Below are 71808 nucleotides of genomic sequence, written 5' to 3'. Positions count from 1 at the left end.
AATTTAGGTACATTTTAGAACACCCATGATTATAAATTAAGTTTTTGGTTAGAAATTGAGTTAAGTTGAATTCATAAGAATTGAATTGTGTAATTCATAGTTAAGTTGATTTTGTTATTAATAATAAAATTGGATCTATTTGTATTACATACATCATGGAATATCAAGAGATTGGGAAGTCTAATTTATATTTTAGAATTGTGGATTGATGCAAAGAAGATGAGTTAAAACTAAATTTGGACAATTGGAGCATGATTTGAATGAATGATTTCTAATTGAAAGTGTTTACTAAATTATTCAATGGTTCTCCATTTTTGTATACCAAAAGTACATGTTTTGAGGCTTTGAATACCAAATTTGAACTTCAATTGTAATTTTGGAATTTCAGAATTTACGTTGTCCGCTCGAGCGAGGAAAGTTTCGCTTGAGCGTGAAAATCGAGCTCCCAGTAGTTTTTCAAATTTTACAGTCCGCTTGAGCGACCAAAGTTGCGCTCGAGCGGAGACCCATTTTCAGCATATTTTGGAAAATTACATTTAGTTCACATTTTTATTCACATCTCTTTCCAAGGCATTCTAGACATGATTTATGACTCAATAAAGATTAATAAGCTACCAATCAACATAGATTAGTTAGTTGAAGAATGAATCATTGATCTAGTGGTAATTGTTGAAGAAGCCAAATAAAAGATCAATCTATTTGGAAAAGAAGGGCTTAGTAATGAAAGAATATGTGAAATAAGAACCCAGTTTATTTGAATGAAAAAGGATAAGCATAGTAGAACTTTGGACTGTTTAGACGGAAAAAGACTAGGAAAGTCAAGTTTGATCAAGGGAGTAATATAGTATTTCAATGTGTATATGTTATGTGTTTGTGTAGGTCATGCACCATTGTCTGCCTGATTTATCTGGTATGTCCAGTCTGTCTGATTCACTTCTGCAGCTATCTGTGAGTAATAACTTAATAAAGTTATGTTCAACTGTATTTATTTTCTGTGTGATAAAATGAGATCTGTTTTCTGAAATGATATGTTCTGTACAATGAATGGTTGTCCAATTTCTAATATCTATTCGTGACATCTTTAGCACCATGTGATATCTGTTAGCTGTTACCCGGTATCGGAGGTTCCTTTATGGAACTTAATCTGTCAGCACTTTGTTACTCGTACCGGAGGCCCCGTCATGGGGGCTCAGCTTCTGTTCTGTTACCTAGATCCGAAGGTTCCTTTATGGAACTGGTTATTCATAACCTCACGTGTATACGTTATGTTCTGTTCTGTTAATGCTGATGGATGTATCACGTATGCTTATGCATGACTTATGATTTCTATATATGATCTGGGCAAATTATGAATTTGATACGAAACTGAATTATGAATTCTGAATCTGTATGGACTCACTCATTAAAACCCTTTACTCTGTTATTATCCACTAGACTCTAGCCCACTGTATTATTTATGTATGTAGGTGATCAGGCGCATGACCGGGCTTAGAGGCATCTGCCTAGAATCTGTTTTTGTCAGCCAACCTATGTGCCTCTCGTGGAGGTTCCGAACATGTCAAGTGATTATCGCTATGTGATTTAAAGTTTAAGTTTTGTTTTCGTGTTTGGTTGAACAAGTCTGGTGTATTTTGTAAATAGGGCTAAGTCCCTTTTTATCTAATCTGTATATATATGATGACGTAAAGATAATGTGTATATATGTATATAAAAATTTTTAAATTTTTCTGTCTCATATAAGTCTGCACAGCTCGATGGACGTTGTATATTGTTATTTGCTTCCGCTAGCCCCTAATATTATGTTAATTTGTCTTAGAGGCCTTCGGTAATCCCTGGATTACTGGCCGGTTACGATGCTAAACCTATAGGGGTGGGTTTGGGTCGTGACAATAGGAGAGATATGTTCTTTTAGCTTATGCGTTTTAGTTATCAATTTTTAACTAGCAAAAAATTGCACCAAACAAGTTCATTGTCTTCAAAAATTTTACTTTTGTGCAGAGTAACATTTTACTCGTTTTTCAGAGTAAAATTTTACTTTTATACATAGTAAAATTTTACTTTTAAATTCAGGGTGTAACATTTTACTCTTAGATTCAGAATGTAACATTTTATTCTTATTTCAGAGTAAAATTTTACTTTTATGCAGAGTAAAATTTTACTTTTAGATTATTTTTTTAACATTTTACTCTTATATCAGAGTAAAATTTTACTTTTATGCAGAGTAAAATTTTACTTTTAGATTCATGTTTCAAGTTGTGTTGGTGACACACTGTATGAGTTGTCAATCTTTGGCAAACTAAATAGTAAAAATTAACTCTAAAATATAGTACAATGTTACACTAAACCACAGTAAAAATTTATCAATTCAAACTAAACACAAATTGACTTTTGGACTTGTAGTGACAGTAAAATTTTACTTTAATAGTGATAGTAAAATTTTACTTTGATAGTGACAGTAAAATTTTACTTTGATTAACAGTAAATTTTTACTGTTAATTGATTGCAGATTTGTAAAATAGTTCCACCTCTTATGTTGTTATGCAAGTATGGTGATCATACCATTGTGTTCAAGGTTGTGTCAAACTGCACGTTGAAGGATTTAACTGATTTCTTAAGTTGTAAATTGAAGAAATTTGACAGTAGTGGTTGCATACTGTTATCGTACTGTTACTTGGACATTCGCAATGCATGATTGATGATGATTCTGATTTTCAGAATATGTTGTCGCTTGTTTATCTCCTTGGTGTTGACCGGGTTGATGTGACTATTATTGAAATGGGCATTTCAAATGAAAAACATGGAGTTAGAGAATTAGGGGACGCTAGTGGATCCAACATTACTGATGATGAAATGGATTTACTCCCTATGTTTTGTCAACATAAAGAAAGAACTTTGTTGTCTTGTAGATGGGTGAATGGAATTACTCATGTAGGTCAAAGATTTATTAAAGGTGCAAAGGATTTCCGGACTGCATTATGTAAATATGCCATTGAGATAGGATTTGAGTTTGTGTATGTGAAGAATGAGAAGTGTCGGGTCACTGCTGTGTGTTCAATGCGGGAGTCCAAAGCTTATTTATGGCGAGTACACGCATCTCTAGAAAGTGCTAATAATTTTTTCTACATTAGGACTCTACATGATGAGCATACTTGTGGAGCTGCAGTTCGTATTTCTAAAAACTCAAGGATGAGTTCAAATTTGGTTGCAAGTTTGATTGTTAATGAAGTTCGTGGGAATCCCCAAACTCGTCCAATTGATGTTGTGCGTCAATTTACAGATCAATACGAGCTCACCATTACGTACAATCATGCTTGGTTGGGAGTTGAGAAAGCTAGGACTACTACTTTTGGAGATTTCTCTCTGTGTTATGATGAGATTCGATGGAAAATGGATATTTTGATAAGCGCAAATCCTAGTAGCTATTTGCGTCTTGACTATAACCATCAAAGTGGACGGTTCAAGAGGTTTTTTGTTGCATTTAATGCTTCCATTCAAGGGTTTAGGTATTGCCGTCCTCTATTGTTTATCGATGGAACTTTTCTGAAGGGGAAATATAAGGGCACCTTGTTAACAGCTACAGCGAAGGATAGGGATCAAGGTAAATATTACTATAGTTTATTCAAAAGTAACAAGTTACTTATTCTCAGAGTAACATGTTACTGTTATTCAAAGTAAAAATCTATTATATTTGTCCTTTTCGTTTAATATACTTACTAATTGTAAAATGTTATTTTTCAGGTTTTTTCCCTCTTGCAATGGCAATTGTCGATACGGAGACTACAGATAGTTGGGAATGGTTTTTTATGCATTTGTTGAATATATTGTTGGATGAAAGACCAATTACCTTCATATCTGATCGGAACGCTGGACTTTTGGAGGCTTTACCTAGGGTTTTACCTGTTGCTTACCACTATTTTTGTCTCCAACACTTGAAGGCCAATTTGAGGGATAGGTTCTCTGGTCCAAGTTTCAGTAATACTTTCAGGAGTAGAATAATTTTTTTGTTTTCTTCATGTGCTTATGCTCTAACAGTGGGATGTTTTAATAAGTGCTTGAAAAAATTACAAGATGAGGGAAAAAGGATCGTTTGTGGGTTTCTATCCAATTTGCCCTATGACAAGTGGACTAATGCATATTTTAAAAGACAAAAATACGGTGAAATGCACTTGAATGTGGCAGAGTCTTTCAATTCATGAATCCGTCAAGCTCGTCATTTGCCCACTACGAAGATGATTGATTCAATTAGGTTGAAGATCATGGATTTGATGTCGAGAATGAGAGAACAAGCTAAGAAATTGAATACTTTTCTTTGTCCGGAGATGGATTTAACATTAGTAAATGCTCTTAAAAGTGGAAGAACTTGGTTGGTTAGTTGTTCAAGTGATCATGTTTTTGAGGTTCAATCCCGGCCATCGATTAGCATTGACCTCTTGAATAGAACTTGCTCATATTACCAATGGCAATTGAATGGATTTCTTTGTGCTCACGTGGCGACCGCTATCCAAAAGAGCGGAGGTGATTTGTATGCAAATGTGTAACCATTTTATTACACTAACAAGTTCAAAGCTTGCTATGCTGAGTCCGTTTATCCAATACCTACTGTTGAGAAACCTCTTGTAGCTATAGATGATCTTGTTGTCCTTCCTCCAATTTGTAAGAAGCCACCTGGTAGGTCAAGGAATAATAGGATTCCATCTAGGAGTGAGAAGATAAGACGAGTGCACTGTGGTAGATGCGAGAAGTACGGTCATAATAGGAAGACTTGCAAGGAGACATTGCCATGAAAGACATTATTGATTTTGTAATAGAAGTATGAAAATAATGCAGTTTTTCTGCAATAAATAGTCCATAGCAATAATATTTGTAAGGAGACATTACAATAAAAGACATTTTTACTATGTTCTTGAATGGTTGTCTGTTTAAGTTTCTGATTTGCTTTGTGGTTGAGCTTGACATTTTAATATATTTTTTTAATGTAGTTGAATAAGGTTCATGTAAATGAACTTATAATGGAGTTTGTTCAGTAGGTGTGAAGGTTTGAAATGGTTGTGCTTAGCCTGTGCTTTCAAAGTAAAATTTTTTGGTATTTCAGAGTAAACTTTTACTTTATTGTAGAGTAAAATTTTACTTTTTCGAGAGTAAAACATTGCCTTCATTCACATGAAAGTAAAACTTTACTGCCTTTCAAAGTAAAAATTTACTATGTTGTTGAATGATTCTTTGTGGGTGTGATGAGCCTGTGGTTTCATAGTAAAATTTTACTTTATTTCAGAGTAAAATGTTACTTTTAGATTAAAATTTTACCTTATTTCAGAGTAAATTTTTTTTTTATAGAGGGTAAAATTTTACTTTTATGCAGAGTAACATTTTACTTTTCAATTCAAAGTCTAACATTTTACTCGTTTTTCAGTGTAAAATTTTACTTTTATACAGAGTAAAATTTTACTTTTAGATTCAGAGTGTAACATTTTTTTCTTTTTCAGAGTAAAATTTTACTTTTAAATTCAGAGTGTAACATTTCACTCTTTTTTCAAAGTAAAATTTTATTTTTATACAAAGTAAAGTTTTACTTTTAGATTCAGAGTAACATTTTACTTTTAGATTCAGAGTAACATTTTATTCTTATCTCAAAGTAAAATTTTACTTTAGATACAGTGTGTAACAATTTACTCATATTTCAGATTTCAGAGTAAAGTACAATTTTACTTTTATGCAGACAGTATGCTAGCCACTTAGAAAAACATTTCCAACCTGTACCAAAATTTACCACAATACACAAACTCCCCTGATGATCATCGTGCAATCTTTGTGCAAAAATAATCTAACAACACAACTACATATATCATCAAAGATACATAAGTATAACCTGTATCATTGTATTCTATCCATAACAACGTTCATTCCCAGTCAAAACAATATCTTGCTATAATAATGTATTAATCACCAAACCATAGTAAAATTTACTAGAACAATAGACATAGCATGTATTATCTAATACTCTTTTAGTATTCTTTCACTTACAATTACTTTTTCACCATTCTTTCATTTACAAAATCCAAAATTACATACATCATTCACAGTAGTTCCCCAAAAAGTTGTCTACATTGTCATCCTTGAGGTCTTAACTCTAGCCTAATTTTTTTTTTTTGAGGTTGAATTCCTTCCTCAGTCCATGCTTTTGGATAATTATTCAAAAATTGAGGCACTATTGACGTTCGAAAATTGTTAATTTCATCATCTTCCATAGAATTTGCAATAGGCTCATCTCTTATGATTTGGCGCATGATACAACATATAATAATTCCGCAATCAACACTGTTAATAAAAATCAAGATCTTGTTAGATTTAGTCAAATTTGAAAACTACCAATTCAAGTATGTAGTAGTAGCGTGAAATACTTACGATGTTGGGCGTTGTTGTGGACTATCTTTCAACGAAACCAAGTTTGCAAACTTTCTCCTACCTCTCTTCGTTTTGTTGGCCAACTTGTTCTCCACATATGTTATCTAACATCATTGCATAATTGTTTGGTCACGATTAAATACAAGAATAAGACACAGTAAAAAATTACTGTTAATATGATGCAAAACACTTACAATCTTTTTTGCATCCTTAAGATAAGGATTTTCTCTGTTGTCTCTTGGCCTTAAAGAATTGTAATGTCTCCACTCATCAAATTTAGTGTCAAATACAAGAAGTGTCCAGTGGTAGGGTTTTTCTTCCTTCTTGTTCCCATTGGAGTTCATGCAAAAATGAAGGTATCTGTATCCACTCAAATCTTGTTCAAGCACTTCATCAATTAAATGATTTCTCAAATCTCCATAACCTCATTCCACTAATGACTGTATTTAATCATATAAGACTGTCAAGTCTCAAGTTGTGTTGGTGACACACTGTATGAGTTGTCAATATTTGGCAAACCAAATAGTAAAAAATAACTCCAAAATACAGTACAATGTTATAATAAACCACAGTAAAATTTTATCAATTCAAACTAAATACAAATTGATGGCTTACCTAACAAAGGCTTGAGAAAAAAAATGATTTATTCTTTTCTGGCTTCTTTGCTTGTTGCTCAATTTGAAGCATTTCTACAAAATTGTCAATGACCTACAAAAACAAAAATCAATTAAATATATGTTAATAAAATGAACTATTTTTAGTTATTGAAGTGAACACTAGTCATTGAAAATTGTATGGCTACTTACATTATTTGTAGTATCACCATCTCTCAGAATTGCATCCACATCATGCAATGTAACATATACTCTATTTCCTGTGCCAAACCATATGATTGTACTAGTCATAAGGTAAAAAAAATGTTGATTAACACATTGCAGTTTGATAACAGTAAAAATCTGTTGTTTGATAAAATTAAAATGGTCTTACTCTATAGTTTCCAAATTGTAAATCTTGCTCAGTAGACACTTATCACTCTCATCAAGCAATTTGCATATTGCAGCATTATCTGGAAACAAAACCCTTCCAACTGACTTTGGTTGGCTTAGAGGCAAGTTGTCAACACAAATCACTTCATTTGATATCACTTCAATTTCTTGTTTTGTGGTCTTTTTTTTCTTTGCCTCTCTTGGCTCACATTCAAAATCAGACATCCTTTTTTTCTTCTTCGCCTTGATTTTGACTTTCTTGACCATGGATGTTTGGAATGGCTCTATGACTATAGGTGTTTATTTCAATGTAGTTTGAATCCCAAAGTTTTGCTCTTGTTCTACTCCTTTAGCATGTGGCATTTTTTTAGAAGCAAAAGCTTGGGTAGCCGCATGAACTGCATTTTCTTCAATCTGTTCAACCAATTGTTTATTTTTAGATTCGAGCACTTTAAACTCCTTTCTCAGTTTCTCCATCTCTTTCTCTGTGTTGCTCATCTTTTCGATCATTTCTTTTGTTTTTGCCACTTGATCCTCTTGTATTTTTCGCATTGTTTCTCCCATTTTATTCAGTTCTTCAACCAATGCCATATTCTCACTTTTCAGCCTCTTGTTTTCTTTTTGAACTCGTTCTAATTTCCCAAGATCAATGAAGTCCTTCAAAGGTTGATCATCTCCTAAAGCTTCAACTACATGATCTTCATCTTCTTTACTCTCTAAATTTTCCTCTATGTCCAATGCATCTTCTTCCTCATCATTGAGAATGAGTTCCATTTCTTCTCTATAAATGGGCTTCAGCTTATTGTGATTTACCTGCATTTGAAAAATAGAAAAAGAAAAGAAGTCAACAATGAAGCAAACTTTAACCACTAGAATAAAATTTTACTCTGTTTCAAAGTAAAAGTTTACTCTGATTGTAAGTAAACTTTTACTCTAATTTAAAGTAAACTTTTACTCTGTTCAAGAGTAAGTAAAATTTTACTCTGATTGTAAGTAAACTTTTACTCTGATTACTTTTACTGTGTTCAAGAGTAAGTAAAATTTTACTCTGACTATAAGTAAAAGTTTACTCTTATTGTATGTAAACTTTTACTCTGATTTAAAGTAAGCTTTTACTTTGTTCAACAGTAAGTAAAATTTTATTCTGTTTCAAAGTAAAAGTTTACTCTGATTGTAAGTAAACTTTTACTCTGATTTTAAGTAAACTTTTACTCTATTCAAGAGTAAGTAAATTTTACTCTGTTTCAAAGTAAAAGTCTACTCTGACTGTAAGTAAACTTTTACTCTAATTTTAAGTAAACTTTTACTCTGTTCAAGAGTAAGATTTTATTATGTAAGTATAATTTTAAGCAAAGTGAACCAGTAAGGCTGAGTTTGGAAAGATGATACCTCTTCGGGCTTTAATGTTTGCAATGACCTCTTCATTAGTTTTTTCCTCAACGTTGATAAGTCCCATCGAAGAAGCTTTGGACACAAATTTTTTCTTTGAGGTTGAATGAGGGTAGTATGCTCGCATAACCAGTACTACAAAATAAAAAATCGAAATTAGCTAATTCTCTAAAGATAGATTGCGTAATATTTCAAGTAGTTCAATTTACTTCCCAAAAGAAGAAGTACACATCCAGTTACATTTTCAGGACTTCCTAATGAAGAATGGATTGAAGTAGTCAACGTGGATGCAACTACAGTCGACCATGCATATGAATTCATCATTTCCAAATCTTCTACGAGGGCGACAAAAGCCCATCCAACTGTTAGACCAATTGTTGGTAATAGCGAAGTTACCACAACAAACAAACACATTATTCTGGCAACATCCTCAACATCAACTGTCGTTGTGCCTTCCAATGCATCTCCTAATGCCTCTCGCAAACTCTTTACGGATATTCTTGACATATTACGAAACCTTCTTTGCACAAAAGCTGATTCTTGTTTCTTCCCATATGAGACGTCTACTATTTTCATTCCCGATTTTATCCCAAAAATCAAAGTAACGTCACCGTCCCGTATGTCACACGTTTTCCCCCCAAGCTTAAATTCCTTTGCATGAAAGTCATAACATTTGATCACATCCATCACATCATTGTCAACTTTCTTGAACTTCTTTAACACCACATCATCTTTTTTCCAAAAAGACTTAAACAACATCGCAAAAGGTGTTCTCTCAAGGGCAGTAATGTGTCTTTTAGTGAACCTTGTGTCTCGCATTAGGTTTATCAATGAAACAACATTTGACCTATATTGTTTCACATAGTTCTCCCTCTCCCGTACTCCATGTACAATATTCAACTTCAAAGGTTTTGTTGTTGAAGGCATTGGATTGCTTTCTTTGCAGCCTTCATCATCACTAACATTGGATTGAACTTCTTTACTACTTTTGCTCTTTTTTTTAGGGACTTTCTTCTTTTGTATAACCGTTGGTGGAACTTCAAAATCATCATCATCATCATCACCACATTTGTTTCTTGTAACAACCATTTTAAAACACTAAAAAGTTTCTCTATATCAACAGTGTAACATTTTACTTTAAACAACAAAGTGACAAAACAAATAAGCACTAAACAAAATGTACAAGCATTGTAATGAGACAGTAAAGTTTTACTCTGTTTGTGTAACGACCCATCACGTATAATGATTAGTACTTGATTAATTAAGAGGATTTGAAATTTAATTGCCAAGTATTATAATTTAATTTGGGATTTATGAGAATTGTGGGATCTGATTCATATATGATTCTATTAAAGAGTTATTTTAAAATTAGAAATTAAGGGTCCAAATGGTTTAAGGAAGTAAAATTGAGAAGTTGAATCAATTTAATTTTAATTAAAGACCCATTTGGGAGTTTAATTAAATATTCGATTCAGTTTAGTAAAATTGAGATTCGATTAATTAGGTCATAATTGGAGTTGATTAAGTCATGAGGATTAAGAATTGTGGTTATTATAAATTAAATTTAATTATGATGTGTCCAATTTGAATATGTAATTTATTGATGGAAATTTGAGTCTGATCAGAAATTGAAGGCCTAAATGATTTGGGAAATCAAAATTGATAATGATAATAAATTTAATTTAATATTTGGAGCCTTTTGAGAGTCTGACTAAAAATCTGATTTGAATTGATAAAATTAAATATAATTAATTGGGCCTTAATGGAAGTCAAACTAAACTAATTAAATTATGTGGGATTTATGATTTGTTATAATTAATGTAACTATGTGTTGATCAAGATTTATTAAGATTAAGTGTTAATTAAATTAACCCTACACATAAATTAATTTATGGAAGAATCTAGAATTAAAGGGTGTAAATGAGCATGGGTGTATTCTGCAAATTAGTGGGTACGTATATGTGCGTGCATGTGTAAGGCTGAGGTCAAAAGGTGAACTGTGCATGTGTGTGCTGGTGAGTTCAAGATGAGGGTAATTTCCTTGGGGCCAAAACACACATTCGGTGAAGTGAAGAAAAAGAGTTAAGGGAATTTAGAGAGAGAGAGAAACAGTCGAGAGAGAGGGAGAGTGTGTAAAAAAAAATTCTTGGAACTCAGTTGCTGGAAATTGAGTAGGAAAGCTAAGGGAAAAGCTAGGGAAAAGTGGAGAACTGAAGAAAAGTTCAAGAATTGGCCAAGAAATTCATCAATTTGAAGATTTAAGGTAAGAAATTGAGACTTAAATTTTGCAGATAATTTACTCACAAGCTGAAATTAAAGGGTAATTGGGTTTATTTTCATGACATAAGAAAAGAATGTAGAAGGTTTGAGTTAAGTTTGATAATTAAGAAATTGATGTTGTGATTAAATATTTGAGTTTGATTTTCTTCATCCATCACATATTTGAAGTTTATCATTACATGCATTGTAAATTTTCAAGATTTTAGAATTTAATTCATATTTTAAAGTTTATGAGCTTGAGATTAAATTGTGATATAAATTAAGAAGTCAAATTATAAATTGAGCTTGATAATGAAAAAATTGGTTGGATTTGATAAATGTTTTATACATGCATCATGGATTTTGAGGAATTTAACATAAACAATTTCATGTTTTGAAGAGAAGAAGGAATAAATTTTATAAGAAAAATTAAGTTTATGGAAATTTTGGGGTTAATCCTAAAGTTAGACAAGTTCTTGATTTTACTATGAAAAACAGGAATTGGTTTAATTTTAATTTAAAAGTTTTATTCAAATTAAAGAGTATGAGTTTATGGAAGATTAAACATTGATTTAATTTTGAATATAGAAAATTAATTAGTTTTAATCTCAATGTCACACATGCAAATACTTTCCTAAGAGTCATATAACTTCAATTTCATGTACATTAAAAGGAATTAGTAAAATGGTGTAGAAATTGAATTAGATTCAAAATCATAGAAGTTAATTTGAAAATAACCATTTTGGGTTTGAATTTATTTGTCTTATATGAAATTGAGTTTCAATCACACATGCATCATGAATTTGTAAGAGTTTTGGGAGCCTAATTCATGTTTTAAAATTTGTGGGTTTGATGGGGAGAAAATGAGTTAAAACTAAATTTGGACAAGTGGAGCATGATTTTGAATAAATAATTTCTAATTGAGAGTGTTTACTAAATTATACAATGATTCTCCATTTTTGTGTACCAAAATACATATTTTGAGGCTTTCAACATCAAATTTGAACTTCAATTACAATTCTAGAAATTCCAGAATTTACGCTGTCCGCTCGAGCGAGGAAAGTCTCGCTCGAGCGTGGAAATCGAGCTCCCAGAAGTTTTTCAAACTTTACAGTCCTCTTGAGCGACCAAAGTGGCGCTCGAGCGGAGACCCATTTTCTGCATATTTTGGAAAGTTGCATTTAGTTCACATTTTTATTCTCATCTCTTTCCGAAGCATTCTGGACATGATTTATGACTCAATAAAGATTAATAAGCTATCAATCAACATAGATTAGTTAGTTAAAGAATAAATCATTGATCTAGTGGTAATTGTTTAAAAGCTAAGTAAAAGATCAATCTATTTGGAAGAAGAATTTAGTAATGAAAGAATATGTGAAATAAGAACCTGGCTTATTTGAATGAGAAAGAATCAGCGTAGTAGAACTTCGGACTATTTAGACGGAAAAAGACTAGAAAAGTCAAGTTTGATCAAGGAAGGTATTTCAATGTGTTTATGTTATGTGCTTGTGTAGGTCGCGCGCCATTGTTTGCCTGGTTTATCTGATATGTCCAGTCTGTCTGATTTGCTTCTGCAGCTATCTGTGAGTAATAACTTAGTAAAGTTATGTTCAACTGTATCTATTTTCTGTGTGACAAAATGAGATCTATTTCCTGAAATGATATATTTTGTACAATGAATGATTGTCCAATTTCTGTTATGTATTCGTGACATCCTTAGCATCATGTGATATCTGTTGGCTGTTACCCGGTATCGGAGGTTCCTTTATGGAGCTTAATTCTGTCAGCACTCTGATACCCGTACCAGAGGCCTCGTCATTAGAGATGGCAATTTAAACCCGGCCCGACGGGGACTCGATTCCCCGATCCCGATGAAAATGGTTTTTTCCAGAAAAATACCCCTGTGAGGACGGGGATGGTATTCAAAATTAAAACCCCGATCAGTTTCGGCCCGGGGACGGTGATCAGTGTTCAAGCCCCGGCCTGTCTCCGGCCCTGTCCCCTGCCCCGAATTTTTCCTAAAGCAAAATTACCATTTTACCCTTCTCTCTATATATATATAAATCAATCCTTTCACTCACACAGACTGAACCTCACACTCACACTCACTCATCATCAACGCCTCTCATCTCTCTTGGTCTCCCTCTCTCTAAAACCTTCCGCCGATCTCCATCTCCTACCGCCGATCTCCCTCCTCCCACCGCCGATCTCAATCCTTCCACAACTCCACCGTCTCTCCCACCGCTAATCTCTATCCTCCTACAACTCCACCGTCTCTTTTTCTTTTCCAACGGCGGTGATGCCAAGCTTGCCGAATCACCGTCACCATCACCGACCAAGCTTCGCCGATCCGGCAGTGACACCATCCGGCGGTGAGGCCAACCTTCACGAATCTACGCTACGTCCCTCACCCTAGATCTGGAATATTCTCTCTCTCTCTCTCTCTCTCTTTTTCGATTTGTTATATATATAATATATATATAGCATATTTGAGCATCAGATTCAGATCTCTGTCTCTCTTTTTATGTTGTTGTTGATGATGAATAGATCCCTCTCTTTCTATGTTTATGTTGTTGTTGTTGTTGTTGTTGTTGATGATGATGATGATGAACAAATCTGTTAGATCCGATATTTTTTATTTTTTATTTTGTATTTTTATTTTATTTTTTTTTACATTTGAGCTCATCTCATCAGATCTGTTAATGGGTTGGATCTAACTTTTTTTTTTTTGTTTGGGAAATTTTCGGGGTCAGGGAAGCCCGATCCCCGTTAGGGGGCGGGGTGGGGTGGATTTAGGGTCCCCGTCGGGGATCGGGGCCGGGGACGGGGGGATTTTCACCATCGAGGATCGGGGACAGGGAGTGTGATCCTCGGCCCCGCCCCGCCCCGTTGCCATTCCTACCCGTCATGGGGGCTCAACGTATCTCTTCTTTGTTACCCGGATTCGGAAGTTCCTTTATGGAACTGGTTATTCGTAACCCTCACGTGTCTATATCTGCTCTGTTAATGCTAATGGGCGTATCACGTATATTTAAGCATACCTCATGATTTCTGTATATGATCTGGACAAATTATGAATTTGATATGAAACTGAATTATGATTTTTGAATCTGTACGGACTCATTCATTGAAGCCCCTTTACTCTGTTATTGTTCATTGAGCTTTCGCTCACAGTTTATATTATGTATGTAGGTGGGCTGACGCGTGATCAGGGCCAAAGTTGACGGCCTTCATTTCTGTTTTTGTCAGCCAACCGTTGTGCCACCCGTGGAGGTTCCGGATATGTCAAGTGATTGCTGTTATGTGATTTAAAGTTTTAGTTCTGTTTTCTTGTTTGGTTAAACAAGTCTTGTGTGTTTTTTAAAAGAGGCTAAGTCCTTTTTGTCTGATCTGTATATATATTATGATGTAGGGACGATGTGTATATATGTATATAAAAAATTTAAAATTTTTCTGTCTCATATAAGTCTGCACAGCTCAATGGACGCTGTATATTTGTTATTTGCTTCCGCTAGCCCCTAATATTATGTTAATCTGTCTCAGAGGCCTTTGGTAATCTCATGATTACTGGCCGGTTACGATGCTAAACCCATAGGGGCGGGTTTGGGTTGTGACAGTTTGGCAGTAAAACTTTACTTTTATTGAAAGTAAAATTTTACTCTGATTGGAAGTAAAATTTTACTTTGAACAATATACTCTAGGAAATAAACAAAAAACACATACAAATTTTGTAGAACCAAGAATCAAGAAAACCTTGTCTCAATTTTGACTATACGTAACACAGTTCTGAAATTAACATGTACAATTCACATTCAAACCGAAATCAGAGAAATGACGAAACTACAATCACATTCACATACATAAATAGATATATATATATATATATATATATATATATATATTCATATACAAATTGATATGCACATTTATGTAATGAGCAAAGGCTAGAGTTAAAGTAAAATTTTACTCTGTAATAAGTAAAATTTTACTCTCATTGTAAGTAAAATTTTACTCTGGTTGGAAGTAAAATTTTACTCTGATTAGAAGTAAAATTTTACTCTGAACAATATACCTTAGGAAATAAACAAAAAACACATACAAATTTTATAAAACCAAGAATCAAGAAAACCTTGTCTCAATTTTGACTATATGCAACACAGTTCTGAAATTAACATGTACAATTCACATTCAAACCAAAATAAGAGAAATGACGAAACTATAATCACATTCACATACATAAATAGATATATATGTATATATATATATTCATATACAAATTGATATGCACATTTATGTAATGAGCAAAAGCTAGAGTTAAAGTAAAATTTTACTCTCATTGTAAGTAAAATTTTACTCTGGTTAGAAGTAAAATTTTACTCTGAAAAAGTCATGAAGCAAGTGTAATAAGTAAAATTTTACTCTAAGCAAAGGCTAGAGTTAAAGTAAAATTTTACTCTGAACAATATACCTTAGGAAATAAACAAAAAAAAAATACAAATTTTATAAAACCAAGAATCAAGAAAACCTTGTCTCAATTTTGACCATACGCAACACAGTTCTGAAATTAACATGTATAATTCACATTCAAACCGAAATCAGAGAAATGACGAAACTACAATCACATTCGCATACATAAATAGATATATACATATATATATATATATATATATTCATATACAAATTGATATGCGCATTTATGTAATGAGCAAAGGCTAGAGTTAAAGTAAAATTTTACTCGGTAATAAGTAAAATTTTACTCTCATTGTAAGTAAAATTTTACTTTACTCTGATTAGAAGTAAAATTTTACTCTGAAAAATTCATGAAGTAAGTGAATTTGAAAGCATTGAAATTGCAGGACCAAAACACTACAGAAATCAAAGCAACGAAATTGAAGCAAAACTGCATACACCGTTCCAAAATACCTAAATTAGTTTTCAAAATTTTTAAACCTTAACATTCTCACATGATTTAGTAATTTAAAGTATTTTAAGATAGTGATAAAAATTTTAAAACAAATGATCCTTAGTGTAACGCAAAATCCCAAATTCTACTCACTCAACGTAATCTCATACACCACTCCCAAAATGAAAACAAACTCAGACATACTTCATAATATCGAAAAACTAACAGAAAGGGAAAAAAATCACCTGCAAAATGTGTGTCCAAGAGAGAGAGTAAAGCGAAATACGGAGTTCGATTCGAGCGCAAGCGCCGAGCTTGTAACGTTGCTTGGGTTTCAATCGACGAATCTGTAACGAAGTAGCTCTAGAGAGCGAGACTAATGAGACTCAGAGAAGGGTTTCAATTAGGGATGGCAATTTGAACCCGGCCCGACGGGGACCCGACCCCCCGTCCCCGATAAGAATGGTTTTTCCCCGAAAAATCCCCCCGACGGACCGGGGATGGTATTAAAAAATAAATCCCCGGTGACATTCGGGCCGGGGACGGTGATATATATTTCATCCCCGGCCCGCCCCGGCCCCGGCCCCGCCCCCCGCCCCGGTCAGCCCCCGATTAATATATATATATATATATTATATATGTTACACTCTCTGATCTCACACTCTCTATTATCTTTATATATTATATTATATTTATGTTCTCTGATCTCACACTCTCTATTATCTTTATATATTATATTATATTTATATATTATATTAAATATATTTCAACCCTGTGTTGAATAACTCAGCAGCAGTGAGTCTATCTCTCTCACTCTCTCTTCTCTTCTCTTTACAGACACAGACGCTCTTCTCTCACTCTCTCTTCTCTTCTCTTCACACAGACACAGACGCAGGAGCCTCCTCCAAGCCACCTCCTCCTCCTCCAGGCCACTACAGCCTCCTCCTCCGCCGCCACGGCAGATCTAATGGAGTGTAGCACATCGTCGATCTCCACCGCCGATCTCCACCGCCGTCCTCCTCCGTCGATATCCTCCTCCGCCGCCCTCATCAGCTCAGATCTGTAAGATCTGTTATTCTTTTTTTTATTTGTTATTATTTTTTGATCTGATGATCTATAATTTTTTTTTTATCTGTAGATGATCTGTAAATTATTTTTTTTTGATCTGTTATTTTTTTTATCTGTAGATGATCTGTAAATTTTTTTTTTTGATCTGTTATTTTTTTTTTTATCTGTAGATGATCTGTAAATTTTTTTTTTTTTGATCTGTTATTTTTTTTGTTGATCTATGTTGATGATGTTGAATGTTGAAACAGAGTTGATGGTGTTGAATGTTGAAACAGATCTGTTTTTTTTGATGATCTGTTATTTATTTATTTATTTTTTATCTGTTGATGATGTTGAATGTTGAAAGAGTTGGATCGGGGACTTTTCGGGGTCGGGGAAACCCGATCCCCATTGGGGACGGGGATGGGGACTGTGACAGGTTCCCCGTCGGGGATCGGGGTCGGGGACGGGGAAGTTTTGGCCATCGGGGATCGGGGACGGGGAGGGTGGTCCCCGGCCCCGCCCCGCCCCGTTGCCATTCCTAGTTTCAATCGATGCTAGGGTTTTTGAATGATGATATTCAGAGGAGATGAGGGTTTTCAAACGATGAAACAGAGTGAGGGGTGAGAAACGGTGCAATTGTTTCATACTTCCCCACTTAAATGGAAGGGCATTTCAGTCAGTTCATGATATTTTTTTAATTGAGGGGTTTTTGGAGCCATTGTTTCATTCCGTGGGCTTCACACAAAATAGGCCCAATGGAAGAGATTTTTCACCAAAAATTCCTAAATAGAATCCTCAAGTTTGGGTTGTGTACAAATCGAACCACTATTCAACCTTGGGCTAAGCCCAATATTAGTGAATTTTGATAGAATCGAATCCAATAATAGGGCTCGAAATATGAAACATAAAGGGAAAATTACATATACCTCTCTCGAGGTTTAGCTAAATTACAGATACCCCCATGAAGTTTCAAAAATTACAAATACCCCCTGAGGTTTATATTTTCATAACAAATTGTCCCCTGAGGTTTATATTTTCATAACAATTTACTCCTAATCTGTTATGCAAATAGTACCTTCAGGGGTATGTATAATTTCTCAAACCTTAGGGGGCTATCTGTAATTTTACTAAATCTTGAGGGGAATATATGTAATTTGCCCAAACATTTTTAAAAGTACACCAAACGTGAGATCGTTCCCATACCGTCACAGTATTAGAAGTCTTACATACGTTTACAAACTTTTAATTTGTCGAATTTATCCAATAAAAAACTTTTAATTTGTCGAATTTATCCAATAAAAAACAAATTTGTTGAAAATTTGCACCCAATAAGAAAAATAATCTTTTTGAATATAATAATCTCCTAAGTAAGAGAGTTGGGGCTAACCATCTAAATTGGAAAACGACCCCTCCAATCAACTTCTCTGTTAAGGATAACCATACAACGTGTTTTTTCATTTGTGACTTGCTCAACAATTTATTCTGGATAAGTTTTTGTCTGTCATTGGCTCAATAGAGTTACATTATTTATTATTTTATAATTATAAATAAAGAAAATTTACATATAAATTCCATCTTGAGAAATAGTGATTAGTTTAGTCCAAATAATTTTTTTATAGACCAATTAGTCCCATTAATTTTGAAAAGATAAATATATTAGGGTAAACTACCAATAGGTCTTAATAATTAGACTTAATTCCCATCAAGTCCTATTGAAAATTAGTCTTGATAAAATCGTTGCTAAAAATAATTTTTTTGTGACGATTTTTTACATATGTCGCTAAAAATTGACAAGTAGCAACTTTTTGTTGTCATGATTTTTATAAATTGTCGCTAAAACTTACAATTAGTGACTTTTTTTGTGATGAACTTTTTAAATTGTTGCTGAAAATTGTGAATTAATGACATTCTTTTTGGGACGATTTTTTTAAACTGTCGCTAAAACTTATAATTAGTAACATTTTTTTGTGACAAAATTTTCATATTGTCGCTAAAAATTAACAATTAGTAACATTTTTTAAATAGTGTTTAATGAAAAATGTCATTAATTATCATAGGACCTATTGAACAATAAATCCACTCATTAGGACCTACACATAAGTCCTCCAATATATTATTCGAAAATTAAATTTACGGTTATAACCTTATTTATATTATTTTTTTTTATTTTTTTGGCTAGAAAGGTAAATACATCATCTATAAGAATCAAATTTAAGACGGATTTTTATATGGAAATCATTTTTTATTTAGAATGACTTTAAATGTGAGATTTTTCAAATATTTTAAAATAAATATAAAAATGACTTGAAATATGAAGTTCTTCAAACATTAAAAAAAGATGTGGGATTGTTCAACCATTTCAAAAGGAGTACAAAAATTCCTTAGTAAGTTTTTGACAAATGTATAATTTCAAACTGTAACATTTTGATGTAATACTCAAACATAACACTTCAAAAAAACTCTTTAGTGTATTTTTTTTTAAACGTAATACTCTAATATAACACTAAAAAAAAAACTCCTAGTGTAACATTCCAATGTAGCACACAAAAATTTTTTTTACCGTACTTTTTTCAAATGTAACACTCCAAAAAAAGGTTGTGAGATTCTTTAAACCATTCCAAAAAGAATACAAAAATGCCTTAATAAGTTATAGGCAAATGTATAATTTCAAGCTATGAGTGTTACGTTTTAAGAAAGTACACTAAGAAGTTTTTTAATGTTTTTGTGTGTTACATTGGAGTGTTACGTTTGGAATTACATTGATTGGAGTGTTACGTTAAGAAAAAGTACACTTAGGAGTTTTTTGTGTGTCACATTCGAATGTATTATATTGGAATACTACGCTTGAGAAAAATATATTAAGGAATTTTTTTTGAAGAGTTATGTTGTTACGTTTAGAAAAAGTATATTAAGAAGTTTTTTTAGTGTGTTATATTGGAGTATTTTACGTTCTTGTTCGTAATGTGAGATTTGTGTCAAAAAGAGAGAAAATCCAAAACCTACAGTGCAGATTGTCCAAATATGTAATTTTACATTTGGAGAAACCCACTTTTATTCTTCAAATACTAAATCTAAACATGTAAGTAACTACCATTTTGTGTAATTTTCACTTTAATAAGACTTTTAGATTCATAAAAAAAAAAGAAAATTAAACAATTCACAAGAATATATTTTAAAATTTATTAGCACTTCATCCTATAAATAAATTAAAATTAACATTTAAAAAAATATAATATTATAAAACAAATATTAACACTACAAACTGCTACCAAGTATAATAATACTATAACAATTTAAGTTGTCTGAAAGCACAAAATAAAGGTATGGGTTGGGCTCCAATCCTCTATTAAATTTATCATCAAATTTAAATTTAATAAAAAATTATTTAAAATATGAACTCTAATTCTTTTATTAAATTAATATCAAATAGAGGAAGATTTATTTATTTTTATCAAATCAAAGGAGTTTTATCATTTCATCAAAATTTTAGATGACCGTTGGGCCAAACATCCGTCCGAACATCCTATCAGACAACCAATTTTGAGATAAATTTGATGAAAATATACTTTAGACTAATTGTCCAAATTTGATAAAATCATTGAAGTTTATCATATTAAATCAAACTTTTCATCAAGATTTCATTCAAATCTAACGAAGCGTTGAAGATGTATTGATAAGGAAAAAAAAATTATGCCCTCATTTGGCATGGAAATTTTTGAGGTTAAAAGGATCAAATAATTATAGAAATACAAAAATAAATTAAAAAATTAATAAAATAAAATGTCATATTCAAATTTTAATTATTTTATTTTTTCTCTTAAAAAAATCAAAATAATCCAAAAAATTCATCCCAAATAAAACGTTTTAGTCATAAATTAAAAGAGTGAAAAAAACCCAACCCACGTCCGAAACCAACCCATATATTAACAAAATGTTTGTGTAAATATTCAGGTCGGGTCGGTAACCCGAATATATGCGAGAAAAGTTAGTTGGTACAGGCCACAGTGGTCATTCTATCCTTCCATTCATATAGTAACAGACTTCCAGAATCCTCCTTCGGTTCCCGGTCTTTCTTCCCTCTCTTTCTCCTTAACTTTATTCTTCAAACAATGTGATGTGAGGAGTCGATCACAGTTGTAGAAAATTGAATATCCTCCAAATTCCTCAATCTAAGTCCTAATCCAAAACCCTAGGAGTGAGAATCAAAATCGTCAGTTCATGAAATAGAAATTCAGAGATGGAGATTAGAGAGAGTGACAATTTTGATTGTTCTCGAAGGTGATGGCGCCTTCGTCTGCGAGAAATTCGGATCGAACTTCGTCTTCAGCATCCTCAAAATCATCGTCCATCATCTCTGAGCTCCAAAATCACAATAATCATCAACAACTGACCAAAAACAGCAACAATTTAGGCTCAATGACAGTCGACAGCTCGCTGATTGACGCCGAGATCACTTTATTGGACGCCGCCGGAGCCGTGACTGCGATTAGTGATAACGAGTACAACGGTGGCGGCCGTGGCGGAGGGACGCCGATGATTCGGTCGAATTTTGTGGCGAAGAAGACGGTGGGCGATGTGTGGAAGGAGATTGTGGCTGGTCGGAGGGGGCTGAGAGAGTGTAAGAAGGAGGCGCCAGATGAGGTGACGACATTGGAGGAATTTCCGGCGAAGGCCGAGGTGGTGGAGGAGGATGTGAAGGTGTGCTTGGTGCCGCCGCTGGGAGAGAGGTTGAGCGGAGGTTTTTTTGCATTTGATCCCATGCCTCTTAGTCGGTTTCCATCGCAGCAGAGTGTTGATTCATTTGAAGGGTTTGGGAATGGAGTGGAAGTGATTGGAGGAAGAGGGAAGAGGCGAGCTGTTTTGGAGCTGTTGGATAGAGCTGCACAGCAGAGACAGCGGAGGATGATTAAGAACAGAGAGTCTGCAGCCCGGTCAACGTAGTGAAAGCAGGTAAATGTTTGTTTTTTTGGAAAACCTTTTGTTTTGTGATGTTAATACATTGACTGAGTATGGTTTCATGGTTTGAATTGTAGGCATACCAAGTTGAGCTAGAATATTTGGCAGTGAAATTAGAGGAGGAAAATGAAAAGCTGCTGAAAGAGAGTAAAATATTTAATCTTGAAAATTATCTAGAATTGTTTTTGCCTGTAATGTTGAATACTATCGCCCTGTTGAACGTATTGGTGAATATGTTTCAAGTTTGAGGCCTTATTTGGAGGATGGAAATTGGGTTTGTTTCACCTTGATATAACACCTGGAAAAATCGGAATAGAATTTTTTAAGTAATTGGGTGACGACATATTTCATTAATGATCAGATTTTTGCCAGTGATGTAATTGTTGCATGCCTTACGTTCACCCTTGAACCTTACAAGTTTATTGTAAGATGCAAGTGTCTTCTCACTGGAAGCTTCATTTCAGCTTGTCAAAACCTACTTCTTTGGATAAAGAGTGCCATGAATTACATTGGAAACCAACACAACACATATTTTCTTATTTGGTATTGTCACTACTGTAACCACAACTGAACCATCTTAATCAGTACTCCCTTTTAATCTATTGGGCAAGTCATAGTTGCATCTTGATTGGTTGACACTATGCGGCACAAAGCTTGATTGATTTTATTAGATGCCAGATCATGTTACTATTTTGAATTATAATTTAGATTTTAGCTAACGCTCCGTTTGATTGGGCCTAAAACATTTTATAAAAAATATTTTTTGTTTTTTTTGGCATTTGGTATAAATGGAAAATAAAAGTCAACGGAAAACATTTTCCATGGTCAACTAAAAACAAGTCTATTTGTACAAAAAATGTTTTCTATTTTTAAAAGACGGAAAACATTTTCTCGACTAAAGTATTACCAATGTCACTACACCATCACCTCTACTATCACCTCCACCACCACACCACCACCACCACCACCACCACTGCTGCCACTGCCACCACCACTGCTGCCACCATCACCACCACCACCTCTACTTCCACCTTTGTCCCACCACCACCTCCACCAAACATAGAAAAATGTTTTCTTCAAAAATATTTTCTGGAAATTTTTTTTCGTAGAAATTGTTTTCCGTTAAAAAATGTTTTTTTCCCAAACAAATGGAGTGTAAGTGAAGTTGAAATTTATTTGGGGCTTTCACTCTCTTCTTGCTCTATATGAATGAGCATTCATTATCAGTCCTTTGCAGTAAAATTGAAAAACTGTGAGCTTCATTATGTTCTCCCTGACTACTTACTACTCAAATTTTGATGGAACTACAACATTTTTATAAAAGACATACCAAAGAACCTTTTGAAAATTATGAATTGTCAATTCGCTGATATCTGATGTTCTTATGTACCTATTTTGATTGTGTAGACGTCTTTTATAAAACATGCATTAAATTTTCTACTCCTTGGCTCAACTATCTTGAATAGTTTAGTACAAACAAAAATTTGTTAGAAACGTGTGTTGAAGTATTTATTTGTTAAGTCTTTAAAGACAAGTTTTAAGGAGAAGCATTATTGTAAGCTCTACTTATTCATGTGTTTGTTGGTACGAGAGAAGAATACATAACACACCTTCTGGCTTGTACATGTGCATGTGTGATGGGGGGAATAATATTAAATGTAGTGATCTATGCTGCTGATATATACGTTTTAAGACTTACTGAAGTTAAATTTATTAATATATTGTTTTTTAGTGCTTATTAAAATTATTTAGTTATATCATTGATAGAAGAACTTACAATTTTTTTTAATTGTTGTTTGATGTCTAAGATAATTCTTGTAAGCATCCTTAAGTCTCTACTTTTTAATTCACTAGCTGGACTCCTGGTAATCTGCATCTGCACGGGTACGTTAGTTGGCTTAGGCCATCCTTTTGAACTATACATCTGAGGTTCAACATCAACTCTAACTTGGCTTACCCAATGCATGTGGTTTGTAGTGAATACGTGCATCTTTTGGACTAGTTTGACTCAAATCGGTAGGCAACACCCCCTTGCAACAAAAGTAAAAAAGAAAAAGAAGTCTGAGCCAAAGCATTTTATCATTGTTTTCTATTTAAAGTATTTACTTCAATTACATGCCCTATATGGACCCCTTAGCTTATTATCCAGGCATGATATCCTTGTTTGAGTTGTTCAAAGTATTCATGCCAAATACACATTCTAAATTAACCCCTGCTCTTATATATACCATATTTTTTTTCCTTTTGTTTTTGTTTTTAATTTTTTTTTGTAATTTTAGGCAGTGTTGCATTTAATATAATTGGGTTACTCCCTTCTTACATTAATTATTTATGCTAATTATTCTCGATTTCTCATATATAAGCACCAATAATTGCAATCTTGAGCACTAATATGACAAGGGAATATTGCATAAATGACAATATGAAGTGAACTAAGAATGTAGTTAAATATGATGACTCAATAGTGTCCTTTGATATAATTCTTTTTTGCCCAGCTGCTCTTTTATTGGTTCATGATAATTTATGGTTGCTTATGGAGTGTATTTGCTTTAATAATTTTTTTTATTTTATATTTTTTGCCGAAGACCAAAGAAGCTTTTGTTTGCAGTTGTGCAATTTTTTAATTTGTAACTGTTCATGCGGCCACTTCTTTGCATGGACATAAATGAATGACATTTGGAGTACTAGCAAGAATGAATCTTCTAAAGTTTCAGTTGGATAATAAGTGGTTAAGGGTGGAATTTTTAGTGCTTTGTTGTGGGTTTGGGTTCCTCTTTTCATTTGATGTGGGCTGTAGGGTTGTATTTGTGAACGAATTAATTGGGGATGCAGAAGTTAAAAATCTTAAAATTTGTTTTATGTACTTTCCAGTTTTGCAATGTTGTGTGTGATCGGTGGTATTTTAATGCTCGAGTGATGTCACCCCTGCCAGAGCTATGGCAAGGGTGACATAAAAAAATTGTTTATTGTCCTGCATTGACTGAACCAATGAACTAACAAAAGTTTTTTTTTATTATTGCAGGCTGAGCGAACCAAGGAAAGGTTTAAGCAGGTATGTAATCAATTCTGATATCTATGCTCTTTTGCTTCTCATTGTTGTCATGGAATATAGTCTGAAAGCTGTGGTGGTCTAGTTCAAGGACAAACTATTTGAAGTAAAATCGTCTTTGAATGGAGTTGGAGTGTATCTATTTAAGTTAGCAGCTGTAGATGTGATGTAGGACAATCATAGATAGTAAATTAGTGGCCTCATGAACAAATTCTCACTCCATGGATATAATTGAATGGAATTAAAAGAGTTGCAAGTAGATTGTGTAGAGTTTTGCATTTGGGAATTTTATGTTTTATTTGTCTCTAAAGTTAAGTTTCTTCATCCACATGAATGTGAAATTGTGATAAAGGATTTAAAAATCTTCTTTGAAAATTAGGTGGCATTTTCCCTCACAATGTTTTGGACAAACAAAATATTGTTGAAGGTGTGAGATTTTTGTATGGGCTTGGCAAGAAAGCTTTTCAATTTTCTAGCCAATCTTGTACAATCTAGGGAGCACGGATACGGATACAGGATATGAATACGGATACGGATACGGTGATACGACAAAATTTGAAAAATTAGGATACGGATACGGCGGGGATACGTTCAAGAGACAACTTGATACATAAAAATATAGCATACATAAAAATAAAGCAAAAGACTTAAAGAAAGATTTAATGTAGCATACATAAAAATAAAACTCAACAATTTTTGGTAATGTAGCATACATAAAAATAAAACTTAAAGCAAAAGACAACTTGATAAAAAAAGAAAGATTCCTATAAAGCTAAGAGCCTTCAAGGTCAATAGTTTCAACTTGTTCCCCTTCATCAGTGAGTATCACAGCTTCCATATTTGGTTCATCAAGAGAAAGACTTGTAATTTCAAGTAAGCCTGCACCCTCCAATGAATTAAAAGCATCTCCACCAACATCCCATAACTTGGTTTCTCTTTCAATGTACTGTCGACTTCTCCTTGATAGGAGACGAAGATTGTTGTGCACAAAAACCAAATCTTCAGGATGTTGTGATGTCATTTTGTTTCTTTTCATGGAGTGAATAAAGGAGTAGGTGCTCCAATTCCTTTCACAGCATGATGAGAAACATGGCTGGCCAAGCAATTTTAATGCTAAAGATTGAAGCATAGGAGCAGGAGACCCATGTGTAAACCACCAAATAAGTGGATCCAATACTCCTCTATCAAACTTTGAGTCAAAATCTCCAAACATATCCAAACCTCTTGAAAACTTGGCATATTCCACATTTACAACCCTTCTCTCCTCTAAATTTGGAGAGTATTTCTTGAAGCACTTGTTTCTCATACTTGAAATTTCTTCATCCCTATGAGGAGGGACACGATTGGGATTTTCAATGAGCCACGTTGAACTATAATACCTAGATTACAACATTAGAAAGTTTCAAAATTAAATTATGTTATTCATATTAAAAGACAAATGTCAACAAAGAAATCTAATTAGTAAGAGCATGAATTAAGTTATTACCTCGAATTCAAAGAATGTGTAAGGCGATGAAGAGGAGTGTTACTTTTGGCCCACCTCTCAACTAGTATATTGTGCACAACGGAACAAAAGATTGATTCCTCATGATCTAGCTTCCCTTTATGCCTAAAGATGCTTGCCTTCACATTTTCAATCAGGGTGCCCCATATTTCATAGACTAAGTGAAGGCATGGTTTGTCAGTGTCACAAAACCTAAGCATCTCATAGATAGGCAATGTAAAAGACAAAATGTAATCAATCTTATCCCACTACACATCATTCAATAATTTTTCCTTCACAGATGCTACTTTCCCAACATCGTCTTCTTTGTAAGAAACCCACTGGTCACTAATAACCATTGATTGAAGGCCATGCTTTATAAGTTTAAACCTTTTGAGCATGACTATGACAGATGCAAAATGTGTGTCCGCAACAGCAAGCAACTTCAAGGTACGAATTCATTGAAAATAGCTAGCCGTATGGAATGGTTCATGATGAAATTTTTGATAAGCATCACATCATCAACACAAAGTGTGATTCAGTGACATTCATCATAAGCAAAAGTAGTACCCTCTGTTTCCTTTGGAGCACAAATATTCATAAGAGCAAGATTCAGTGTGTGAACTATACATGGTGTCCAAAAGATGTTCGGGACTTACTTTCAATGAGTAAACCAGCTGCACTACACAAGGGAGCATTATCTGTAATGACTCGAATGACATTCTGATGTCCAACTTCTTCAATTGCTTGACTAATTAAGTTGGAAATAAAAAACTTGTCTTTGTGCTCACCTTCACAATTAATAGCTTTCAAGAACATTGCACTGCCCCAGCTTCTGATGCTCCCATAAAATTAATAAGGGGCCTTCTTTGAGAATCAGTCCATCCATCTGAAACAATACTCAACCCCTTTTCCTTCCATGATGCTCTAGTTGGCTCCAACAACCTCTCTACATTAGCCCTTTCCTTTTGAAGCAATGTAGTCCTCAACAAGTTATAAGCAGGTGGTACATAACCAGGAATTGGATTGTTGGCAGCAAATTGAAAGGCACTAACATAATATGGGTTCCTTGATAAATGAAAAGGTAATCCTGCTGAATAAAACATGCGAGCAATCTCAGAATGCAATTTTTCCCGAATAACTGGGTTGAATGCCTTTTCTAAAGCAGAAGTTCCAGTAGCCTTTCTTTTTCTTGGCTCATACCCCTCCATCCTAAATCCTCCAGTTCTAAAGGCCCTGAACTTGTTGAAGTAGATTGGCAAGTGGAAGGTGGTAAAGGAACTTTTTTAGGCATAGCCATCTTTGACCTCTTCTCGGCTTCTTCAATTTTCCTTTGCATTTTAACAGGGTGTTGCGGAGTCACTTTGGGGCACACTCTAATCCCATTGCCAGAAAGTTTTAACAAATGTGCTTTGACCCTAAAGTATGACCCCTTGTACTCATTTTGACAGCAATTGCATTTGAACTTGGTATTACCACCTCCTTATCCCATTTTTTCTAGTTTTGTAACATAAAACCAAAGGGAGCATGATCGTCTTCTTCCATTGGTGTACCACTTGTTGAACCTAAACTTCCCGTACCCGAACTCATTTCCTAAAATTTATAAATTTGGTAAACAAATAAAACAAAACATTAATGAAGTTATCTTTTGGCATAAACATCAAAAAAAAAAATCATCAATTTAATTAAATTTTAGCAGTTTCAACAATATAACATCACCCATAACAACCATAATGCAATTCAAATTAAGGGGGGGAAAATTTAGGGTGCGTTTGGTAGAGCTTTCTAACTATGATTTGAGAGTATGAGTTGTATTTTGAGTTTGTGAGTTTTTGAATTATGATTTGAGTGTGGAAAATTTGTTTGGTGGAAGAGTTTTGAAAAGAGTTTTGAATTGAGTAGGAAATTTTTGATGTGACATATGATATTTAATACAAAAACTTACAACTCATAATAACCAAACATACAACTCAAAATTCTATTAAAACACATAATTTTTTTTTTAAAATTTGGAAAATATTTTTTTCGAATACATTAAAATTAACATATGTCAATTGCAAAAATAAAAAATGAAAAAAAATAATAATTTGCACTATTCCGGTCAACCGGCCGGACGACTGGTGGGACATTCGGTTAGCCCAAATTTTTTTGCCTTTGACAGAATTTTCAAAACTGAGTGTGGAATTAACTTTGGAAAACATAAACAAACATCGAACGCAAGTAAAGAGGTGGAATCATAGTTTGAAAACCATTCCAAACAGAGCCTTACAAATTTCATTTATTTATTAATAAGTTTATTTATTTATTTGCTTGCTTATAAGAAATTAATTTATGGTGTTTAGTTGCAATTGTAAATTATAATTTATTTGATTTTTCAAGTAATTTGGCCCAAAAAAGACAATATATTTTTTTGAACTACATTATGTGTGTTTTTTTTTAGCATAATTGAAATCCTTAAATATGTATGAACAAATAAAGTGACATATATTTGTTTTAATTATAACTTTTTAGGACATTTTTTATATTTTTTGCACAAAAAAATAAAAAATAAATATGTGATAATTTATTTAGCCAAATAGGTTCAACTTTTTCATAACCGAACACATTTACAACTTATTTTCATTCTTTTAAACTAATAATCAAAAATTTTATAAATATAAAAGCTAATATATATATAATATCAAATGGGGCCAAAATAGGTTACAGAGTATGCTTATAAAAAAACAAAAAAACAAAAAAAATGTGTCCACAGATATCGAAAGGGAGAGCGAGAGACGATAGAGGGAGAGGGAGAGATCGACCGAGAGGGAGGGAGGGAGAGAGAGAGAGAGAGAGAGAGAGAGATCAAGCAAGATCTGTCCATCTAGACCAGAGAGATTGAGCTAGAGGGAGAGAGGGAGAGAGAGAGAGAGAGAGAGAGAGGGGGGGGAGCGAAAGGGAGAGAGAGAGGGACAAACCTGATCGACGAGCTGCTGTTCGTGAACCTGATCGACGACTCCTTGCTAGTTGGTTGATAGAGACTCCTTCTCCTCCTCTCCTCCTCTGTGGCTGCTATTCGCGACCTAGGTAGGGTCTGGTTGATTGGTTTTTTTGTTTTATTTTACCTTACTTTTGTTATTTTATAGTTTGACCCCCATTATAAGTTTTTAAAATTATTTTTTTGCCACGCCGTATCCTGAAAGTATCCCGACCGTATCCCTGAAGTATCCTCGCGTATCCCAAATATATTCGAAATTCAAAATTTTTTTAAAAAAAATAGGATACTTCTCTGCCGTATCCGATACGTATCCCGCCGTATCGGGCGCGTATCTATATCCGATATACGTACGGGGGCCATTTCAGAGTATCCGTGCTTCATAGTGTACAATGATCTATATTAATTGTAGATATATTCTGATCTTTACCAGTTACCACCTTATGGTTAGTCCTCGTGGGCTCTTGTGAGAAGCCTATATGTGATACTTCAGGGGAATCTATGATTACGTTAGTCCCTCTTTTCTCTGTAACGGATTGGCCATAGTAAATATTGTCTTTTGAAATTTGCAGCCCGTCATTTTTTTTGTTGTTCTTGAGTTAGTGTAATTGGATTTTTTTTTTTGTTTTGGTTTGTTGTCACATTCAAGGTTTTAAACAACAGTAGTAGCCACTGAAGCAAGAGCTTTGTGGTTTTTGTACAAACATCTTAAATTAGTAAGGGATAAGAGGAGATAGAAAGTAACAAATATAGTGTGTTATATATTGACTTTGTAATTAATTCACTTTCTGTGCAGCTCATTGAAAAAGTGGTTCCAGTTGTGGAGAAGCGAAAGCCACCACGTGTCCTCTGGAGAGTTGACTCCATGAACTGGTAGCTACTTATTCACGGTGATCTATGGTATGGGATGCAAAACAGATTCACTGGAAAAGAAGGCAGCATTTTTTTCCTGGAAAATTCTTTTTGGTTGAAACAGATATTTCCACTGATGTTTGTTCTCTGCCGCCAGTTACGGTTCCTGCTACAAAGAAAATCCAAGTCATGAAAATTGCTGTAATTGAAGACTGGGTGAGAATTTCTTTTGTGGAAGAGAGCACACACACACACATATTGCAAGTATTGCAATACAAGCCTCATGTCCCCAAAGTGTGGATGCAACAATGGGCTTGAGCTCCTAATACTTGCGTGATTAGTCCCTTTGATCTTTTATATTTACATTTAACATTAAAAACATGGTAAATAAAGCCATTGTCTTTTGGCTCTATTGTTTCTTTTTGCTAGGTGGGGTTTTAGTTCTAATCAAGTGGATGACAAGAACTATAATAGACACAAGAAAGGCTGATCCTGCTGCCATGATAGGAACACATTGCTTGGACCTTTTCTCAGATGGAGGGCTTGCTTGAGTTGATTGGTCACCGAGGTTCTTCTCTTTCTCTTTCTCTCTCTCATTCTCTTTCCCTTTGACGTCTTGATCTTCTCTACCATGTTTGTCTTCCTTTGGTTCTATAACATCTTGAGTGGTGTCTTGTCTTTCTGGTTCTCTATACTCTTCTTGCTGCAATGTCTCTCTTTCATCAACCCTATTGGCTGTGATTTGCAATGACTTGAAACTCCCTCTAGCAGCCTCCTCTTCTTTCACTTCCTCAATCCTTATCCCGTGAATGCCTTTCACTAGTTTTGGCATTGAAATTGTCAGAACCAATTCTTCTTCATCAAAACCCGCCTTGATTTTATCCAAGATTGTCCCATCGGGGATCTTGAAGGCCTTCCTAAATCCCCTCATCTTTATCTCTTTCTTGTACACCTCCTTTGCTACCATCACTGTCTCCTGAACCGGTCTTTCACCACTTGCTACAATCCAAGCCCCATCCTCATTTACCTTGACCTTCATATTTTCGCGCTTATAACCTGGATTTGTTTGAATTTCAACTATTATTAAAATAAAGAGTTTTTACCAACACAAAAATAGTCATAGAACTGGACAGAATATGTTTGTGAATGTATAAGATTTTTTAAAAGTAGATCGCACTAACATTGTAAAATCTTATCCATCAAAGTTTATTCTTTGTCCAGTTCTATAAGTTTTGGTGTCCATAGCAGAATTCATACCTTTTATCTACTCTAAACCATTTTGATCGTGGTTCATTTAGAATCAAGTATGTACATACATTAGAAACAAATAGAAAGAGGAAATGAGAGAGCAAGATAGACCTCTCAGATTGGCAGTGAGGATGAACATGGTGTCTGTTTCTCTACACATGAAAAGAGGACCGGGTTGCCCTTTGGCAATTTGAAGATCGAGCGAGGTAAAATCATCTACGATTTTGGAGATCTTGTGTCCTGATCCACGCTCCATTTTCTAAGACTTAATTGGGGTTGATTTTGATTGAATGAGTTGAAATATAGAGAGGATTGGTGGAGCTTCAACAGAGGAACAATGTGACTCTAAGCACCTGTGCTTTGCTTCCTCAGAAGGTGTTGTTGAGGCAGTTAAAACAGTTAAAGAGTCAGTTACTTGTATCTGTTTGTTTTATTTTCTTTGGCAGGAAGCTGTGTCGACTTTGTGATTCCTAAACCTCTTATATGTGCATTCGTAAACCTCTTATATGTGCATTCCTCACTTACTACACGATAAAAACAGAGTTATATGTAGAATTGAAGTCACTGTAACATTTTGGTGTAAAAATGGTAAACAAGACCTTTTACATAAACTTCTGTTCAAAAAAAAAAAAAAAAAAAAAAAAAAAAGACCTTATACAAAACTCTGGATATGCTCGATATGACTTCTCATAAAGAACGAAATAGTCCATTTTTAAGTTAGTTCATTTTTCCAACCAAAGACATTGCAATTATCTAATTTCTAAATGGGTAATTCTAAAATAGCCCAATCCACATTTTTTGGGGCAACCAAATTGGCCCATACCAATCTTTCATGTTTCTTTAATTTGATCTTTCCTTTCACAATGCTGGAACCAGCCTCCTACTATGGCTGAACTTGACATTTGGATTTGGATATGAATGTATCATATCTCAGTTTGAATTCAATCAATTTGAATAGCAGTTGGGTCAATTTCAGATTGAATCCAAATTTTCATTGAATAAATTAGGTGCTAATTTAACAATTAATCACTAACTTTTGCATATAAAAAAGAAAAAGAAACATAACCCAAACAAGCAAAAGGAGTTTGCTTTCAAATTTCTTGGTCCAATACTAAATTTTTCATTCTTTCAAAAAATAAAAAATAAAAAAATAAAATTAAATCACTATATTTGGTAGAAAAATATAACAAAGCTAAAACTTGAACGTGGCATATTTCTAATTGCACGTTATGCCAGCCACCGTTACACATAGTTTGGCAGCGATTGATGATTATGACTCATTCGCATATATATGCGGATGGATTGGGACATAACTCCAAACCAACCAAAACTTTTGGCAATTAAACCATAATGCATTAAATGTGTGTACCATTAGTCAAGTTGTGAATTTGTGACGAGTATTGAGGACCATCCTCCAAATGGCTCCAAATTCATCTGCATATGCATTATTGAAGATGCAGCTGTTTCTGCCAACAAGGCTGCTGATGTGTGCACAAAAAATTGTCAACTCAGGTTGAGCTATCTGATTCAAATTAATTTTTGCGGTTTGAAAAAGTGAGCTTTGATGATAAAAATTGATGGATTAATTGGTATGTGGCTTAAAATTTGTTAATTCACCTATAAATCAATTCAATCGGTCAACACGTAAACACAAATTATCATACATTTGTCCACGCAATTTATTGCTAACCTTAATATCATTAATCAAAATGATACCCACCCCTCATTTTTATTGCATATTTTTATTTTTATTTTTATTTATCCGATTTGATTATTTTGTATATAGATTTGTGGAAACTGATTTGAATAATTTGTGGGTTTTGTGTTAGGATTTGGAATAAATAATAGTAATTTTTTGGGATAAAATTTTTGAACAAAATTAAAGCTATATATTAATGAGGTTGTTAGTGTTTTGTTTTGTAATGTTTTATTTTTTGTTCAATTTATCTTCTGGTGCTTTGGATTAGTTTCTCCAAGGAACTAATGAGGCACAAAGACCACGACTATGTATACCATTGTTTTAGGTTGAATTGATCAGGTTTCTATTGCTGAATCCAATTATAGTTAATACTTGGCTGTAATATGTCTTCATTAATTATTATTATTATTATTATTCGTGGGTCTCTAATATTTTTCTTGTTTTATTGTTGATTTGGTAGTAACAATTCTCTAGCATTTTTGACAATTCCAAACTAACAATTTGGACAAGTTCAGCTGATTAGAAATATAAAATGAGAAAAAATATCTTCATTATTTATTTATTTATTTTTTGAGGAAGATGAAGATTAGATTTTGATGTGAATAACCAGAATGTCCCAGAACAATTCCAAGAACGAGTTCTCATGGCACCTGCTGGTTAAAATACTATATTTTTATTTTCTTCATTTTTATTTTTTATTTTCATGTTTTGTGTTTTCAGAAACAAAAAATTGAAAAGTTAAAAATAATAAACTGAAGAACTAATTCAAGAAAGTTTGACAGGTTCAATGTTTCTGCCAGTCAAAACACCCTTCATATTCACACGAAGGAAGCTATCCTTTGGAATGTTCAAATAATTTCTTTTTTTAGAATAAAGTTCATTTCCCAAATAAAACTATGTCTCGGGTCTACAAACAAAACAAAGATAGAGTTATCACCTTAAACAAGCGAGTTGAGCTAAGTGGTCAAACTCAATTTACAAAACACAAACAAGTTTCAAAATATGTCTAGCTTTAGTTTATTTATTTTTCGAGTCAATCTCAAATGGCATTTAATTGAGCCGAACTTGAATTGCTAAATTTTTTGTAGTGTGTATAAACTTACCCAACAGGACTCGGAACAATAAGGAGTTTCAAAAATATGTTCAATCTGGACTTACTTATTACACAAGGAAATAATCTTAAATGAACTTTCAACAAATCAAATACAAATTAAACTTGAGTAGCTTATAGTTCATTTTACAGGCTTAACTAGAATTGGAAAATTCAAACCTTCTGGAATATTTTATCCATTTGTGAGGTCACAAGTCACAACAGACGAAGCTGCAGATGACCAAATTCAAAGTAGACGACCAGAGCCAATTCTAATGCAGTAAGCGCATGCCCACATTTTTTTTTGATAAATAAGCAATTTTATTAGAAAAGTATCAAGATGATGCAAAGAATACAAACTTCCAACCCCCAAGGAAATGCCCACATTTCATTAGGGCTTCATGCTTGAAGAAGACCAAGAAAATTTTCATATGGATTTTCTTTTTCATTTTTCTCTAGAAGAAGGCATTGGAATAAGAATATCAAACAACAAGGGACAAAAGAAAATGAGGAAATGATCATCCACATATTCAAACTACAACAACTACTTGTTCATTTTACAGGGCTGCTATAACTTCCTCCAAAGAGACGACAATGTACACACTCATATTACAAACACACACAAAATTGTTATACCAACTAGAATAATAATTGATCTTGGGCCTGAGTAACATCCACCACAAACAAAAACAAGAAGATCATGATATGCAAAATTACTCATAAACTTGAATTTCTACATTGGTAAAAGCACCATGGACTAGGAAGATCCAATTCATATACAAAATATATAGTGATAAATACAATAACTTTCACCTCCTTGAACCTTTTATTTTGCTGGCAATGTCAAATTGCCTATACCATTCATTCTCTTCAAGTCCAAGGAAGCAAAACCTTTACAATCAGTGCCCACAGGAAATGTGCAGACACATTACCTGTGATGATTCGCCCTTCCAAACGAGTCAAAACCCTCAGTCCGGCTACGAACAATCCTAAGGAACACTTCCCTCACTTGCAATTCCAAAGGGTCCAATCCATTTTTCACTGCTTCAAAAACTTGCCCAAGCTCCTCTACTCTCTGCCTCACATCACCCTCCTTTTCTTTTGTCAATGGGAACTGAACTGAATCAGCCAATTCATTCATGTTCCGGGCACACATCTCAATTTTCTGAATCTCCCTCAACAACCCACAAGTGTTTCTCCGATTCCTCTTCTTCGACTCTTCCAAAATCCTCTCGTGAAGTGAGAGAATCGGAATGGCCCAAATGAATTGCCTTGGTATGGAAAAATGGATATGCAAGCCTCGGTCTTGACAAGGGATTGCAGCTACAAGTGCCCACATCACAAAAAGCAGAACAGAGCTCATGGTGAAGACTGAAACTGCAAGGCCATTGGTTGCCATGATTTCATTCGTTTTCGGGGCAGCCAAATTGTTCCCAATAGCCTGCAACTGCCTAGCAGCCGACCAGTTCCGCGAAACGCTCCATGACAACGATCGAAAATTGGCCAAAGACTTGTGATCCTTTTGCACATTGTTGCGCCCGAAAGACCTGTTTCTATGTCCAATAGCAGAATTTGAGTCCTTCTCATCAAGCATACCAATTGCCAAATCAACCAATGCCCTTTTCGCTCTACGAAACTGGCCTTCCCCGACACTCCTCTGATTGTTGTCCAACGCACACAACACAATATCCAATTGCTTCTGCCACTGTCTGATCTGTTCAATCCCTTCTCGAATCGCATTACACACATCAAGAGCCTTCACACTCCTCTCAGAAAATTCAGAAAGCAATCGATCCATCGGTGCTCTGTTCATGTACCCTTTGTTGTTGAATAGTATCATCCTAAATTCCTCTTGACAACAGAGGAAGACATCGAGAAGTTTGCGAATCCACGACAGTGAGAGCAATTCATCAGACGAAACAGCCGATAAATTGTGAAACCGGTCTGCAACATTTCTCTGGAAGGCCTCGAGCTCGAGCTCGAGCTCCTGGGCCGTAGCCTCGTGGGTAGCTTCCATGGAATGAACCTGATCGCGGCGTATGCTCAGGATCGAACGGCCGAAATTTGAGAAAGAAGCAGATGAACCTTGATAATCTGTTACTGGCATTTTTCACGTCAACTACACAACACTAGCAATATATATTTTATGTATGTATTCAAATACTTCGAATTACAATAACCCAAACCCAATTGGATCCAACAAGTGCTGAGAGAGAGAAAGAGAGTGACAAGAACTCAAAAAGATTATGCAAGATTGAACCCTAGAACTGAAATGAGTTCACAATTGAAGTAAAAATTCCAATTTGCTCAAAACAGAGAGAGTGACAAAAACAAAAAAACTCAAAAATTGTTCAAGATTGAACCCTAGAACAGAAATGGGCTGATGTAGTATGTGAGAATCACCAAAAAAACTAAAAACCCAGAAAGAAAACACCCCAATTGAACCCAAGAATGGTTGAAAAAGGAGAGAGTGACAAGAACTCACAAGATTGTCCAAAGTGTGAAATTAAAGAAAACCAGTGAATCCAAAGGGAAGTACAAGAAGATCAAAACTTCGATCAACCCAAAATCAATCAATCAGAGAGAGAGAGAGAGAGAGAGAGAGTGATCGGGTTAGGGGGAAACAGGAAAAGGATGGAGGAGCAATGGAGGATGATGAAATGAAACCCTAATAGGAGAGAGAGATGTTTTATATCGGGGAATGATTTGGACCGGGTATTTTGGTTTATGGAAATAGATTTTCCTAAAACCGTAATTAATTAAGACATAATTATATTAATTAGGATTCTAATTAAGTGATTATTAGCAGTAAAACAGTAAAAGCAAAAAGTAGTAACTTTAAAAACACGTCTCGTACTCGCATTGGACAGTCCTCCTAACCTCGATCTGGACCGTTGTTTCTTCTTTTTGAGGATTATGATCCAAGGGCGGAGGAGAGAGGAAGACGTACTCTACTGTAGATGGTTTTGGATGTTATTGTAACTGAGTCGTATCAACGAACGAGTATGCTGGTGCTGGGTAAAGTACAAATACACTCCATCATACGAAAAGTGGATGGAGAATGGCGAATTGGGGCCAGCCACGTGGAATATTCTGTTGGGTCTCTGTTGAGAAGACACGTGTAAAGAGATGATTGGGTGTGTATAGACAGTTACAGGGGAGGAGGAGGACGCAGTCATTGTCGATGATGGCGCGTAAGATGCAGAGGGACTTGGTCTCTGATTATGATTATGCCTTCTCCTCTGCTCTCTCCTCTTTCTAGAAAAAGGATGGTTGGATGATCTCAAATGGTATGCTTTTAGGCCACGTTTATTTCGCTCTTTATTAATAGTTTATGAGATATTTTATTTAAAGGATATTTAAGTTTCGTTCGCCAAGTAATTTTTTTAGTTAAAAAATTAAAAAATTAAAAAGTCAATAATTTATATTAAAATATTAAAAAATTTATTTATTTTTTATTTTATATATATTTTTTTTGTAAAAAATTAAAAAGTTATTCTAAATATATTAATTTTTTTACATCATATTTTAACTAAAAAGTTAAAAAATTACTAAAAAAATTTGTTTCCAAACGAGGCCTTAGTTAGAGATATGAGTAAAGGGATTTAATTATCTCATTGAATTAGTAATCCCTCCATTTGGTAAGACTATCAAAGTCATGAGAGGGTTGTAATTAGAAATTGAATGAGAAGATTAGTAAAATTTTAAATAATTTTTAAGCAAAAATTATATTTTTAAGAATAAAAAAATAATTATAATATTAAAAAAATACTAAAACTTAAAAAACTATTAATTTTATATATTAATACTATCTATAATTTATTAATTCGATAGTGTACAAACAAATATTCTTTATCCTACATCTCCAACTTAGGTTAAGTTTGGGAAGACTAAATAAGTGCACTTTTTATCTTTTTAGACTAAAAAGTTGAGGTTGAAAATATGAATGTTTGGGTTAACTTTTTGACTTTTTATGGAAAAATGTGTAATAAAAAATTGTAAAAATTGATTTGTAGGAGAAAATTAGAATTGGGAGTTGTGCAGCCGTAATTGTTGACTTTTGGTGAATAGTGATAACTTTTTAACTTTTTGAGTAACTTTTTGACTTTTTGACTTTTTGGGGTGTTCCCAAACTTGGCCTTAATACTACCACACTAATAATTTTCTCATTTAATCTCACTGTACTCTTAATATCTTCCATCCTATGGAGCTAAACAAATGTGACCTTAATGCATTCAGTTATTTGTTACCGATTATTTTAGGTAGGATTTATAAGTTATTTTTTTATTATTATAAAAAGATGTGTGAAAAATTGAAAGTGAGAATCTTATCATGTGGTGTCATGTTATATTCGTATTTAAAACAATTCAACACTAACATAGTATATGTTAAATGTGTCAATTGTCTTGATACCAACCTGATCTACTTATAATCATGTTAACCCTAACATGATAGGCTTAATACGATTATCAAAGTTTATATTTCAGATTATGAGTAAACTGAACTGCCCATTAAAAATAAAATAAAACTTATTTTACATCACATGTATAAGAATAACTTGTTTAAACATTGATGCACAATAATAATATATATGTCAATATCTATGAAAATAATTAAAAATATTCATTACTAATCCATTATACATCCAATTTAAACTATTGTCACTCATTATTAATATTTAAATATCCAATAAATTTTTAAAATCAAAACAAGTTTTTATCCAATACCAAACTAATAATAATAATAATAATAATAATAATAATAATAATAATAATAATGTTGTCACTATGCCGCATCCAAAGTAACATTATGTGATTATTTGATATTGGCTCCTATCACAAAAACAATGCTGTGACACATTCAAAAAATCTCTGATCTATCCATCTTGACTTTTGCCGATTTATTATTATTATTATTATTATTTTTTCATTACCGGATGTTTAGGCTAGTTTATGCGCACTTGGACTTATTTCAGGACCCACGCAAAGCGTCCCTTCTATGTGGATCGGGCAAATCTCGGGTAAAGGTTGCTAGCGTGGCTCCAAGGAATAGATTGCTCCTAATAAGAGTTGAATCTGAAACTTAGAGTGAGCACACTCCTAACCCCCAAGTTGCACCCACTATGCCAACCTCATTGGGGGTTGCACTTCATTATTAATTTGGGGTTGCATCTCATTAAGTACATATTATATAGACTTGAGTTTTTATTTAATGAATGATAATTAAGATCTTGTGGTTATTAATTCAGATTGTATTCGGATTGCATGCGAGTCAATAGTGAGTTCGTATTAATGTGTTGACACAAATATTTATGCAGGTCAAATGTGTCCATTTCGAGTTTCGTGTGTTCAATCCAAACACAACTCATTTAATATTCGTATTTTCGGATCGTATTATATTCGAGTTCGAGTAAAAAAAATTGATTAACCTTGACTCCCTAATTACGTGTACAATTTGAGTCGTGTTAACGGGTTACGTGCCCAATTCCCACTCCTACAAAAAAGTAGAGAAGTGATATGACTAAAATAAGCAAATAAGTAGCTTATTTATGGTATTGCCAAACCAATATTGGCATTTAAGATTGTTTTGAGTAAAAAAGTAGAGAAGTAATGTAACCAAAATAAGTCAGTAATCCAATAAATTGGCTTTTTTAGATATTGCCAAAAGCGATCTTAGGATTTGGTTTATCTCAAATTGTTATTTTAATTTGAGAGAGTATTTTAAACTTAGTAGACTTATTTTGAAATTGATTTGGATAATTCAAATCGTTTATTTTAAAAACTCATTAAGTAAAATATTAATGTAAAAAAATAAAGATGTTTGAATATCGGTAGGTATATGTTTGAATCATATTTGTTTTAAAAAATAGATGACAAATATAATTTTAAGATTAGCCATCCAGGTTTTGTAATACAAGTTTGATTTAAACATATGACTATCAATATCCGATTATCTTATTTGTTGCATTAATTTTATACTTAATATGTTCTAAAAAGTGAATGGTTCAGATCATCGAAATCGGTTCCAAAATGGACCTACCAAATCCAAACACTCTCTTGAGAGAAGCCGAGCTCCGTTAAGTATTGAAATTTTGATTTTTTTGATACTGTTACTGTAATAACCCGACCCTCGTATGTGTTTCTGCTATATTTTCAGTCCCTCATTATGCGCATTTAAATACTTACTGTGAGATTTTTTTTTTTTTTTTTTTTTTTGGTGGCAATGTGTTTAGGCAAATGAATCTTATGACTAGAGGCCTATATCTGTTTAAGAAGAAACAATATCTGTCACAATTATATGTTTGGATCAGAAATTGAGAGCCTTAGAGGCTTAATAATCTGAAATTGATTTTACATTTGAGATCATCGTAATTTTTATGTAATAATAAGCATTTTTGTGAAAATTTGATTTGGACTGATTAAATTGATTGAGTTTTGTCCTATTCAACCTTTGTATGTTATGTATATATATATGTGCCTCTTTGAACATTTAACTTGGAACCTTATACAAATATCTCCTGGGAGAGAGGGAACTAGAGAGAAAGAGGGTTTGAGAGGATGTTCATCAAGAAGAAGATTGGGAAACTTTGTGAGAGTTGTAGAATTTGAACTCAAGGTATGTAAAACTTACTTTTCATAAGCTTCCTCTTGATCATGTGTGAGAACTCCTTCTTAATTGTGAGAGCTAGGGTTGCGATTGAAGTTTGGTGTGTGATATTTATTTAATTGGGCAATTGTACCTACTATTGTTTGTGTTGAGGGTTGATTTGAACTATGTGGGGGAAATTATATTTTACTCTTTGTTTCCAAATTGAACCCACATGACATATTTATATATAATGTTAAAAGAATTGAATTGTGATTGAATATGATTATGAACTCAAATGAATAAGGATTTAAGTAGGTTGTGAGTATGTTTTTATGTGATTTTGAGCCTAATTCTTGTGTGACCTTCACCTATTTTGAACCTTACTACATGTGTTTCAAGATGGGTTTTGTGGGAATTTTGGACTGTGCAACACAGGAAATCGCTGCAGGTGCGGGGGTCATGGCCGCACGTGCGGGAGTCATGGCCGCACGTGCAGGAAATAAAGAAATTCTGGGTTTTTGCTTCTGCTAAAAAGGAACGTGGAAGGCTTCCCAGCTACACGTGCGGGACCAATCGCCGCACGTGAGGGGCTGACAGCCGCACGTGCGGCCCATGCTGTAAAATTCTATCTGTTCCGTTTTATCTGTTTAACCCTCTGGTGTTATTAAAATTTGTATTTGATGCCTCTGCGATGTTTGTAAATTCGTTTGAAGCAAAATGAATAAGATATTGTTTAAATCGGAAAATGCACTAAGTTCTGAACTGCGCATGTATATAGGTCACATTCCGGGAGGAACCATCGCTCCGCCGCCGCATTGTGAGTAATAGTACTATCGTAGTATGCGTTACTTACAGCTACCAATTGCCATTAGCACTCTGATAATTGCAGGTTAATTATGTTAACGTATATGAACAATTAAACAAAGATGTATACCTCTGTATGACTCTGATTAATAGTTGATGTGAACATTCTATTCTCCGTAAGTAAATTACGTCGTTTATTAATGAAGAAAGAAAACTTATGTTCATTTTGGAATAATGGTTTTAGTGTAACTATGAAAGCATACCGTTTTGCTACTAATGGGCCTGACGCCGTTCAGTTATAAATCATCGAGTATGGATATTTCTGAGGGATCAAAATAATTGGATAAGCTATGTGCATCTGTATGAATCCAAAATAGTTATGTTGTGTTATATAGGGACCCAAGGTCATTCAGAACCTACGATATGAATGCAAAGGTTTAACGTTCTTATGTGCTCTCTGTAATAGTTATGATTCTTATTCTGCTATACGCGAGATAACTGTGTTAATCGGTAACTAAGTCATGAAAAGTTTATGTGCACTATCCCATAATGGTATTTTTAAGGAACTAAGGTTATTCTGTTTTTGTTTATCCGTTTCGGTTATGCTATGTTATGACATAATGTGCATTGTTCGGTCTTTATGACCTAATAATTTCTGGGATGGAACAAAGTGATGCATGGAACTAAGTGCTGCTATGCGAGTCACCTCTAAAATCTGTGCGAGCCACCTCTTTAGTCCATACATATATGAATGAGGCTTAAAGCCGTTCTGTGAAAGTTATGAGGCTTAAAGCCGTTCTGTGAAAGTTATGAGGCCTATGGCCATTTTGTAAGATCTGTTAGTATGAAACAAAGTGCTGTACGGAACTAAGTGCTGCAATGCGAGTCACCTCTAGAATCCGTGCGAGCCACCTCTTGAGTTCATACATGCATGAATAGGGCTATATGCCATTCTGAGAAGGGCTTAATGCCATTCTGATAAGGGCTTAATGCCGTCCTGTTTAAGGGCCAATTTGTGAATGTGTGAATCCACCAGGCCAAGGGCCAATCTGTGATATTGTGAACTGACGAGGCCGTTCTGAATATTAGTATAGAATCAGATTAACTACCTGCCTTTTACATTATATATGCATTGCTCTGCATTGTAATTCAAGTTGAACATTGACTTATTAAAGTACTATTATTCACTGAGATTGTCTCACTCTGTATTTTGTCTGATTCTGTAGGTAATAAATCTGGAGGTCAGCCATAACCCTCGATGCTCGTCTCCTTTTGTCAACCTTTGTGTGTCCAAGCATTTGGGTGAAGCCTACTCGTTTTTGTGAAGTTTGCTAAGTTTTGGCTTATACTCTGTTTGTCTATTGTATGTTGAAGTTTCTAAAGTTTTTGTTATACGCCCAAACAGGGGGCGGGGTTGTATATGTGTATGTAAATATTTATCATCTAATTCACTATTTGTGATCCTGACATGATAGTGGTCACTTAATGGATGTAGTTTCTTTTTATTTCATGTTATTTTGTAATATTTAATGTTTCCGTTCAGGCCCCATACGTATGTATATCAGATTTAATGTCCGTTTTCGATTAGGTCATGTCCAAACTTTTAGGGGCGGGTTTGGGGCGTGACAAGTGGTATCAGAGCACGAGTTGCTATCTCACACACGAATCTATTGGGCTTTAGGATGTTTAGAAAAGACTTAGGTATCATGCATGACATCATTATTGCATATGAAAAGATTGATGGCAATGTCAAGTGTATCTGTTAACGCCAACGATCATGATCCATGTCTATCATATATTCTTGTGTATATAGTGATTGATTGTGATGCAGAACGTAATGAACATAAAGATGGCAGATCCGGAGGGTTTTACCCCCACCTGGCTAGACAAAATGACAAAGGAAAGACTTAGGTATCATGCATGACATCATTATTGCATATGAAAAGATTGATGGCAATGTCAAGTGTATCTGTTAACGCCAACGATCATGATCCATGTCTATCATATATTCTTGTGTATATAGTGATTGATTGTGATGCAGAACATAATGAGCATAAAGATGGCAGATCCGGAGGGTTTTACCCCCGCCTGGCTAGATAAAATGACAAAGGAAAATTGTGCAACATAAGTAAAATGAACTGTGATGGGATTAAAACAATGACATTGCACAGCGGAAGCGTGGTGAGGGTTCAAGCTGATTGGTAAGACAATTTATATGCAAATGGTTGAATGAAATGTGTGTTACTCACCTGTGGAAAATGATGATAGCGTAAGTGTACTTTCTAACATTTGTTTGGATGAAGTGATTAAACTCTAAGTATGGAATATTTCTAAGACCAAAGGAAATGATATATGTGATGCTCTAATTTTTATGATATAGTTATGTCTTCCTTACCATAACAATGTTCAGATATGTGATTTTGAAAAGTTACTGTGTTTGAATGTTTTGATAAGATGTGTTTTGCGTGATAATTGAAATTGTGTTGAGAGTGGCTGACTGTAAGAAGAAGTTATGCATCTAGTGATCCCTCTTAGAATTGTGTAAGAAGTTAATTGCATGTGATTTTGTGAACGGAGAAAATTATTGATGGTGTCGAATGAGTTTTGTTTATGTGTAATTGGGATCTGTTTATGGGAATCTGTAATCTGGAATCTGCAACCTGAAATCTGGAATCTGAAATCTGTTAGCTGTACTTTGTAATTTGTTTGTTTATGTGTAGTCTGTGAATTGCAATCAAGATTTCTTGAAAGGAATGGTTGAATGGTATAAAGAACCCCACCCATACTACGTGTCCGCTCACATAAGACTTGTAAAAAGATGGGTAGTTATTGACTACTTCGAGACCGGGACTTAATGATTGATAATCTGATAGCTTACCGTACGAATTAAAATCCTGCCTATGTCTATTCCTCACTTTAAATTGAGAAATCGTTCTGTGATAATTTCTGTGTAGATATGTGAGTGGTAGATAAATTAATCCCTATTTATATGACATTGTAAACTCTGATAGAAACAAACGGAAATGGGAATATGCTATATTAATGTTTGATTAAGGGATGCACTGGGCATTTACCTCTTATTGTAGGCTTACAAGATTTGAACGATAGTCATTACGTGGAAATTAATTAGCTAAATTATTCTTTTGTTATGTCCTTGTCTATTTTGTTTGACATTATGGAAACTGAATAGGTAGGACTATTGTGATTGCTATATACTTAAGGAAATCTATGACCCTATTAATGGACCTAGTAGGACCTACGTATGGAGAGTAACTAGATACTCTGTTTATGTTAATTGACTGAACCAGACGACTGGTTTATAAGTTCTGTATGGCTGTTTGCCGACCCCCTGTAATTATAAGTTGTGAATACGAAACCGTGTGGTTGACCTCATGTCTTACAGTACAAAAAGAAAGAATCATCTGAATAGTGAAATACTGAAATGATTAGAAAGAGGCCAAATTAATTTGTGCTGTAACAAGAAGAAATGCTTATTAAAGGAAGCTTTTATACCTTACGGTTATAACTGAATAGTCAAGCATGATTTTGAATTTGATTTCTGGCTTCGTTTCTGAGTGGCTTCCTTTGCTCAAAATAATGGTATGTTTGCATGACTTTACAAAACTGTATGTTATTTGCTTTGGTATTACCGTAACTATTTCATTGGAATATGGTCCTCCTTATGTTACTGTATTTAGAAGTAGTGCTGTGAAGAATTAACGATATTAATTGGGATTCTTTTTCCCATCGTTCTGACCTTGTCAAGAATTAGTATATATGGTTCTGAATCAATATAACAATATGACTTTATTATGATTTCTGAAATTGAGAAATACTAGAAACTAATGATGAAACTAGTGAGTACGTACCCAAGGTGGGTTATTTGTGACTGTTGGAATGGAACATACCTTGCTTCTTTGGCAGAACCTTGTTTGGTAGGTCCTGATATCTGATTCAATTATGCATAACCAGATTTGAATCTTACCACGTAATTAATTTATTTATTTTGGAAATTATATATAACCTTATTGGACAACTCATCTCCGAGTGAATTGCACTATGAGATTTACCCAAGGAATTACTTAATTGGGCAAGTTTGGACATGTCCTTTTTAATGAAAATTGCATATGAACTATTCGTGCTGGATCAATCTGGTTATGAACATAGTAGAGAACGTTTTTGTTATTGTGATTGAAATTAAGACATGCTATGAGAATATATGAATTATGCGCTTAAAGAAATGGTGATTACTATATTTTTGTATCTGAAAATTTCATATTTTAGTATCTGAGAATTAACGCTATGAAACTTATTGATAGGAAAAGATTATGATTATAAACTCCGCCTCACTGAAGATTTTATGCCTTGTATGTCATGTAATGGACTCTTATAGCTTTATCTTATCTGCTATGTGATTCTATAAATTGGTGATACGAAGTTTGCTTTACATGTTGATAGTTTTCACATAATCGTGATAAATGTCGGAGTAACCTGTGAATGGTTCGAACTGAAGAATTAAGTAAGCATCTATAACGGAATTAGACAATAGTATAAGACCAAGACTTCTAATCTTATTACATAGTAAAACAAGTTTGAGGGACCAAACTTATTTAAGGGGGGGAGAGTGTAATAACCCGACCCTCGTATGTGTTTCTGCTATATTTTCAGTCCCTTATTATGCGCATTTAAATACTTACTGTGAGATTTTTTTTTTTTTTTTGTGGCAATGTGTTTAGGCAAATGAATCTTATGACTAGAGGCCTATATCTGTTTAAGAAGAAACAATATCTATCACAATTATATGTTTGGATCAGAAATTGAGAGCCTTAGAGGCTTAATAATCTGAAATTGATTTTACATTTGAGATCAGCGTAATTTTTACGTAATAATAAGCATTTTTGTGGAAATTTGATTTGGACTGATTAAATTGATTGAGTTTTGTCCTATTCAACCTTTGTATGTTTTGTATATATATATGAGCCTCTTTGAATATTTAACTTGGAACCTTATACAAATATCCCCTGGGAGGGAGGGAACTAGAGAGAAAGAGGGTTTGAGAGGAAGTTCATCAAGAAGAAGATTGGGAAACTTTGTGAGAGTTGTAGAATTTGAACTCAAGGTATGTAAAACTTACTTTTCATAAGCTTACTCTTGATCATGTGTGAGAACTCCTTTTTAATTGTGAAAGCTAGGGTTGTGATTGAAGTTTGGTGTGTGATATTTATTTAATTGGGTAATTGTACCTACTATTGTTTGTGTTGAGGGTTGATTTGAACTATGTGGGGGAAATTATATTTTACTCTTTGTTTCCAAATTGAACCCACATGACATATTTATATATAATGTTAAAAGAATTGAATTGTGATTGAATATGATTATGAACTCAAATGAATAAGGATTTAAGTAGGTTATGAGTATGTTTTTATGTGATTTTGAGCCTAATTCTTGTGTGACCTTCACCTATTTTGAACCTTACTACATGTGTTTCAAGATGGGTTTTGTGGGAATTTTGGACTGTGCAACACAGGAAATCGCCGCACGTGCGGGAGCACTGCCGCACGTGCGGGAAATGAAGAAATTCTGGGTTTTTGCTTCTGCTAAAAAGGCATGTGCGGGGCTTCCCAGCCGTACGTGCGGGACTAACCGCTGCACGTGCGGGGCTGACAGCCGCACGTGCGGCCCATGCTGTAAAATTCTATCTGCTCCGTTTTATCTATTTAACCCTCTAGTGTTATTAAAATCTATATTTGATGCCTCTTCGATGTTTGTAAATTCGTTTGAAGCAAAATGAATCAGATATTGTTTAAATCGAAAAATGCACTAAGTTCTGAATTGCGCATGTATATAGGTCACATTCCGGGAGGAACCATCGCTCTGCCACCGTACTATGAGTAATAATACTATCGTAGTATGCGTTACTTACAGCTACCAATTGCCATTAGCACTCTGTTAATTGCAGGTTAATCATGTTAACGTATATGAACAATTAAACAAAGGTGTATACCTCTGTATGACTCTGATTAATAGTTGATGTGAACATTCTATTCTTCGTAAGTAAATTACGTCGTTTATTAATGAAGAACGAGAACTTATGTTCATTTTGGAATAATGGTTTTAGTGTAACTATGAAAGCATACCGTTTTGCTACTAATGGGCCTGAGGCCGTTCAGTTATAAATCATCGAGTATGGATATTTCTAAGGGATCAAAATAATTGGATAAGCTATGTGCATCCGTATGAATCCGAAATAGTTCTGTTGTGTTATATAGGGACCCAAGGTCATTCAAAACCTACGATATGAATACAAAAGTTTAACGTTATTATGTGCTCTCTGTAATAGTTATGATTCTTATTCTGCTATACACGAGATAACTGTGTTAATCGGTAACTAAGTCATGAGAAGTTTATGTGCACTATCCCATAATGGTATTTTTAAGGAATTGAGGTTATTCTATTTTTGTTTATCCGTTTCGGTTATGCTATGTTATGACATAATATGCATTGTTCGGTCTTTATGACCTAATAATTTCTGGTATGGAACTAAGTGCTGCATGGAACTAAGTGCTGCTATGCGAGTCACCTCCAGAATCTGTGCGACCCACCTCTTGAGTCCATACATATATGAATGAGGCTTAAAGACGTTCTGTGAAAGTTATGAGGCTTAAAGCCGTTCTGTGAAAGTTATGAGGCTTAAAGCTGTTCTGTGAAAGTTATGAGGCCTATGGCCGTTCTGTGAAAGTTATGAGGCTTAAAGCCGTTCTGTGAAAGTTATGAGGCCTATGGCCATTTTGTATGATCTGTTAGTATGAAGCAAAGTGCTGTACGGAACTAAGTGCTGCAATGCGAGTCACCTTTAGAATCCGTGTGAGCCACCTCTTGAGTTCATACATGCATGAATAGGGCTATATGCCATTCTGATAAGGGTTTAATGCCATTCTGATAAGGGCTTAATGCCGTCCTGTTTAAGGGCCAATTTGTGAATGTGTGAATCCACCAGGCCAAGGGCCAATCTGTGATGTTGTGAACTGACGAGGCCGTTCTGAATATTAGTATAGAATCAAATTAACTACCTGTCTTTTACATTATATATGCATTGCTCTGCATTGTAATTCAAGTTGAACATTGACTTATTAAAGTACTATTATTCACTGAGATTGTCTCACTCTGCATTTTGTCTGATTCTGTAGATAATAAATCTGGAGGTCAGCCATAACCCTCGATGCTCGTCTCCCTTTGTCAACCTCTGTGTGTCCAAGCATTTGGGTGAAGCCTACCCGTTTTTGTGAAGTTTGCTGTCACGACCCGAACCCGCCCCTATGGGTTAAGGCCATAATCGGCCAGTAATCACGAGATTACCTACGGCCTCAAACCAAATAAGACAAGACTCATTAGAGTAAAAGGGGCCAAACGGAAGCAAATTTAAAACTTTGTCCATAGAGCCGTGCTTATATGCACACCATAACATTCCATATGTACATATGTTAATAACTCACAATAGAAAGTGTAATGACATAAGATTCTATACAGACAGGATCATCCATTCTAAGTCAACCCATGAAAACTATATACAGACGTATTCAAAACTTCGCCAACCTGACAAAATGTAAATAAATAACAAAAGGGCGAAGACGGGTCTCGTGCGTGAGACATAAGAGCTGACTCTCTCAAAACCTTAGTTGTTCCATACAGACTTCACTGAGGCTGGGTCTGGACTTCTCTTGGCTCACCTACAAACACATGAATGAGCGTGAGCGAAAGCCCAGTGAAAAATATCAAATCAAATACAGAAGTTACATAACAATGTAGAACAACATGTTCCAAACGGCCTTGGGCCCAATTCATATTTTTATTTAACAGATATATAACTATACGAAATTCAAATCAAGTGACTGTAGTTCCAAACATTCTGGCCTTTGGCCCATTCAGATTTTCATTCATATCAAAACGGCCTTCGGCCCATTCATTTATGTCAAAACGGCCTTAGGCCCATTCATTTCTGTCAAAATGGCCTTCGGCCCATTCGTTTACATCAAAACGGCCTTCGACCCATACATTCGTGTCAAAACGGCCTTCGGCCCACTCATTCATGTCAAAACGACCTTAGGTCCATTCATACACGTCCAAACGACCTTCGGTCCACTCATTTCTATCAAAATGACCTTCGGTCCATTCATTTCTGTCAAAACGACCTTCGGTCCATTCGTTCACGTCAAAATGGCCTTCGGCCCATACATTCGTGTCAAAACGGCCTTCGGCCCACTCATTTATGTCAAAACGGCCTTCGGCCCATTCATTTACGTCAAAACGACCTTAGGTCCATTCACTTATGTCAAAACGGCCTTCGACCCACTCATTCATGTCAAAACGACCTTCGGTCCATTCATTTCTATCAAAACGACCTTTGGTCCATTCATTTCTATCATGTCAAACTTTTGTCTACAATCCCAATTAACAACTCATAAAGCTTATAAGGGAAATCAATAATTGGACATTGACAAGCTTTCAAATATCGATATTACTCACAGTGATCGGCTTGTGGATTTGCCCTGGAGCTTGACCCTATACATTTCATGAACACACAAGGGGTCACTAACAGTTCAATCCGTTCTTTGATTCACATATTCCTCTTTAGGCTTTATTCTTATCTCATTAACTCATTTACAATGCTTAACATATGCCTAAGAGTTCTTATAAGTGAAAGAGAACGGAAAACGAAACACAGAACGAGCATACAAAATTTCAGAGAACAGGGTCCCCACTCGAACGAACCCAAGAGGTCTGCAAAAGTACTGGTTACTTCAAAATTACACTCGAGCGTGAGTTAGGGGGCTCGAGCGGAAGGCCTGTCTACGTAGCTCCCTCGCTCGAGCGTGAACTAACCCGCTCGAGCGGACCCCAAGTCTGTAAAAAGTACTGGGAGCATGTTTTTCCTGCTCGAGCGTCCATTACCCCGCTCGAGCGGACATCAAAATTCTGGGCTTCCCAGATTGTGTTCTTGAGCTCAATTCGACCTTCAAGCTAACATTTCTTGCATGCAATGGCTCAAATCTCACATATAATTATACTAACATGGCGCCAATGCAAGATTATAACATTATGAAGCTCAATTTCTTGATTTATCTACATGCATGTCCCAAAATATGTCAAACTCAACACCAACATAACAAACTTATGTATTCAAGCTCATATCTTCTTAAATTGTACATGCATGTGATGAATTAGCCACATTCCCAACTTAGATAACACAAATGGTGATCAAAACATGGGTTTCCTTTAACATTTCACATGGATTATACACAATTGTGTTCAAACATGCAATTTCAAAGTAAGTTCTTACATGCATGCACATATTAAGCTCCAATTCAACAAATCCAACACAAATTCGTTTCAATCTTACACTTGATCACCAAATTAGCTTGAACACATAAAATTACAAACTATAATCCAAGAATTACTCACCTAGAAGCTTTGATCTTCTAAGCTCTAGTCAACTCTTGAGCTAAATCTCCAAAATTTCCAAGCTTTAAGTCAAATTATGCAATTCTCTCCCTGTCTCTTCCTAAGGCCGACCCTCTCTTCTCACTCTTGAGTCAGCATCAGCCGAAATGATATAAGGAAGGAGAATTGACTATAATAAGGTCCCTATTTAATCCCACTCAACATATTATTTCAATATAAAATAATTGGGCATTTAATTCATCAATTTAATCGATTTAATCTGACCCAAATCAATTTTCAATTAAATTTCACCGTAGGTTCTAAAAATTATGCCAATCACAATGGCGTAATCGATTTCAGATTTTGTGGCCGATAAGGCCTCCAATTTAATTTTCAAAGAAGATTATTCAAACAGATATTCCTACGATGAACAGATAGAACTTCGAAATCATATATAATCACAAAATGGCACATAAAATCATATTAAACACATCATCATACTCGTATTAAGGACCAATTAGCATACAACAGAATAGGGATATTACAGTCTTCCCCCCTTTAAGAAGTTTGGTCCCTCAAACTTATTTTACCTTTAGTCGAACACAATTCGGAACACCTTTCATTCAACGGTTTCAACCCTTTTTGATAGCCATTTACTTAGTCTTAAAATCGAGCAACACTCTGTTCTCAATCAGTCAGGGACTTACCTTTTCTTCCATACAAGGCTTGTATGGTGCCATACCGAAACTAGAGTGTGAGCCGTTGTTGTAAGCAAAGTCTGCCAATGATGGATAGATTTTTCCAATTCCCCGAAGATCTAAAATACACATTTGGAGCATTTCTCCCAAAGTCTAAATAGCTCTTTCTGATTATACATCGATTTGTGAATGGAAAGTAGCGCTGAATCCCAGTTTAGTTCTCATCGCCTTTTGAAGGCTTGACAGAATTCAAACACATTTCAGGATTTCTATCTAAACAATAGATACTGGGACCCCATACAACAAGCAACCTTATTGATGTAAACAGTGGCTAGTCTACAAGCATCATACGAAAATTTCACAGGGAGGAAATGAGCAAACTTAGTAATTCTGTACACAATAACCCAAACGGGACTTATACTTGGGCGTCCAAGGCAGCCTCACAACGAAATTTGTAGTCACATATTTCTATTTCTATTCCGAAATAGAGGTAGAGATTGTAGTAGTTCTGCCAATATCTGTTATTCAACTTTGCCTTGTTGGCACCGAAAACATTTAGGTACTAATTCAACAATTTCTTCTTCACAATAGGTCGCCAACATATTTATTTCTAATGCTAACTAACTTTACCCCAGAAGTTCGGTTCATTTCCTTGTCACAGAAGTTCAATTCGTTCTTCAATAATCCCGCAATTTACAACCCAATTCAGTGCTTAGTTTAGTAACTCATCACAGTCATCCAAGGTCAATCAAAAGTTTTTCAGGAACACAAAGAGGATCCAGATACAGATTCCCGAACCAACAAAGGATAACAACAAAACAATCCACCACACGACATACGTAACTCATATATCCCCATAGCACCAATTGTAAAGCACAAGAACATCGAAGCAGTCAACTTTTAACACAATACACGTGTTCTCAATTCATTCAATTCCCCGTTCCATCAAGTCTCTCCATATTATCTGATAGTTGTCGAAAGCATAAGGCAATTCACATATTAATCCCCATGGCGTCAAAGGTAGTATTAAAAACAGTCAAACCCGCGTTAAACACAATTTACACATTCTTAGAGCCCCAATTGCAGAATATAATGGCACTGAGCAGTTATTTACACAAGGCGTACTGAATCCACACACTTTCGGATAATCAAGGTTTTTCAAAGCTTCTTTGGATGTTAATAACATCTACATGATCTCAAGAGATGACATTTGGGACAAAGCAAACAAATAATTGCCTCGAGACCAAAGCACACCCGTTCACGACCGTCGGTGGCCGGCCCGAGATCGATTAGACAAACCCACCCGTACAAGACCGTCGGTGGCAAAAGAGATATCTCAACAAAGGTGCTACATAGGCTTAACGTCCCCTAGCACGAAGGGACGCTCCAAGAATGTCATCAAAACAAACATAATACCATTTACTTTAACCTGATTTCCCAAAATCTGATAACATTGAAGCAATTACTCTCCCTTACAAAACATATTCTGATCAGTCAAAGACAAATGTTTAGTACTGCTTATAATCAAATCAATCTGCCATCATCGATCCCCATAGCGTCAACCAACAAGGATAGGACAATACACAAGCATCGTTCCTTAAGACACCCAATCACGGGATTTGTACAATTCGACTCATTTTCAACGCATATGTCCTCGATAGTTGGGGGTTGGTTCTCAATGGTGTTCATGGTTAGATCAATCTGTCATAGCCCACAAAAGGTCTTTCAAATAGGTCAAGTACTCTAAACAGATTCAAGTTTTGGGTCTATCGGTTTTTCTGCCAAGAATATTCTGGCTATTTATTTACAGGCAATCTTCAATCCCTTTTTACAAAATTAAATTAGATAGAGGGTCTTATCAAACCAATCTCGACACAGGCCTTACCAAATTAAATCAAACAAAGGTTTTATCAGATTGAATCAGATAAAATATTCTCAAATAGGGCACATTCAGTTCTGTAAGGCATACTTCGTCTACTTAGGTACATGGGTGATGGTTTCTCAACTGCCCTAAGTTCATCAGTTCTCAAGGTCATATCGGAATCATTCACCACAATAGTTCATATCAAAATGTTTTAAATCAGGTACAATACGGTATTGTCTACATAAATTCGGGGGTAGTCGCATATGCATGCAGTTATTCGTATCGGGAGGTACGTATCATAATTAGTATAGCAGTTCTCAAATAAGTCTTATATGCAAGAACATGGTGCACAGTAACACATTAAACAGAGTTCCTCAGGTACACATAGTATAGGATTGTTACGCAAAAGTTCCAAATTAGCCACAAAAGCATAGGTTTATGAGTCGAGCCCAGTATAGTCACGCAATCCAGTCAACTTTCTAACAATCAAAATACATGGTCTCACAATTATAGAGTTCATCATTTAGGGTGCTCAACTCGGTTACACGATCACAGAATCATACTTCCAGTGGTTTAGTCATTGAAACAGTAATATAACAAATCACCCTAAGCATAGGTTCAGATGTACATGTGCATGTGCAGAGTTAATCGATACCCCAATACGCATTTCACAAATTTCCCCAAATGGGACATACACATTCAATGAATACGGTCTCGATCTTGTGGGTCCAACCAATTTAAATACACATGCAGCAGATACGAAAGGATATGCCGATTCGAATCAAATAATATCCCAAGCAAAGATGTACACATGTACTAATTCAAAATCAATCAACACATAAGCATTCGTTTGTAAACAATATAGATACTCGGGATAACAATCACAGTATTCTGAGTGCTTTCTAGGATGAGTGTAATTACTCTATCCTAAGTAGCAATTTCTACTACTGGTACGAATTTAGCTGAGGCAGAACATTTTTTCACATTGCTCAGTTCGGGAACAATCCCTTACCATATGGTCCATTTTACCACACCTATAACAAGCCCCCGAAATTCGACAACGACCTCTCGGCGTTTCTTACACTGGTGGTGCAAAAGTTCTTGCCATAGTAGCAACTGACGTTGTTGTTTTAAGATCTCTGTCATTTCTTGTACCATTCTTCCCAGTCTATCAAGTCGGGCTATGGAAGATCTTTCCAATTCGTATGCCCTTAATTTAACCACCCTCTACACAAACTCTCATTAAACCTTGCCAATTACTGGGATTTCCAATACAAAAATAAACACAGATACACATGGGTATATTCGCACATAGGCACATTGTTATATTCTCATTTCACATATCGTATGCAATAAATCACATACGTAACAGATAATTGCATACTTATCAAATATCGCATGCTGAATATTTACTAAGTAATTATATACTCAAATCATGTTCATGTTTCACATAGGCACCCATTGGCAGAATCAAATGCACATAAGCAACTTTTCATGGTTCATATGTTCATGTATGTGCACTATAACAAAACAAATTTTATTGTACACAGTAGCGTAACAATTCATATCTCATATTCAAATCATGTGTGGTATTTCCTTTAGCGTAACATATCATGTTGGTCAGGCATAACAAGTTCCATAATGGAATCTTCGGTACCGGGTAACATATCTCATTCATAAGCCACGGTATTGTTTCCCCTGGGCGAGGGCTTCTGCTAAGGATACCACAATTACATTCGAAGAAAATTTAGACAGTCATTCACTCATGCAAAACATAGCATTTCAGGAAACTTGTCATTTCATATCATCAGAAAGTAATTAAAGTTCACCATTTGATTAAACTTGCATTATACTTTATACAAAAGATTCACAAGTATGTATATACTAGAGAGCATACATATTCCAATGGTTTACAATGCAAGCAATTCACGAATTTATAACACATAACTGTTCATATCGAAACACTTTAGCATATTCTTGATGCCTTCAGATTCATATTTATCACATGAATGCATCCTAGATCTTATCTAGACGCTTATTGCTCTTTTTGGACAAATGTGTGAGTTATTAACTCGTGCTCTGATACCACTCTGTCACGACCCGAACCCGCCCCTATGGGTTAAGGCCATAACCGGCCAGTAATCACGAGATTGCCTATGGCCTCAAACCAAATAAGACAAGACTCATCAGAGTAAAAGGGGCCAAACGGAAGCAAATTTAAAACTTTGTCCATAGAGCCGTGCTTATATGCACACCATAACATTCCATATGTACATATGTTAATAACTCACAACAGAAAGTGTAATGGCATAAGATTCTATACAGACAGGATCATCCATTCTAAGTCAACCCATGAAAACTATATACAGACGTATTCAAAACTTCGCCAACCTGACAAAATGTAAATACATAACAAAAGGGCGAAGACGGGTCTCGTGCGTGAGACACAAGGGCTGACTCTTTCAAACCTTAGTTGTTCCATATAGACTTCACTGAGGCTGGGTCTGGACTTCTCTTGGCTCACCTACAAACACATGAATGAGCGTGAGCGAAAGCCCAGTGAATAATATCAAATCAAATACAGAAGTTATATAACAATGTAGAACAACATGTTCCAAATGGCCTTGGGCCCAATTCATATTTCTATTTAACAAATATATAACTATACGAAATTCAAATCAAGTGACTGTAGTTCCAAACATTCTGGCCTTTGGCCCATTCAGATTTCCATTCATGTCAAAATGGCCTTCGGCCCATTCATTTATGTCAAAACGGCCTTAGGCCCATTTATTTATGTCAAAATGGCCTTCAGCCCATTCGTTTACGTCAAAACGGCCTTCGGCCCATACATTCGTGTCAAAACGACCTTAGGTCCATTCATACATGTCCAAACGACCTTCGGTCCACTCATTTCTATCAAAACGACCTTCGGTCTATTCATTTCTGTTAAAACGACCTTCGGTCCATTCGTTCACGTCAAAACGGCCTTCGGCCCATACATTCGTGTCAAAACGGCCTTTGGCCCACTCATTTATGTCAAAACGGGCTTCGGCCCATTCATTTACGTCAAAACGACCTTAGGTCCATTCACTTATGTCAAAACGGCCTTCGGCCCACTCATTCATGTCAAAACGACCTTCGGTCCATTCATTTCTATCAAAATAACCTTTGGTCCATTCATTTCTATCATGTCAAACTTTTGTCTACAATCCCAATTAACAACTCATAAAGCTTATAAGGGAAATAAATAATTGGACATTGACAAGCTTTCAAATATCGATGTTACTCACAGTGATCGGCTTGTGGATTTGCCCTGGAGCTTGACCCTACACATTTCATGAACACACAAGGGGTCACTAACAGTTCAATCCGTTCTTTGATTCACATATTCCTCTTTAGGCTTTATTCTTATCTCATTAACTCATTTACAATGCTTAACATATGCCTAAGAGTGCTTACAAGTGAAAGAGAATGGAAAACGAAACACAGAACGAGCATACAAAATTTCAGAGAACAGGGTCCTCGCTCGAGCGTCCATTACCCCGCTCGAGCGAACCCAAGAGGCTTGCAAAAGTACTGGTTACTTCAAAATCACACTCGAGCGTGAGTTAGAGAGCTCGAGCGGAAGGCCTATCTACGTAGCTCCCTCGCTCGAGCGTGAACTAACCCGCTCGAGCGGACACCAAGTCTGTAAAAAGTACTGGGAGCACGTTTTTCCCGCTTGAGCGTCCATTACCCCGCTCGAGCGGACATCAAAATTCTGGGTTTCCCAGATTGTGTTCTTGAGCTCAATTCGACCTTCAAGCTAACATTTCTTGCATGCAATGGCTCAAATCTCAAATATAATTATACTAACATGGCGCCAATACAAGATTATAACATTATGAAGCTTAATTTCTTGATTTATCTACATGCATGTCCCAAAATATGTCAAACTCAACACCAACATAACAAACTCATGCATTCAAGCTCATATCTTCTCAAATTGTACATACATGTGATGAATTAGCCACATTCCCAACTTAAATAACACAAATGGTGATCAAAACATGGGTTTCCTTTAACATTTCACATGGATTATACACAATTGTGTTCAAACATGCAATTTCAAAATAAGTTCTTACATGCATGCACATATTAAGCTCCAATTCAACAAATCCAACACAAATTCATTTCAATCTTACACTTGATCACCAAATTAGCTTGAACACATAAAATTACAAACTATAATCCAAGAATTACTCACCTAGAAGCTTTGATCTTCTAAGCTCTAGTCAACTCTTGAGCTAAATCTCCAAAATTTCCAAGCTTTAAGTCAAATTATGCAATTCTCTCCCTGTCTCTTCCTAAGGCCGACCCTCTCTTCTCACTCTTGAGTCAGCATCAGCCAAAATGATATAAGGAAGGAGAATTGACTATAATAAGGTCCCTATTTAATCCCACTCAACATATTATTTCAATATAAAATAATTGGGCATTTAATTCACCAATTTAATCGATTTAATTTGACCCGAATCAATTTTCAATTAAATTTTACCGTAGGTTCTAAAAATTATGTTAATCACAATGGCGTAATTGATTTCGGATTTTGTGGCCGATAAGGCCTCTAATTTAATTTTCAAAGCAGATTATTCAAACAGATATTCCTACGATGAACAGATAGAACTTCGAAATCACATATATTCACAAAACGGCACATAAAATCATATTAAACACATTATTATACTCGTATTAAGGACCAATTAACATACTACAGAATAGGGGTATTACATTTGCTAAGTTTTGGCTTATACTCTGTTTGTCTATTATATGTTGAAGTTTCTAAAGTTTTTGTTATACCCCCAAACAGGTGGCGGGGTTATATATGTGTATGTAAATATTTATCATCTGATTCACTGTTTGTGATCCTGGCATGATAGTGGTCGCTCAATGGATGTAGTTTCTTTTTATTTCATGTTATTTTATAATATTTAATACTTCCGTTCAGGCCCCATACATATGTATATCAGATTTAATGTTCGTTTCCGATTAGGTCATGTCCAAACTTTTAGGGGCGGGTTTGGGGCGTGACAGTTACTTATTTATATATTAATTGATATTGTCAATTACTCTCTAATATCGGCTCATATATGAATGTACAGGAACGAATGTAGGATTCTAACGTCAGAGGGACGAGTGTATATGCAATCAAAAAATTTGTAATGAACATGTGATATACAATATCAATTTCTATCCAAATATCACAAAAATATATAATTAGATATTTCCATTCATTGTATATAATTACAAAATATTATCAAAATACAATTTGATATGTTCTAGTAAATTCATATTAATTTTCAAAAAAGTAATTATTTGCTCTACATATCTACTTAGGCATCTAAAGTTGTGCTCGATAGATGACAATAGAAATGTAATACAAAAGCATAAATAGTTGACTGAGAATTACACAAATGGTTCCATTACCAACATTACCAAGTTCATAGTCCAATCTTTTTTTCCCAAATAATAAACCCTAACTCTTCGAGAGAGAGAGATGAAGATCATGGGAGGAGAGAGAGAGAGAGAGAGTGTGTGTGTGTGTGTGTGTGTGTGTATCGGAGTACTGTCGGAGAAATCATGATCTTGAACGCCGGAAGACTCATGACACATGAGAGAGAGATATTGTGTTTTGGATCACTAGTTCTGATGATTTGGGTTCACTAGTTGTGAAAAAAGAGAGAGAAGAGAAGCTTCTTTGTTTTGAATATATGATGACTGATATAGGTAAGCACCTACTGCTCTTGAGTAACCATTTTTTTTTTTTAATTTAGTTATACGCAAACTACTAAAAAATTTGGGCCTCAATCAGACGAAAAAGACTTTAACATATTAACAAATAAATTCTCAATTATTTTAACATTACTAAATTTAAAATAAAAAAGTAATCATACTTAAAAAATAAATTATTATTATTATTATTTTTAGTATTTATTAAATTTTTTTTAAAAAAATTTAAAGTACAAAATTTAAGGGGTAGCAGTTCTTAAATTTTGTGCAAAATCTTTGGAGTGGCAAACCTATATAATTTTAAAATATTTGTAATTTTATTACTATATCTGGGGGTTTTTTCAAAACTTTGGAGGGGCGGTCGCCCCTGTCAGGTAGGAATGGCAATGGGGGTTAATGGGGTGGATATTAATTTCCCATCCCCATTCCCCTATAATAAATTTTCCCTATTCCCCATTCCCCATGGGTACCATCCTCCCCATTTTTTAATGGGTATGGATTTTCCCCAACCCACTTTAATCCCCATTTTTATTTTTTATATTTAATGTTAACAACCACTTTTTTTTTTTTTTTTTTAAAGGTTCACAACAAAAACTAAATATATCTTCAATCTTTTTTCTTTTTTTTTTTAATATATTTAATGTTAACATTTTTTTTTTTTTAAGATTCACAACAAAAGTTAAATATACCTTCAATCTTTTTTCTTTCTTTTTTAATATATTTAATGTTAACAACCTTCTTTTTTTTTTTTTTTTTTTTTTTTTATATATATATAAAGGTTTTAGCTAAATATATCTTCAATCTTTTTTCTTTCTTTTTAAATATATTTAATGTTAACAACATTCTTTTTTTCTTTTTTTTTTTAATAAAGGTTTTAGCTAAATATACGTTCAATCTTTTTTCTTGCTTTTTAAATATATTTAATGTTAACAACTTATTTTTGTATTTATTTTTTATTTTTTTAAGGTTCACAACAAAAGCTAAATATACATTCAATGTTATTTTATTTTATTTGGTTCAACAACAAAATCAAATACACATTAATTAATTAATTAAAAAGTTTGTTTTATAATAATCAAATATATAATTTTGAGACAATCAAAAAGTTTGTTTGAAGAAAGTGTTATAAGACTCATATTAAATTGCATCAGGGCATAAACAAGGAATTGTTTGTTGATCTCTTAGCCACAGATATTTTAGACATTAAACCATCTTTCTCTTAGCAAATTTGAACCATTCATTTTAATTTATCCAAAATCAAATTATACCTTTAACAAATCTGAACCACTCATTTTAAGATATCTATGCATTACCACACCCAATCCATCCTCTATCTTCTTTCTTTAGTCCCCCACGAATTTTGTTGTTTGTTACTTTTAAAAAACAAAAAATATTTTTTCAATTAAATTTTTACTAATTTCACAACACCATCAGCACTATTCTCACTTTCATTGTCACACTACCATCACCATAGCCACTACCATCATCACTGCCGCCATCACCCTACCACTATGTAACAATCTTTACTTTCACCTTCGCTCCATCACCACCACCACCAAATATAAAAAAAATATATTTTTAATTTTTTTTATAAAAAATATTTTTCATTAAAAAATATTTTCTATCTAAATAAATGAAGCATAACATTGGGAAACAAGCTGATTTCAGTTAAATTTGTTCATAACTAAGAAAAATTCTTTTAATTTAAAAAAAATTATTTAGTAAGACTTTGTATCCCCTTTTTGTTTTTCTAGCAAATAAATCTTTGTACCCATCATTTCTAACCAATCACGACTCATGCTTGTTTTGATTCTCTACAATTTTCTTATTTTCAAATACATTCATATATATATATATATATATGTTGTATAAATTGTGTGATAACATAAAACAAATAGATTCATACTCGTTAATTGAAATTTCAGAACAAGCAAACCATTCTGAAAATTACAATACACAACAAAATAAAATACCATAGAAAAGCAAACCGAAACCTACACTAGACAGTGTCCTTAATTTTTTTAAATAAATTTAAAAAATTCTAGATATGCATAAAATTTGACAAGAATAATGTGACAATGTTAATTAATGTATATTTGATTTTATTGTTGAGCCAAATAAAATAAAATAAGATTGAATGTATAGCTTTGGTTGTGAATCTTAAAAAAAAAAAATAAAAAACAAAATTGGTTGTGAACCTTAAAAAAAAATTAAAAAAAGAAAAAAAGAAAAAAAGATTAAATGCATTTTTAGCTTTGGTTGTGAATCTTAAAAAAAAAAAAAAAAAAAAATTGGTTGTGAACCTTAAAAAAAATATAAAAAAAAGAAAAAAAGATTAAATGTATATTTAGCTTTGGTTGTGAATCTTAAAAATTAAAAAAAAAATGATTGTGAACCTTAAAAATAATAATAATAAAAAAAGATTGGAGGTATATTTAGCTTTGGTTGTGGATCTTAAAAAAAAAAAAAATGGTTGTGAACCTGAAAAAATAAATAAATAAAAAAAAGAAAAAAAATTGAATGTATATTTAGTTTTGGTTGTGAATCTTAAAAAAAAAAAAAAAAAATTAAAAAAACATATGGGAAAATTAGTGGGTACCCATCCCCAACCCATTCCCTGTGGATATTTAAAGAATATCACTTACCCTACCCAATGGATAAGAAAAAGAGGAGAAAACCCATGTATTTAGGTTGGGTCTCCATAGATACCCACAGAGTAGGTTATCCATTGCCATCCCTACTGCCAGGCCCCTCGGTCCATCCCTGTGAATGTATCACTAAAATTTATACATATTTGAATATTATTATTTAAATTATGTATATTCTTTCTGTCTCTAATTATTTGTTCAATATGGAACATAAAAACTTAACAATAATGAATTCCCATATTAAAATTTGTAAGTTCTTTTAACCAAATGAAAGCTTTCATTAAGTATTTTTAATTTGTGTAAAATAATTAACAGAAAAATATATTATTGTTCAGCTATCGTTTTGTGTTCTAGACAGATAATTTGGGCCAAAAATAATATATATATATATATATATATCAATTGAACAATATTATTCCTAAATATATAATTTTGTAACAATGTGCTTCTCAATTAATTGAATATTGTAGTCAATTACACTTTCTAAACATTTTTTATGGTCAATTTGAATATTGTATATATAAATTTTGTAGTAATGCCCTTCTCAACTTTTGTACAATTTGAATATTGTAGATATTATTCTGTCCACTTGATTAGGTTTTGTTTGGTCTTACTATTGCTTGTGCCGTTCAGAACCTTTTTAGTTGTTGTTTTTTTTTTTTTTTTTTTTCCCACATGCTTGAGGATCACACTTCTCTCACTCTCTCCCCCTCAATAACTCACGTGCATCTTCTAGAAAAAATAGCTAAGGAAAAAGGTTTCTAGACCACAAATTCGAAGTTATGAAAATGTCAACAAATGGGGGAGACATTTCTAAGAACATTTTTCACAACATTTCAAATTAGACTATCATCGATTATTTTCAAAGGACGACAGGTATAGAGATGACATGTATACGTGTAAATTTTATTTATAAAAAAACAAAAACTTCAAAAAATGTTTATAGTCAAAATGAAAGGAAAATTAGATTGTTGATGATATATACTTGTGATTCGAAATGTTTTAAAAATCGGATCAGTGAGCAACTTAAAAAATAAATTGGGTGAACGGGTCACCGGTTCAATCGTCTAGTTGAATCGGAATCGAACTGTGACTTTATAAATATATTTAAATAAAATTATAAGAAATAAAATTAAAAACGAAAAAAACTGAAAATATTAAATTATCTTAAATATTTCTCCTAATATTTTTTTACTAAAAAATATAATAATGTATTTTAAAATATTATTAATTTTAATTTTTGGTAGAGAAAACCAAATATTCAATGTTCATTTCATATGATTTCAATTCAAATAATTTGATTGAAAGAAGAATAAAAATTTTAAAGGGATATTAAAATTTCAAGACTTCCTTCAATAAATTTGATTGAATTTCACATGAATTTCTTGAGTTTTTTTGAAAAATGGGTAGAGACTTTCATAATAATTCAAGCTCCCAATGAGATTCCTCACGAGAAGAGACCTTTGAAAGAGAGTTTCTAATCAAAATTATCTTATATATATACATATATATATAAGAAAGAAAGAAAATATCAAAAAAAGTCCAAATTTTTTAGTTTCATCAACCCTGCTAGTTCACTTGACTTAGTTTGGTGGTTCAACCATCGGTTTTGCTAATTCTCTCTAAAGTGGCTAGTTTTCAACTTGGAACGGTTTAGAAGGTATATTTGGATTGAAATCCCGACTGATCGATAGTTTAACCGATCAAACTGGCTGGACCGGTCCAGTTTTTAAAACCATCTATTAATATACAACACAATTTTTTGGGTTCAATTGGATTATAAAAAATATTTAATGCCAGAGCAAGGTTATTATGTCTTTTATTCCAAACAAATTTGGGAAAATTAGAATGAACTCTCTTGAGATTTAAAAAAATACAATAAGTCATATAAGTTTAGCATAATTATACCTGACTCTTTTAAAATTTTAATTTATATAACGCTTAACTCTATTTTTTATCAAAACTTTATTAGTTGTATAAATAAAAAATTAATTTATCATCTCTTTTATAATTAAATGCATATTTTATATTGCATATTTTTGTGTCTTCAAATGTTCGGCATTTGTTTTGATCTTTTTAATTTTATTGAAAAGTAGATAATGCAATTATATTAAAATTATAAAACTTGTTGTATTTTTTTCAAATTTCGCGAGATAAGTGCAATTCATCTAAACAAATTATTTACTTTTTTTTTTCCTGTCACAGGAGGGAGTACTTAAGTTTTGCTTCACTTTCACAACCTTATCTTCTCTCTCTCTCTCCCTCTCTCTCTCTCTCTATATATATAAATTCTTTTTCTTTCTTGTTATTTAAATAAAAATCAATATTTGGTGTAACTTTTGTCCATTTATACTTGGGAGGCAAGCAAGGGTCCTCCGTATATATTCCCAGTATGAGATTCTTGGGAGTTCAAGAGAACATCTGGCAGTTTCTTCCTTTTCCAAACAAAGCAACATCAGTGATGTGCCAAATGTGATTATTTAATCAACAGTAGTTGCCAACTTTGTTTGACTATCATTAAAATATTGTTTTTTTTAAATAAGAAAATCTATTTTAATAATAATTCCATTTTATAGTTGTGTTTGTAAGTGCTGTTCTTTTATAAATTATATATATATTTGTTACTTTACTCAAGATATTTTATAATTTTATTTTAATATTTAAAAATAAAATAAAATCTCCCATACTATATAAGAGTTAAAAAAATTCAATAAAATATTTTAGTGATATGTCATCTTTTGAAAATATAAAAATATTTTCTTATATACATATATAGTAGGGCAAATCACACTTTACTCCTCTCAACTATTACGATTTTTTATTTTACCCCTTTAAACTAAAAATTGATACAATGTATCCTCTTCATATTTCAAAAATTTTCAATCTAATCTTTATATTTCCATTCTGTTAACAAAAATAAGAAAAGGTGCATGTATTGTGCATAGGGCTGAGTAAGAAATCCGTGAAATTCGTAATCCGATCCAGTCTAGTCCAGTCCGATAGGTTTAGATTGGGTTTTTGAATCCGTGATTCAGTTCCGGATTGAAGAATTAAAAATCCATAGTCCACGGATTGGTTCCGGATTGAATCCGATCCGGACCTTATACAAATAATCTATATTTTTATTATACATCCTTCCCCATAATATTTTCTCTTATTCTATATAAAACCTAAACTCAAATCTAAATCCATATAATATCTTCTTTTATTTGTTAGTTTTTAGTTTTAATTTGTAATGGTCTAAATATTTATGGTGAAACTAGTTTTCTTATGGTTGTTTAAATTTTAGAACAGTATGTCGCTATTATAGAAAAACATGTTGCTATTGTGGAATTAATATAACGCTATATTTATGTTTTTATGAAATTAAAGTGTTATATATATATATATATATATTTTGTTATTTAATTATGTGAATCTGTGGTCCTAAATCGATCCAATCCTTGTTTAAATGGATTGGTTCGAATTGGTTCCATGATTTAAACGGATTGGATTGGTTTTAATTTTTCAGGAACCGTAGATAACAGATTGGTTTTAGTTTTACCTCAATCTGGTCCAATCTGAATCATGCTCACCCTAAATGTGCACATGTCATATTTATGACGAAAATACTCTTTAAATGTTTGTCATAAATATGATGTGTACATTACATGTATATTTTCCGTTTATTTTGTTAACAAAATAAAGACATAAGGATTAAATTGAAAATTTTTAGAAGATGAAGGGAATACATCATATTAATTTTTAATTTGAGGGGAAAAAATGAAAAATAATAATAATTGAGGGAGTAAAGTGTAATTTGAAGACCATAGTAACAATGCAGTATCAACATCTCACAAAATGGGAGACTATCTTTCAAGTCCATGAATGGTATATCCATCATCTGACGCCTTTTAAAAATAGAAAATAATTTACAAATAAATAATTTATATAGAAAGTCTCACAAAAAATATGTGACAATGGCAACAACAGTGAAATTTGTTAAATTATAAATTATTTTAATAATTTTTTTTATTTGAAATAAATAAACATACATCACTAACTTATTCTATATAAAATTTCTATTTATATACTATCACTCTTAAAAAAAAGGATAAATTATAAATACATTTCTTGAGATTTGCTTAAGTATATATTGCCTCTTGTAGTTTGAAAAATTATAGATATCTCCTCGTTAAAATTTTTTATTTAACAAAATTAACTAAAAAAAAATTCATAATTGCTCTCTTATACAATAATAAAATTACCTAAATTATTAATTAAAACATGTTTATAACATCATTAAAAACTGTTAATTGACTTGATAATTTATTAATAAAAGAAGCGATTTGTTATGAAATTAAAAATATCAAGGGATGGAATGTAACTTACAAAACTATAAATTATAATTTATATTTTAATCAAATCCCAGATGGTATATTTATAATTTATCCTTAAAAAAAAATTAGTAATTCTATGAACCCATTACATGTGGGACAAACATGAAGTCTTAAATTATTTATGTGGTTGTATCATTGTATCTATATGTTTGGCTATTTCCGCACGTCTCTTGTTCTTCTAGAATATAAAATAGGGATTTTATTTGCCCCAAAGAAGCGAGAAATACAAAATAAAATAAAATAATAATTACATTAGGCAAACATGACAACATTTTTACACATACTCAAAAAGGAATCCTTACACTATTTAAAAAGTGTGACAATGGTTCGTAAATTTAGATAGAAATTAAAATAAATAAATAAATATAAATAAAATATAATTATATTTTACAAATATTTATATATATATATATATTTTAAATTTTTTATCTAAATTAATGAATAAAATACATTATTAATTTATTAACTCAATAACTAGCCAGTGGCCCCTTGCTATTTGATCCTTAGGGTCTAAGCTTCAAGATCTCCCAAAAGTTTCACATCTCCAATACAGATCAGTACATATCTTTATCTTTATACTTGAGAAGGGTGGGTCCTACAGAATTTGGTGATTTACAATTATATTATTGATAATTTGTGCCATGCATGCACATATTTTTACTTAGATCTTACATGCATCTAACAAATTTTCTAAGTCCTAAAAAACAAATTTTTTTTTTCTAACAAATGCTATATTTTATTAATAAATAAATTATATTTGCATAATAAAAGATCAATTTTATTAATAAAGTAAATTTTAATTTTAAAAGTATAAATCTTCTAGTAAATTATTTTATTTGGTTTGGTTTTTTAAATATTTTTTAGACCCGTATATTATTGTGGTAAATTTAAATTTCGAAAATCTAAATATTCTAACAAATTATTATATTTGGTTTGATGTTTTAAAAAATTATTTTATGATGGATTTTCGGTTGTTTTAATGAATTTGTCTTCATATTTATTTTTCTTTCTTTTTAGACCCATAGGTATCTAACAAATCTTCTAACAAATGATCATTTTTATTAATAAATAAATTATGCTTACATAACAAATAACCAATTTTATTAAGAAATAAATCATTAAGTCAATTAACAAATTTCAATGATATGAAAAAAAAAAACTTTCAGTTAATCATTTTGTTATTAAATAAAGCATTATGTCAATTAATAGCTTTTAATAATATGAGAAATATTTTTTAGTGAACAATTTTGATAATTTATTGTTGCAAAGGAGATTACTTATTTTTTTTTATTCCCCCCCCCCCCCAATTATTGTGTTAAATTAAAATCTATAACAAATGATAGTTGTAATTTCTATTATTATAAGACCACTTCATATTTTAAACAAACCTTATGGTGTAATTATAATTTGTTAAAAAAAAAGATTTATGTTTTATAATTGAGCAAGAATGTTTAAGTAATTATGAAAAAATCTTCACTCAAATTAGTACTACCAATATTGATTAATATTAGCAAAGAAAAGTGTAAAATGGGAAAGTCAACATATCAGTCACCATTAATAAATTATACAAAATAAAAGGGCAAAATTAGAAAAAAAAAAAAAGAAAAAGAAAAAAGACAAGCCATAAGCAGGTAATCACTTCTCATACATGTAGATTATAAAAAGCACTGTGTAAGTTTACTTGTCGGGCAAATAATAATTATTGACTTTTTTTTAAGAAAGTTCTGAAAATTTTTATTTAGAATTTTGAAATATTTATCTAACCAAAAACATAATTTAAAATATTTAGTCAAGGTTTAGGGTTTAAATTTTAAAATATAGATTTATAGTTCTATTTTTCACTTTTTTTAAGGTAACTTGCAAAACTATGCTCCATAATTAAATAGAGAAACTATATATACTTGAAAATTAATCAGCATAAAATTTTGAACATCCATAAAATAAAATAAAAAGTTTGGGTTTCTTATTTGGATGCTTATATCCCACTAAACAATCTAACTTTGCTTCATTTAACCCAAAAAAAAAAAAAAAAAACAGTCAACAACAACCCACTTGGATAATTTGTTACAATGCTGATTCCTCGTCACTATCATACCCTCAGAAGCCATTTAATATCATATATGTGAAACAAAAACTTATCCAAACACCTCTCTCTCTCTCTCTCTCTCTCTCTCTCTCCATTTTAAACTACTTAATTGGGAGTTGGAAGTGGTGATGTCAAACCATTTAAGGGGTGTCCCTAAAGATTTGGCCTTCAATTATTGTTCAAAAGTTACTGTAATGTTAGTTGGTGAGGTTTGGGCTCAACTCATCAGACTAATTATTTGTTTTTTCAAAACATCAAAATATTTATGCCTGTCCAATAACAAGACTATTATATGCTTACATAATTAATTAAATTTTAAAATAGTAAATAAATCAGGAAATACCATTGATTGAGTGCACGTGTTTCCAATTCATATCATAACTTGTATAATAATCTCAGCAACAATGACCATAAGAAAAGACGTTTTTTCAATCACCTAACACGACTAATAAAAAACCCATGAAGTTCTGAGAGAGGGAACATGCAGATCCACCCCCCCTTGCAACGATCTTGACCTCTTGACCTTTGAATAATTCATCACATTGACACACTCAACCGTGGACCACAAACTTGAGCCCCAAAAATCTCATTCTCATTTTATATAATCAATCATATGCCCCACAAGAGAAAGAGAGAGACTAACTATAAGCTTTATCTCATTACAATAAAGTGTATAGTAAAAGATTGGAATTATACAACTAACCTTCCAACTTCCCAAGTAGTAGTTGTAAGATTCTATTTTACATGTGTAGGCTCCTCCGTCTTTCCGGGAACAAATTGAGCTTAACATGAGGGAAAGAGAGTAAAAAATTTCTTACCCCCTCATTGTCAGCGAAATATATGGAAGCTTTTAACATGACCGACCACGCTAAAAGTTTGCTAAGATCTAAATTTCTACAAAATCGATTTCATTTGATTGGATTGATCACTAGGTAAACTTGCAAACTATTAAAAAAGTAACTAACTTCATATCCAAAGATAAAAAAAATAGGCATACAGTTGATTAATCAAAAGATCAGAAAAAGTATCAATCTTGGATTCTCCAATATCTGTATTCCAGAATAGGATTGTTAAACCCCACAAATGATGCTGATCACAAAAATCTATTTTAATAGGTCGATAGTTGTGTAATTGATGATAAAAAATAAAAATAAAAAATGAAATGCTCACCAAGAGTACAGCAAACTAGAGAAAAAAGTAGCCAATTGAAGCATCAACAGATAACTTCATTACAGAAATCATCCGCGGCCTGCAATTTATTTTCCTTGGCAATGTCAGCAACAAAGATGCTGCCTGAATCACACCATCCACCCAAAACATCCTTGTTGGCGCACTGCAGAGAAAGAACATTTAGCGATGGATTAGGAAGCGCAACTGTACGATGATCATTGCAGATTCTTATGTTGCAGAAGCCTGCACCTAGGTGTTCTACTTAATTCACGACATTCCTGACATTAGGCGATTCAGTGTATGGTTAAGATAAAACATGGCACAGGCTAAGAATGAACCTTATAGCATCTTATGTACTCCGTACAAATTGTTGAATAATATTATTTTGGTACAAACATAGTTCATTTATGTGGTGAATGCATGATCATGTGCTTGCACTCCAAGAATAAAATAAAGAAAAGAATGACATTTTGACCTACAAACTTGTGTCCAAAGGGTTCAGTGTGTATTCTTTCATGGGAACATTACGAGAGAATATCATACCTTGCTAAATCCAAGCCAGTTTGAATCTCCCCTAAATGAGAAGACTTTCTTGCTTTCTTTCCATTGTCCACACAAAACCTGCAAATGGATGATCATTATGGCACGTTGTTAGAGTCTTCACCTGGACGGAATTTCACAGAGTAGTCTATTCAAATAGCCGAACCACCAATTCTTTCTAGGGTTAAAAAAGACAGTTAATTTAAAAGATGACTTGTAACAGATCTCATCTCAATTATGAACCTACAGCACCAGCCCCCTTTCACTAGACAAAATTACATGTGCAAATATTTCGCATCAAAAAGGAACATTGCCTCATGCCTATAGAACTGCAAGATCAAACTTAAAAGTGTTGCATCCATCTGGTCTCAAATTCACAAACTATGATATAAAGTCCTCTCCTTTGAGAAAAATATCAATTTCATACAGAAAGAATGCCAAAACAAGATCCATACACTTGTAAGAACTAGTAAGGTTGAGGAAAAGACAAGAACATCACCGATGTGAAGTGAAGCAAACAAACGAAGAAAAAACAGTATCAGAAATTTTGTAGGGAATCACCTCATAATCAACTCCTTGTATATAGATATAATCTGAGTCAATTGATGCGAAAGCAAGTCCAGTTATCTGCAGTACCAGCATAGAAGTTCTTTCTTGTTGCAAAATTAAGAACTCCCAGAAGTACATATAAAACCTACAGTACTTTGAACAAAAATCTGAAAATTCATGATAAGTAAGAGCAGGGAATGCAAAAGTTGTGCTTTTTATGCAGCAACAATTGTGGGTGAAGCCAACCAATGATGACTCTTTAAGGTTGTAGTCAGTATGAACAGCTATGAATGAACAGCTGAACAGGAAACCTCCTCTCTTATGAAAATCTCTAACAAAGTATAAGCCTCAGATATGCAAGTTTCTGATTGTGAAAATTTGAACCTTGGAGATCAGTTTGTTAGGCAAGATATACACGAGTGTGTTTGTGCATACCTTTATCAGTTAATTTTTAATTTTTAATTTTTAATATAAATATTAGCTTGTAATCATGAGAAAAGGGACAAACTTCTACCTAAGACTTGACAACAAAACATACCCTACAACCAAGCCAAATTATTGAACACAGGATGTGCCTATAATGGCGGGCTGCTGTAGGACTAATCAAAGATAAAAGCCCAATTTAAGAAATTTCCAGAACTATAAATAACTGATAATGGATGATTTTTGATGACTTTCTAGCATGATCATCTAAAAGCTTCTTGTGGTTAAAGTAAAATGGCAATATAAACAGAGGATATTCAGAAAAGTAATCGTTTCTTTTAACATGTATGGTAAACAGGTTGTTTTGGCTTACAAACCTCTACCATCCCATTTAAACAATAGATACATACATGTGAGTGTATTTGCAGGTTATACACAAAAAATAAATAAATAAATAAATAAATAAGTAAATTATCAGAAGATAATATGTTTCATTTCAGAAATTAGGTATA

The 71808-nt window shown here is 33.5% G+C and overlaps 4 protein-coding genes and 2 long non-coding RNA genes across 11 annotated transcripts in view; 3 read left to right on the top strand and 3 right to left on the bottom strand.

The window, feature by feature from the left end:
* The first annotated feature begins 10829 nt into the window (after nucleotides 1-10829).
* Nucleotides 10830-12716, top strand: LOC145822900 (uncharacterized). Its single transcript, XR_014364741.1, has 2 exons — nucleotides 10830-11040; nucleotides 12551-12716. It is a non-coding gene; the product is annotated as an uncharacterized LOC145822900 (long non-coding RNA).
* A 3820-nt stretch (nucleotides 12717-16536) lies between these two features.
* LOC145821191 (uncharacterized) lies at nucleotides 16537-17228 on the top strand. The gene is made up of 2 exons (XR_014363219.1): nucleotides 16537-16734; nucleotides 16823-17228. It is a non-coding gene; the product is annotated as an uncharacterized LOC145821191 (long non-coding RNA).
* A 4042-nt stretch (nucleotides 17229-21270) lies between these two features.
* Nucleotides 21271-21930, top strand: LOC114322511 (G-box-binding factor 4). The gene has a single exon (XM_028269837.2). The coding sequence runs from the start codon at nucleotides 21271-21273 to the stop codon at nucleotides 21928-21930; it is 660 nt and encodes a 219-aa protein (XP_028125638.2).
* An 8569-nt stretch (nucleotides 21931-30499) lies between these two features.
* On the bottom strand, nucleotides 30500-31807 carry LOC145822898 (uncharacterized). Its single transcript, XM_082921366.1, has 2 exons — nucleotides 31663-31807; nucleotides 30500-31359 (listed from the first exon to the last, which is right to left on the bottom strand). The coding sequence occupies exons 1-2, from the start codon at nucleotides 31805-31807 to the stop codon at nucleotides 30713-30715; spliced, it is 792 nt and encodes a 263-aa protein (XP_082777492.1). The 3' UTR covers nucleotides 30500-30712.
* Nucleotides 31808-35041: 3234 nt separating this feature from the next.
* LOC114301135 (protein ROH1D) lies at nucleotides 35042-37336 on the bottom strand. The gene has a single exon (XM_028246049.2). The coding sequence runs from the start codon at nucleotides 36445-36447 to the stop codon at nucleotides 35269-35271; it is 1179 nt and encodes a 392-aa protein (XP_028101850.2). The 5' UTR covers nucleotides 36448-37336; the 3' UTR covers nucleotides 35042-35268.
* Nucleotides 37337-69595: 32259 nt separating this feature from the next.
* Nucleotides 69596-71808, bottom strand: part of LOC114301106 (uncharacterized) — an 11812-nt gene continuing 9599 nt past the window's right edge. For 2 of the 6 annotated variants that reach the window (XM_082921363.1, XM_082921362.1), the window contains exons 11-13: nucleotides 70886-70951; nucleotides 70328-70405; nucleotides 69596-69947 (exon numbers count right to left, since the gene is read on the bottom strand). In XM_082921363.1, the coding sequence (XP_082777489.1) occupies nucleotides 69828-69947; nucleotides 70328-70405; nucleotides 70886-70951 (264 nt within the window). In that variant the 3' untranslated portion in view covers nucleotides 69596-69827. Of the gene's footprint in view, nucleotides 69948-70327; nucleotides 70406-70885; nucleotides 71041-71808 lie in introns of all 6 variants that reach the window. The other 4 variants (XM_082921364.1, XM_082921365.1, XR_014364740.1 and 1 more) reach the window with 3 other exon arrangements.

Source organism: Camellia sinensis, chromosome 3 (genome assembly GCF_055761805.1).
Source record: "Camellia sinensis isolate YWXY chromosome 3, ASM5576180v1, whole genome shotgun sequence".
In the NCBI taxonomy this organism is placed as follows: Eukaryota; Viridiplantae; Streptophyta; class Magnoliopsida; order Ericales; family Theaceae; genus Camellia; species Camellia sinensis.
Note: the sequence above shows the minus strand (reverse complement) of the source record. Positions and strands in the feature narration are given on the sequence as shown.

Coding starts and splice junctions, on each gene's coding strand:
- LOC114322511 (XM_028269837.2), top strand. CDS start 21,271: ATGGCGCCTTCGTCTGCGAGAAATTCGGATCGAACTTCGTCTTCAGCA.
- LOC145822898 (XM_082921366.1), bottom strand. CDS start 31,807: ATGGAGCGTGGATCAGGACACAAGATCTCCAAAATCGTAGATGATTTT. Junction 31,360..31,662: donor CCTCACTGCCAATCTGAGAG/GTCTATCTTGCT, acceptor AAACAAATCCAG/GTTATAAGCGCGAAAATATG.
- LOC114301135 (XM_028246049.2), bottom strand. CDS start 36,447: ATGCCAGTAACAGATTATCAAGGTTCATCTGCTTCTTTCTCAAATTTC.